This window comes from Scardinius erythrophthalmus (genome assembly GCF_964197995.2).
Source record: "Scardinius erythrophthalmus genome assembly, chromosome: 15".
Classification (NCBI taxonomy): domain Eukaryota; kingdom Metazoa; phylum Chordata; class Actinopteri; order Cypriniformes; family Leuciscidae; genus Scardinius; species Scardinius erythrophthalmus.
The window spans coordinates 35,376,321-35,448,409 of record NC_138235.1 but is presented as its reverse complement, the minus strand read 5'-3'; the positions used below and the strand labels follow the sequence as shown (position 1 = coordinate 35,448,409).

The 72,089-nt window shown below is 38.9% G+C and overlaps 1 protein-coding gene and 1 pseudogene across 4 annotated transcripts; both read left to right on the top strand.

Moving 5' to 3' along the window:
- Positions 1-32,344: 32,344 nt before the first annotated feature.
- On the top strand, positions 32,345-53,638 carry LOC308703225 (cytochrome P450 2C23-like; annotated as a pseudogene). Its single transcript has 10 exons — positions 32,345-32,783; positions 39,602-39,790; positions 46,168-46,370; positions 46,452-46,615; positions 46,696-46,834; positions 47,141-47,301; positions 47,490-47,664; positions 50,000-50,056; positions 50,162-50,344; positions 53,384-53,638. The product of its transcript is annotated as a cytochrome P450 2C23-like (transcript).
- A 1,975-nt stretch (positions 53,639-55,613) lies between these two features.
- On the top strand, positions 55,614-66,588 carry LOC308703337 (cytochrome P450 2J4-like). 3 transcript variants are annotated; one of them, XM_081386739.1, is made up of 11 exons: positions 55,614-55,746; positions 57,114-57,199; positions 58,717-58,915; positions 58,997-59,159; positions 59,256-59,405; positions 59,849-60,009; positions 60,173-60,349; positions 63,285-63,423; positions 63,516-63,703; positions 64,394-64,535; positions 64,618-66,588. In XM_081386739.1, the coding sequence occupies exons 3-11, from the start codon at positions 58,718-58,720 to the stop codon at positions 64,803-64,805; spliced, it is 1,506 nt and encodes a 501-aa protein (XP_081242865.1). In that variant the 5' UTR covers positions 55,614-55,746; positions 57,114-57,199; position 58,717; the 3' UTR covers positions 64,806-66,588. The 3 variants fall into 3 exon arrangements, with proteins under 3 accessions (XP_081242865.1, XP_081242866.1, XP_081242867.1); XM_081386740.1 differs by lacking the exon at positions 57,114-57,199; XM_081386741.1 differs by lacking the exons at positions 55,614-55,746; positions 57,114-57,199 and having other exon boundaries at positions 58,491-58,915.
- Positions 66,589-72,089: the final 5,501 nt, after the last annotated feature.

Below are 72,089 nucleotides of genomic sequence, written 5' to 3'. Positions count from 1 at the left end.
GCCAAAACAAAACTGTGAATGTCGCGTGCCATAAGTGGCCACCAGAATCGTTGCTTGACCATAAAACTGGTGCGATTTACCCCTGGATGGCAAGCTACGTTGGAACAATGCCCCCACTGAATAACGTCTGACCGTAATCCCTCCGGCACAAATAAACGATTCGGTGGGCAACCGGGCGGAGGCGTTACCCCTTCTAAGGCCGTCTTGACCTTCGACTCGATCTCCCATGTGAGTGTGGAGACAAATAGGGTCTCGGGTAAAATGCACTCGGGAGTAGACGGGCGTTCGGAACGGTCAAAAATACGCGACAAAGAATCGGGTTTGATGTTTTTGGAACCCGGGCGGTACGAGAGAGAAAAGTCAAAACGTCCGAAAAAAAGTGCCCACCGAGCCTGCCTGGAGTTCAATCTTTTAGCGGTTCTGATATATTCCAGGTTCTTATGATCGGTCCAGACGATAAAAGGTACCCCAGACCCTTCTAACCAATGACGCCATTCTTCCAACGCTAACTTAACTGCCAACAATTCTCTGTTACCAATGTCATAGTTACGTTCGGCCGGAGATAAACGACGAGACAAAAACGCGCAGGGATGCATCTTGTCGTCCGAGAGAGAACGCTGGGAAAGCACTGCTCCTACCCCCACCTCTGATGCGTCGACCTCCACCACAAACTGACGTGAAGAATCAGGGGCTATCAAGATGGGAGCTGAAACAAAGCAGCCTTTCAGTTTGGCAAACACAGCCTCAGCTGTGTCTGACCACCTGAACGCAGTTCTGGGGGAGGTCAAGGCGGTCAGAGGTGCGGCTAGTTGGCTGAAGTTGCGAATAAAACGCCGATAGAAGTTGGCGAACCCCAGAAACCTCTGTAGGGCCTTACGGGAATCTGGACTTGGCCACTCTACCACAGCCTTAACCTTCTCAGGATCCATGCGTACTCCCTCAGACGAAATGATGTACCCTAGGAAAGGAACAGACTGTGCATGAAAAGCGCATTTCTCCGCCTTGACAAAAAGCCCATTCTCTAGCAACCTCTGAAGCACTCGTCTGACGTGTTGAACGTGCTCCTGGAGAGACGAAGAAAAAATCAATATGTCATCCAGGTAAACATATATGAACTGGTCTACCATGTCTCTCAACACATCATTGACGAGTGCCTGGAAGACCGCTGGGGAGTTGGAAAGCCCGAACGGCATAACCAAATATTCAAAGTGCCCCCTGGGGGTATTGAACGCGGTCTTCCATTCATCCCCCTTCCTGATGCGAACCAAATGATATGCATTACGTAAATCCAATTTTGTGAAGATTGATGCTCCCTGCAACCTCTCGAAAGCTGAAGACATCAACGGCAAAGGATAAGTATTCTTTACCGTGATGTTATTCAACCCCCGGTAATCAATACAAGGTCGTAGAGAACCATCCTTCTTCCCCACAAAAAAGAATCCCGCCCCCGCTGGAGAAGAGGAAGGGCGGATGAACCCAGTAGCCAGAGAATCAGAAATATATTTCTCCATAGCCTCCCTTTCTGGAGCAGAAAGCGAATATAACTTGCCCTTAGGCGGAGACGTACCTGGCAGTAAATCTATTGCACAGTCATAGGGACGATGAGGAGGGAGAGAAGCAGCCCGAGACTTACTGAACACCTCCTTCAGGTCGCGGTACTCCGGTGGCACGTTAGACAGATTCACCGACTCCTCCTGCAACACAGAACGAGAAACAGACGGAACGGCAGACGAAAGACATGAGGCATAACAGTTATCACTCCAAGCTGAGACAGAATCTTGACCCCACTCTATCCTGGGTCCGTGCTTCACCAACCACGGGTGACCCAGGACAATAGGCGCGTGGGGTGACTGTGTGAGGTAGAGTGAAGTCCTTTCAGTGTGATTCCCCGAGGTGATCAGTGTGATAAGTCCAGTGGAGTGAGTGATGCCCGGAAGTTCTTGCCCATTGAGTGCGTTGATGGTGATAGTGTTCTCTAAAGCAGTGATGGGAAGGTGAAGTTTACGTGCCAAAGAGAAGTCCATAAGGTTTCCCTCCGCTCCCGAATCCACCAACGCTTGGCAGCAGAAGGAGTGTTCCGCCCACTGGAGTCTAACCGGAAGGAGAGTGGCGCTCGAGGGTCCGATCAAGGAGAGCCCGCCCGACAGTAGCCGCCCTCCTACCGCCGGGCTTGGCCTTTTAAAGGACAGGTGTTGATGAAATGTCCAGGCTCCCCGCAGTAGAGACATAGACCCCTCGAGCGGCGGTGTTCTCTCTCCTCCCGGGAAAGCCGAGCTCGACCTACCTGCATGGGTTCAGGATCGTTAGAGGGGCTGACCGCGTTCATACTCCGGCCACTGGAACTCATGGTGAAATCGGCCGCAGGCATCCGGTACGGTCGGCTCTCTCTCTGTTGAAGACGTGCATCGACCCGTAATGCTAGCTCGATCAGTCCATCCAGTGTCTTGGGCAGCTCCAAAGTATAAATCTCCCTCTGAACGCGGTCAGCCAACCCATGCAGGAACATGTCCCACTGCGCCTCCTCGTTCCATTTGCACTCGGCCGCCAATGTCCGGAACTCTATGGAATAGTCAGAGACAGACTGTTGGTCCTGGCGAAGGTCGGCGAGCTGGCGGGCCGCCTCGCGTCCAGCGACGGTGCGGTCGAATACCCGTGTCATCTCTAGCTCGAGTGCCTGGAACGAGGAGCAGCACGGATGTTTGTTCTGCCACACCGCCGTTCCCCACTGAGCCGCGCGACCAGAAAGTAGTGTCATCACCAGGGCTACTTTCGAATCCTCAGAAGCAAATGTCACAGGTTGAAGCGAGAAATAAATAGAGCACTTGGTTAGAAACGTTCTGCAAAGATTAGGTTCGCCCGAATACCTCTCTGGTGCTGGAATACGCGGTTCTGGTGCGAGGGTGCGCGGCTCTGGCTGATGGAAATTCCCTTGGGGAACAGGCGGGGGCGGTGCTGGCGCAGTGGGAACTCTCAGGCGTTGGAATTGAGAGGTGAGCTCGGACACCTGCGTTACCAAAGCCTGTATCGCCCGCCCCGAAGCTCCGATCTGCTCGTCCTGGCGATCCATCCGTGCGTGGTTTCCGGCGAACATCTGCTCAAAATCGGGAGCATTTGCTGAATCCATGAGAAGGCGGTCAGATGGTTCTGTCATGGCAGGCTGGAAAATAGTCAAGGATTCAGATGCGAGTGAATAAGTATTTATTAAAGTCAAAAAGAGAAGACAAGAGACTCAATTCGACAGGCAGCATCCACATGGATGACTCAGAGTGAAAATAGCAGATAATCTCAAGTGAACACGGAGAAGAATAAAGAAGGTCCTCAGGGAAACTCAGGGTCGGAGTGGTAGAATATCCTCTGGCAACTCGGGCAGGCTCGGCAACGCAGGGACTCAGTGGGCGGACTGCAGATCCAACGTAGAGACGAAGATCCTCAATGAAGCGTCATGGAAACAGAACAGGAACAGGAGAAACAATCGCTCAGACCCAGGAGAACCTCCACAACCATCTGACAAAGACAAGACGAGTGAGCAAACAATATATAGGACATCCTCATTCAGAACAGCTGGCGCTGATCGGCTCATCAGTGGATAACAAGCCATCTGATGAGCCGCGCCCATTCATTCAACACGCACACACATAGCGAGGGAGAGTCAATGAATCCGTGAACCGTGACAACATGTTCTACTTGGTGAAATCACGTTCACCCATGTGAATGTAAGTACATGTGCACTACATGGATGTCTTTGGCTGTTTCAGCACATCTTGCTGTTTTTTGTCGTCTCACGCTATGAGTGCCATGTTCGGAATTTGGAAAAATACAGAAAACTACTTGCATGCATTTATGCATTGCTGCTGAGGCGAGAGGGATTGTCTGTGCCATTATTTTGGCAGCTTACTAGACATGGGACCACAGCTGAAAATATTTAATATTTAATTCTTGATTAACAATACAACGCCTATATTTTATTTGCTCTTTTATTAACTCTTTCCCCGCCATTGAGAGAATTTTCCATAATTTATGAGACAACGCATCTCCGCCATTGATTGAATTTTCCAGCATTGCTTATGCGCAGAGTCTTTGTCAGCTTTTTGTTCAAAACGTTGCTTTTTTTTTTTTTTTAAAATAAGACTGTATGAAAGTAAAATAAATCTTTTTTGTTTGTTTGTATAAAAAAATATTCTGGGGGCCATGAAATCTTTGTGAAAATTATCCAAAAATTCTGGCGGTGACTGGCAACTTTAAAAAATAATAATAATACTGGCGGGGAAAGAGTGTGTGTTTCGTATTTAAGGTACTTTTATTTTTTGTTCTTTTGCTAACTCAATTTTAATTTATTAATGTAAGCTATATTTTGAGCATATACATGCTTGACTTATAATAACTTACCATTAATAACTAACCATGTTTGTTTCCCCAAAGAACCTTTCTGTGAACAGTTCTAAAAGAAGCGTGTGAGGAAAAATCTAAAGAACCTTTTTCCTCTATAGAGAACCTTTTGTGCAATGTAAAAATTCGATGGATGTTAAAGGTTTTTATGAAACCATCAATGCCAATAAAGAACTTTTATTTTTAAGAGTGTAGCAAATGTAACTTTAGCAAGATAAACATCTAGGGCCCTATTTTAACGATCTGAAACGCAAGTGTCAAAGCGCAAAGCGCAAGTAACTGTGTGGGCGGGTCTTGGCGCTGTTGCTATTTTCCCGGCGGGATAAATGACTCTTGCGCCAGGCGCAAATCTAAAATGGGTTGGTCTGAAGTAGCTTCATTATTCATAGGTGTGGTTTGGGCGTAACGTGAAATAAACCAATCAGAGCATCATCTCACATTCCCTTTAAGAGCAGACGCGTTTGTTCTAAAGCGGATTCCTGTTGTAACGGTGGATTTGCCAGGCGCGCACCAGGAGCGGTTCACAGCCAAGGAGACCGACGTTCTCGTCAGGGACGTTGGGGATGGAGAAACCCACCCAAATTAACTTCGGTTAAAAAGGCGTATGATAATTTGGGTAAATGTGTAAGCTAGATGTATGCTTTTATAATAAATTGTCTATCTATCTATCTATCTATCTATCTATCTATCTATCTATCTATCTATCTATCTATCTATCTATCTATCTATCTATCTATCTATCTATCTATCTATCTATCTTAATAATGTATGATTTGCAAAAATGAAAACTGCTGCTTCTGTGTAGATGAGAGAATCAAAGTGCATTCACGTTGTGCACACGCTACATTGATTATGGCCAAGCATGCGCCCTTAAAATAGCTTATGAATAACATGCGCAACGCGCCACTGACTTTAAACTATTTTTTCCTGGTTAGTGGCGCAATTGTTTTCTAAACCTGCAAAATAGCATGAAGGAACGTTTGCGCTGGAACACGCCTCCTCTTTGCGCTGAACCGCCCCGGGGAGCGCAAGTGTATTTCTTAATTAACCGACGTGCTTCTGTGGAGGGAAAAGCGCGCTTTGCGCGGGTGCAAAATAGGAATGATACATGCGTCGGTGTACAAAGTCAATTGCGCTGGGTGCAAGATAGGGCCCCTAGTAATTTAATAAATATTTTGGTTGCATTGTAAATATGCAAACTGTAGTTTCACATGTGTACAAGTTTGCCACACATGGCTGAAATAACTATCAAATGTATCTTTTTTTGAGGGCACTCTGTATTCCACAAACAAATATTATTTATCACCCCATTTCTTCCATCCTGCATCTTTCTCTGGAGAACACAGCGTTTGTCTGATTGATTGAACGTCTTGGTTAGATGCTTTTCACACGGGGCCGATACCAAGCTGAGCTCCGTCTCACATCAAAGGTAAATGTTTACTCTCTGACGTAATATCCAAGCCAACATTTCATCTCTCTTTCCTTTTATAAAAATATTCATAGCGTGCATAAATACATCAAATAATTCAGAGCGACTATTGACACGCAGGTGAAAATAACACTAGCTGTGCAGCTATTCGGTCTGCTGAGTCCTGTCAGAGCAAAATGTAAGTTTCATGTTGTCGGAGATGTGACCTGAAAATGCAGTTTAATGGTATGTGACCCTGGGCTACAAAACCAGTCACACGGGGCCAAATTAAGATTTAAACATCACACGAAAGCTGAATAAATATGCTTTCCATTGATGTATTTGGCTGAGATACACCTATTTGAAAATCTGGAATCTGAGGATGCAAAAAAATCAAAACATTGAGAAAATCGACTTTAAAGTTGTCCAGTTCTCCATTTATGTTCGCGATTGGGCTGCATTCACTCACAAAAATAAATGTTTTATATATTTATGGTAGGAAATTTACAAAATATCTTCATGGAACATGATCTTTACTTAATATCTTAATGATTTTTGGCATAAAAGAAAAATCGCTAATTTTGACCCAGACAGTGTATTGTTGGCTATTGCCACAAATATACCCGTGCGACTTGTGACTGGTTTTGTGATCCAGGGTCACATATGTATACCATTCAAAAGATTTTTCTTTTTAAAGAAATACTTTATTCTGCATGCAAGGATACATTAAATTGATAAAAAGTAACGGGTAAGACCATAGGCGCCGATTTATGTTTTCCTCCGTGGGTGCTCATGGGTGCAAGCCCTTTAAAAAAAAAAAAGTAGTCAAAAAATGTTTGCATTTCAGAACCTTAGGAAATGGACAGCGGCCGACACGAACACACACACACCTATTTAGCCTACTTGATAATACAGCCGTAAAGTAATCTTTCAAGGACAGCGCCACTTCTCACAAATACAGACAGGATTGGAGATGGAAAGTTTAACTGACACGTAACCGCGATCATCTTCGTGTGAAATTTACAAAATGTAACAGTGTTAAATTTGACAAATACTGTTCGATAGAACTGCTTGGTTTGTTACTACAGAAACAGTGCGTGCTTCCTCAGCGATGAAGTTCCACATTTGTGGCTATCCAACACAAAAATGCATGCAGCAAAGCCTTTCCCAACATTGTTTTCTTCAGTTTTGTCGACAACTTTACCATCTCTACTAGCTATTCTTTTCTTCAACTCCTCAGACAGCATCCATCTCGATGACTGCAAGCAGATTGCGCGCGCGGTTATGATGACTTTTTAAAACTGAAAGTAGGTATAGAGACTCCTGAGAGGGCGTGGGCACAAATAAACTGATGTGGATTTTAAATTATTTTATTTACTTGAAATACAGGCAGATGTGTTCCTAAAAATGTGCATATATGTTTACGTTTGTACGTGATTTAAACCCGTGTTTAGACCTGTGTCCGACCCGCACCCGTTTGAGCAAAATTTTTGTTGACTCACCATTGCGGTTAATTCTTCAGGAGGATATACTGACTATGGGAGCAACGCGTCTCTGCGTACAGAGCGGGGTCACTAAATAGACGTTTTCATCCGAGAAACACTTCACATAGCACCAACTGCAATGTTTAATGGCAGTCTGGCACACGTGGGTGCTCGGTATTTTCCGTGGGTGCTCAGTATTTTCCGTGGGTGCTCGAGCCCCGGAGCACCCACGGTATCGGCGCCTATGGGTAAGACATTTGTTAGACATTTGTTAAACAATGTTACAAAAGATTCTAATTTCAAATAAATTCTGTTCTGGATTCATCAAAGAATCCAGAAAAAAAAGTATCACGGTTTCCACAAAAATATGAAGCAGCACAACTGTTTTCATCATTGAGATAATACTAATAAATGTTTCTTGGGCAGCAAATCAGCATTTTTCAATGATTTCTGAAGGATCATGTGACACTGAAGACTGGAGTAATGATGATGAAAATTCAGTTTTGTTTACAGGAATAAATTACATTTAAAATATATTCAAATAGAAAACAGTTATTTTAATAATAACATTTCACAATATTTGTTTTTACTGCATATTTGATCAAATAAATGCAGCCTTTATGAGCATAAGAGACTTACCAACCAATATACAGTATATGATTATGTTTTACGTATGAGGGTTCATGCATGGTGGAGAAATTTTAAGAGAGATTTTTTAAGATGACCTTGATTTGGAGGGAACATTTTTTGATTCTAGGGCATTGTGTGTGTGTGTGTGTGTGTGTGTGTGTGTGTGTGTACAGGTTTATATTACATTGTGGGAACCAAACACAAGGATAGTGAAACCTGAGATCCACCTACATTGTGGTGACCAGCCAGCGGTTAATAAACATACTAAATTATATTGTTTTTGAAAATGTAAAAATTCAGAAAGTTGATGGGTAGGTTTAGGGGTAGGGTTAGTGTAAGGGGACTTATACAGTTTGTACGGTATAAAAATCATTATGCCTATGGAGAGTCCCCACAAATATAGCGAACCAGACGTGTGTGTATGTGTGTGTGTGTGTGTGCATGCGTGTGCTAATAATGACCAGTGGGAGTCTGAGACCTGTAGAACCAGGGAAAATTACCTCCAAGGCGTCGGACCGGACTCTCCTGCCATCAGGGCTGTGATGGTGTTTTTCTCTCTTTCTCTTCCCGAGGGAGCGAGTGACAGAAGGGATTAGAGAAGCCAACTAAAATGTGTGAAAGAAATGTGTGGCGGACTTGAGGCTGCATCCCTTCAGCAACAGATGGGCTCCTAATGAACAATCTCCCAGCCAACAATGTGAAATGAGCTGAACCATGTCAAGAGCCGCACTCAGAGACAGCAGGACCACCGAATGAGTCAAGGGGCCAACAGACTCTTGTTACAGTCCTGGGTTGTTTTTCCAAAGAGGAGAGAAGAGATGTCACTACAGGTGAATACAGGAGGTGACCTAAACCACCTGTCCACTCGTTTGTATACCAGTGGCCACCTGTTTCCATGGCAACACAGTGTTGATGGGTCACGTCACCTCAAAACTTACCATTAAAGACTGTCCACACCAATGATGATAACTATATGAAGTTTTCATTTTATGAGAATAGAAAAGTCCACACCACAGCTAACGATAACGACACAGAAGAACAACATTATTGGAATCACGTTTTAGAGTGTTTATTTTTTTCCCAGCTGATGAATGATAAAAACATCGACAGCCAATCAGAATCCATCTTGTTTTGAAGAGCTCGAGCATTTAAAGCGACAGGCGACAAACCTGCAGGGCGCACATTTAATAAACAGAACGTTATCATGCGTTGGTGGTGGATTCTGAACTACTACTGAACTACCTGCGTGTCAAAATTCTATCCCCCCCCCCCCCCCCCCATTGTATTTTTTCTAAATATAAGTTGTCTGTGGAAGTCATAGGACCATAAAATGTTCGTTCAATCATTGCGCTCGGTCCGAACAGTCCTATAGCATGGAGGATTACTTCACCTAAAAAAAAAAATAATTCTTTTATCATTTGGTGATTCCAAACCCGTAGGAGAAGATTGGAAAATATTAAAAATATGGATATAGTGAAAAAGTGTGCTATATTCAACGGCTTCTGTAGTCGTATGATAACTTAATGTGAGGAACATGAGTTTAGTTTTAGATGGACATTGCTGGTCTATTACTGGCGCAAGTTGGTTGTAGAGGAAAATGTTTGTTGATTGCTCGGATTTATTGTCTCTGCAATATAGAGTTCTACGTATTTAGGACAATATTTCAACAGAAATAGAGTCGTCTGAATTACATTGACTCAACTGCTGAATTCGTAGTATGGTATACTACTCGTACTGCACTTCTCATATCTTTCTATAGCAGAAATAGTAATAGTATGCTAGTATGTGGTTCTGAACTCAGCAAACCTGTTAAAAGTTTGAACTCTTTCCCCGCCACTGTCGGAATTTTCCGGCTTTCCATGTTTTCACTGTTATACGGTAGGGGGCGCTATTATGCAACCTCTGAAAGAGTACAGACTCTCACGATTAATACACAAGCAAAAAAGTAGAAACAAGAAATAAAAGCATAGCTTATGCACTTTTTAGTCTTTGAAAGTAATGTGATTTTCTCAGCGTTTTGTTCAAAATGTTACTTTTGATATATTGCATGTTCAGATATTCATACAACAAAATATTCTGCGGGCCATTACATTTTTGTGAAAAAGATCAAAAATGCTGGTGGTGGCTGGCAACTTTAAAAACAAATGCTGTCGGGGAAAGAGTTAATGTAAACACTACGACTTTGGCATTGGGATCGTCTGCTGACATCAGTTGTGTTTCTCTCTTCACAGTTTAATAGTGTTTTATAGTGCATCATATTTTAGGACTTTTGACCTCCTTTGAATCTAAGTGCAGATGCATGAATTAAACATCTCACACGACAGCCTACTGTCAGTAAATCTGGGCCAGAAGACAGACTTAGTGGACCCTTAGATTGTATTGCAGTTGAATTTTAGTTAAATTCCTACTTGACCTTTGAATTTTAGTTCTTGTGTGTTGAGGTATAGCGGTTAAAGCTGAAAACCGGTAATCATAAATCTGTGGATTTGATCCCCATGAATCATTATTGGGTATTTGAGCAAGTCTCTTAAAACCAACAAGTCATTTTACTTTTCTCTAAAAGTAAAACTTTTGGGAGGCATATTTCCAAGTAAAATAGGATATTCAAAAATTAAAAAAATGCAGGATTAGGTGATTTATCTCTAACTTTTGAAAAATTAGAGAAATTTGTGGCATATGCAAAAAAAAATTAATTGGTTTAAAGGTGGAAAAAAAATATGAAGAGAAACCTTTTTTTTTTTTGGAATAACATGCTCTGATGAATCAGGTGCAAAAATTTGTTTTCAGAAAGTTTTGGGTCAATTTTGATTTAACATTTTACTTATTTGGTAATTGAAGGATTTTATATTCCAGAAATAGTTAACTGTTCAAAATGGCTGTATATCTCATCATCATCTTCATTTTAAATCAGATAGAAACCATAGAAAGCACCGTCCATCAGAATAAGCCCCCATTAATCAGCAGTGGATGTTTCTTGCGGTGAGGTAATTTTAGCAGGATGAGTTTAAATGCCTTTTGGTTGCATTACACTGTGACGCAAGACCCCTCTTCCGTTTTCAAATTAATCTTCTTAAAACGAGGCTGTCTGATTTGATATGCTGTACTATGTAGAGATGAGGCTCTATCTGCTCATTAGTGAAAAGGATAATGATAACCACTCGTGCTCTCATACAGAGACAGTGACTCAAAGTGTGTGTGTTTAAATCTGTGTGTGTCTTCTATCTTTGACCTAAAGACACTGTGATGTCTTGCTCTAATCAGCTCTGCTTTCACAGATTTAATGAGTTAAACAAACTCTATCACAGGTGTGTTTCATTTCTACAGTGAGGATATTAAACTGAGCTTAAATCACAGAGTTCAGATGAAGTTTATAATTAACAGATGTAGAAATAACAATAATGACCACCCCACTAGTGCTGTTTGTTCATGTGTATATTAATGTATATTGAGTCTTTGGTGCATGAATTTCACTAAAAGAAAAGTCCAATACAAAATGTTATACTAAGAACATTTAGTCCTTTTTAGGTTATTTTCATGATGATTCTTATTACTATATTTTAATTATGAATATATATTTAAAAAAAACTGTGAAGTTTAAGGAATTTTAAAATAGAAAAGTTCTAAAGTTCCTAAATATATATATTTTTTTAGATAGGCTCAAATATTTCTTGATATATAATATGTGACCCTGGATCACAAAACCAGTCACAAGTCGCACGGGTATATTTGTGGCAATAGCCAACAATACATTGACAAAACGATCGATTTTTCTTTTAAGCCAAAAAACGTTAAATTAAGTAAAGATGTTCCATGAAGATATTTTGTAAATTTCCTACCGTAAATACATATAACATTTATTCATTCTCAATGTTTTGATTTTTTTGCACCCTCAGATTCCAGACGTTCAAATAGTTGTATCTCTGTAAAATTGTCCTGTCCAAACAAACCATAAATCAATGGAAAGCTTATTTATTCAGCTTTCAGATGATTTATAAAGCTCAATTTCCAAAAATTGACATATGTGACTGGTTTGTGGTCCAGGGTCACATTATGTATAATAAGATAAACCACAGGATGGAAAAACACAAATGGAAAAACCACAGCGAAGTCATGGAAATCCATTGGTCAAAAGTTATGTGAACAAAAATACTACAACTTAAATATACTTTACAAATATATAATTTAAAAAATATAGTGTGTTTATTTATTTATGCAGTAATGAGTGAGAGATTTTTCAGAGCATTTAAAATTGCCATGAAAATAATATCACAATGCAATTTTTAATGGTCTTGAAAATAGAATATAAATTTCTTTCTTTCTTTCTTTCTTTCTTTCTTTCTTTCTTTCTTTCTTTCTTTCTTTCTTTCTTTCTTTCTTTCTTTCTTTCTTTCTTTCTTTCTTTCTTTCTTTCTTTCTTTCTTTCTTTCTTTCTTTCTTTCTTTTAGGATGAAATATGAGATGTTCTTGACAGGTTGCATCACCCAACCAGTAGTGAGAAAATGTGTGAGGGTGAGTTTAACATTATTCCTGACAATTTTGTCTGCTTCCTTTAAGCTTATCACTGCCTTCAGTCCCATAATCATAATGCTATAAAAACAAACTGCTAATGAGTTAATCCTTATAGCGGCCCGCCCTTCCAAACTTCACTCCCTCAGTATCCAAGACTAATCCAGCACTGAAACTTTAGGATTTATAGCCGTGTCCCATAAGATACATATACTGAATATCAAACAGTTGCGGTTCACCTTCTGTCCCACTGTAAACTCAAGGGGTCTGTCAGGACCTCCTGCCAAACCCAGAGGAGGTGCTGATGCTCTCAATTTACAGCTTTCAATTTCCATACTTAGTGAGGCGGGTCACTGTTGACTGCTCATTTTTACACTATTACTTTCTTTGCCATATATCTTATTAATTGTGTGTTTCACCTTCAGTGATCTGAATTGAGCCTGGCTTTGTTTCTACTGTTGATTATGATTGGTATGGACAAGAGCGTCTAATATGATTAACTTTTTATGCAAGATACGTTACACAAGAACGACATGAGGGTGAGTAAATAAATAAAGGAAAGCAATCACATGCTCCACATGCAATAAATATTGCAACAATAACAGTGTTGGGGTAACGCATTACGAGTAACGTGAGTTATGAGTTATGTATTATGTATCAGGTTACTTGAAAAAAGTACTAGACAGTACTAGTCTAGACTAGTTCTAGAGTAAAGCCGCGTTTCCACTGCAGGAACTTTCCCCAGGAACTAGGGACTCGGGCTGCAACCAGGGTCAAAATGAAGTTTTGGGTAAAAATGTCCCCCTCAGAAAGTCCCTGCTTGCAACTTTTTTTTTTTTTTTTAAAGTTCAGGAACTTTCGGGGGTGGGACTTGAGCGCTGAACATGCTGATCAGTTGAGTTCATGCAAAAATTTTCCCCAGTCCCCGTGAACCGGAAGTTGCAAACAACTTTTCTCCAGTGTTATGATGTATTTCCAAGTGAAACAGAATATTGAACAGAGGGCAGGGTTTTACTCTAGCGCTCCTCCTCTCCATCTCTGCTCATAGCAGACTGACGGTTTGAGGGGAGTGGTTAAAGGATTAGTTCACTTTCAAAAAATTTTTTGCTGATAATTTGATTGTACACTGATTAATTTTGATGGTACACGACGGGCATTTGTGGTTAAAAAGTATATAATTTAATTTTTGGGGGGGGAAATGACCGATCGTTTCACTAGATAAGACCCTTATTTCTCGACTGGGATCGTGTCGAGACTTTGGAGCTGCATTGAGACGGACATATGAACCTTCTTTGAACATTGGAGTAGTTGGTTGCAATTGAAGTCCATTCTGTGTAGAAAAATCCTGGAATCTTTTCCTCAAAAACCTTAATTTCTTTTCAACTGAAGAAAGAAAGACATGGATATCTTGGATGACATCGGGGGAGGGTAAATTATCAGCAAAAAATTTTTTGAAAGTGAACTAACCCTTTAAGTGTTTTCAACCCAAGCCGTCAAACTGTTAACTGTCATGTTAACAAACTGACGTCATCAGAAAAGGAACGCCATTCCAGACCGGAAGTAACTTTTCAGATCTTGATTAAAGATCGCCACAGCAAACAATTTTTTTCTGTGTATTAACTAGCACGGATTAATTGTTCACCACAAGACTAGTAATATGCGCTAACAAAGTAAATAGGGTCAATTTTGATTTCATGTCGACTTTAAAGTATGTTGTGCGGTAAGAGTTGTTTGATATCCGAATCAACAACGGAGTTTAAAAAATACGAGGTTCAGGCTTTATTAAGCTTATATGCGGAGGACGAAGTCAAGCGGGAACTGTGAAGTCGCGCGCAGGCATATGTCACCGGACTAATTTGCCTAATATTTACGGTAGGGCTACTTGATTATGGAAAAAATCATAATCACGATTATTTTGGTCAGCACTGAAATCACGATTATGTAACGATTATGACTTTGGGAACGTGTTGCATTTATTAAAAAGACACCTTTCAGCAGTTCTTAAAAAAATCGAAATTTGAACATTTATTGTACTTTTTGAACTATTAAAATAAATAATATAACAGATATATTTAAATCAAAGTATAAAAGTACTCAAGTATTCAAGTAAAAGTGTCATTCAGAACAAAACAGAACATGGCAAAATAATAATTTTTACTCGATTATACTATTTTGGTGATCGTTGGGAGCCAAAATCGAAATTGAAATTAAATTAATTGCACAGCCCTAATTCACGGTAGAGCGCGATGGAAACGCAGACAGCAACAGGTCTGGGGGAAAAAAGTTCCTGGGACAAATTGTTCTGAAACAACTTTCTTTTTGTCACGAAACTGCTCTGAATCACAGGGGTTGAAGATCCAAACACAGCCGCATTTAAGGGTAATCCACGATCGAAATCCAAATGACAGGTAAGGGCCAAAACCACAGGGAAGATAGATAATCCAAACAATAAAGTCCAAGATACAGGCACACAGGGAAATCCAGGAAACTGGGCAGAAGGTCAGAACCATAACACTGGAGACAAGAGAGAGCACTCAGAAATGCAGTGTGACACTAACACGACTTGGCAAAGAAAGAGTGAAAACACAGGGCTTATATAGGGTGCTTCTCAAAAGGACGGCTGCATTAATACATCAAATACTATTAAAACTTAATTTCAGAAAAATACTTTGCATTACAAATATTTATATTAACTGGCTTTCTATTAATGCACTCTGAATGTGGCTTACATTACTGGCAGTTTAGTGTTAGTGATAAATATACAGCAAAACAAAAGATAACATCAACACTTTCACGTCTGAAAACAGTATTTTTGTCTTTCATTTCATAATTTACTCAGACAAGCTCAGTACTGACTCGTTTTCTGTCAGTTTATGTGTGCAAAGGATTGTGGGTGATTTAAGGCCACGAGGGATACATCCGTTGCATCCTGCAAAACAGGCCGAAAGAAGGACAAAAAAACAAGGCTGCCTTCACACACATTTATCCTGACCCAATATATTCCCGGTGGATACTGTCATGTCCCACCTTACATTTTTTCGCATTTCAATATCCAGTGCCACTTTGAAATGTGTCAGATTACAGTAAGATGGGTTGTGAACAGCTTTTCATGTGGACTTCAAATACAGCGAGTAATAAACCTCTCTCTTAGAGATCAGTTGCATTTTTTTACAAATTCAAAAAGACTCTCTTTTCTCGTGTTATGTATTCAGGAGCATTGGATGGCGACTCTGTGACTGTGGCAGAAGTCATTACTGCGCTCTGTGAAATAGAGAGCGGATCTTTGCTTAAGGTGAAAGATTGCTGCAGAATTCCCCTCATACAGATGAAGCGGGATTGAATGGAGTGAAGAGGAGGGCAGCAAAAGTTGATTGAAGACTGAGTGGTTGTGTTACTGCGTGAGGTCAATTTCATTTCACCCGAAAGGGAAAAAATCAACAAGGATGGGAGTCTTCTTTAGGCCACCAAATAACCAGCGGAAAAAACACCAAACACAATGCAGAGGATGGGGGTGGGGTGGGGGGGGGGGCTTTCCATATCAAGACTGAAACCATTTCTTATAACACAGTTAAACATTAAACTTGCAAACGCAATTTCTATATTCTGAGTGGTAGCATGGGTGTTGCTATGTGCTTATTAAGGTGTTGACTATGTACTAGCTATATGATATCCTAAGTGGCTGCCAGGGGGTTGCTATAAGGTTGCTAGGATATTTTAAGTGGTTACCAGGGTGTTGCTGTTTGGTTTTTAAGATGTTGACAATGTAGTTGCTTTGGTGTTCTGAGAGGATGCCAGGGAGAGTTGCTATGTGGTTGCTAGGGCAATTTTAAGGTGGTTGCTATGGTGTTGTGGGTGGTTTCCAGGGCATTGCTATGTACTTACCATATGATATCCTAAGTGGCTGCCAGGGGGTTGCTATAAGGTTGCTAGGATATTTTAAGTGGTTACCAGGGTGTTGCTGTTTGGTTGTTAAGATATTGACTGTGTAGTTGCTTGGGTGTTCTGAGTGGATGCCAGGGAGTTGCTATGTGGTTGCTAGGGCATTTAAAGGTGGTTGCTATGGTGTTGTGGGTGGTTGCCAGGGCGTTGCTATGTAGTTGCTATAGGATGTTTAAGTGGCTGCCAGGTGGTTGCTATAAGGTTGCTAGGATATTCTAAGTGGCTATTTGGATGTTAAGATGTTGACTGTGTAGTTGCTTGGGTGTTCAGAGTGGATGCCAGGGAGTTGCTATGTGGTTGCTATGGTGTTGTGGGTAGTTGCCAGGGTGTTGCTATGTAGTTGCTTGGATATTTTAAGTAGTGTTCAGGGGTTGCTAGGATTTTGACTTGTGTATATAGCATATTTAGTGGACTTAAACATTAATTTAGTGAGAGATTAACGATGCTTCTGTGTTCTACTGAGTGATTTAGAAGGTCTTTTATTCCTGCCGCAGTGAGATGTTTTTAATGAAGCTGTGTAATTGTTGTATGGATTGATTGTGCAGTAATGTTTATTGTTTGTGCTGTTTGTAATAGTGGCAGTTGTGTTTCTCTCAAGGGGATTAATAAAGGTTTCTAATTTAAAAATTTAATCTAATCTAATATAGGATATTCTGAGTGGTCACCAGGGTGTTGACTATGCAGCTGTAAGGGTGTTCTGAGTGCTTGCTAGCAGATTGATAGTTGTCTAGAAGTGAAGTTTCTAACTTACTGTTCCTTTAGACACTTGGAGATGATGAGTAATATGGGTTAAAAGTGAACAAATACAGTAACCAAACACAGAAATGTTACAGTACAGAGAAAATCCAAACGGTCAGCCCTAAAGGACAGGATGCTGGCCTTGTTTAGACAGGAAATCTTAAATAAAGTTTAGGAGATCCCTCATAATTTCTGACAGCTGCTGTGATGGATCTGAAATTTACATCACACATAACCTTGAGAGCAATAGCGGCCAGAGCAGCGACAGGCTGTACAATACAACAGCAATAAATGTAGCAATAAAAAAGAGAGCGGGATTGATGGTGTTGCAGGATTGATAAATGTGAACATAGCAGATCACTCGTGAGAGGAAGAGGAATGCGCTCGCTTTTGATATTAGTTTCCTCAAACTGAGCTCCGTCACTGAATAGAAAATGAATGGAACAGAACAGCATTAGTTCCTTAAAAGATTATAAAATAATTACTTAAAAAAACAAAGACTTTTTAGAAATTTTGTAATTTTGCATAGTTAGTTTTATTTATTTAAAAACCTGTGCCAGTTATGCAAACTTTTTGACATTTGTGACATTATTTTCATGACAATTAAGCATATTTTCTCACATATTCCTATCTTACAATCATGTATATTCTATGTTATTTTTATTATATTAATTATTTAAAAAAATATGCAAAATACACTTTTACATGATCTTTGAACATAAATGTGTGCATACCCGTAATGGTAAAAATCCTCCCACTCCTTTTTTTTAATCTCCATAAATCATAAGCAGTGTCTCAGAACAAGCCGTTTGTAGATTCTAGCTTTTGTGATGTCACACATGCTTAGGCCCCACCCACAACTGCTGATGGACTATACCCAATTAGCATAAACCCCGTCCTCAGTGAGCTGTACACAGTCCGCCATGTTTATCTCCTGGCCTGCAACATTCAAGTAAGAAATGTGATATGAGACATGGCTTTAAAATGCATGCAGATAATAAACTTTCATGATGACGAAGAACTGCAGCGTGAAGGTGACCATGATAGAGATGATAATCAAAACCCAACAGATGTTTTGTTCGTTTTTGGCAGAGTATCCGAGGCACGTGCTGTAAAGGCTCCGCCCTCTTCTGGAAAACGAGGTGGGGAGCAACAGCTCATTTGCATTTAAAGATACATGCACGAAACAGCAAGTTTTTCCTTCTACTCAAAAATGGACATTTACAACAAGGTTTATAATAAATTATCTGTGGGGTATTTTGAGCTGAAACTTCACAGACACATTCTGGGGACACCTGAGACTTATATTACATCTTGTAAAAAGGGGTATAATAGGACCCCTTTAAATTGCAAATTATTCATGCTAGTATTAATTTCACCAGCTTTAATTTATGCTGATCTATTTTACTATAGTTCAGTAAAGAAATACTGGGAGTCAAATAACAACCAGCATCAAGAATAATGAGAATTTAGGGGGAAATGTTCTTAATTGTTGGTTTAGTCAACCACATTAGTTAACATGAAATAACAATGAACAATATTTCTACAGCATTTGTTAATCTTATTTAATGTTAATTTCAACATGTACTAATACATTATTAAAGTCAAAAGTTGTATTTGTTAAAATTAGTTAATACACTGTGAACTGACATGAACAAATGAAAAACTGTGTTTTTATTAACATAAACAAAGATTAATAAATGCTGTAACAAATGCATTGCTCGTTGCTAGTTCATGTTAACAATAATGTTAACAAATGAGACCTTATTTTAAAGTGTTACCATGAAAATGTTACAAAAAAAAAAAAGAAAAAAAAAAATATTGATTTTTATATTACTTAAAGGTCCCATTCCATGGATTATTTTTATTATTTTATAATGTTTCCAGGGGTGCCCTTATAATGTTAGTATGTTTTTTAGATCAAAAATTGTTATAATATAGAAATAAAAGGCATATTTCCTAGCCTGATTTCATTCCCTGGTTTGAACGCTCTGTTTGAAGGGGCGTGTCTGCTGTGAGACTTCAATGTAAACGCCCTCTGCTGTGATTGGCTGACATGCTTGCATATGAAATATCTGGCATTACATGTGGAACTCTCTCGAAAACTTTTACTATTACAGCTATTATACGTTTTTACTATTACAGCTATCTGGATTAACGAATCGTGAGAAGGTTAAGTATTTAGATCTATTCCCATCACATAAAAGGTTGAAGTGATGATGAGCATTGAGCAGATGACAGCCTGTTGATCGCGTGAAAAAAAATCTTATCATTGCAACGCAGTTTCTGCACTCACTAATGATTTCACCAATGCAAACATGAGGTATATAAATACAGTAAGAGCTTCGTTGTGCAGTGTAACAGCGTCATTGATTTCATAACGAGTTTTGGCAAGTGTCCAGATAAACTCGCGCTGTGTGATTAACAGCTTGGGCGATTGGAAAGGGATTGTTCTTTGATCGCTTTCTGTATATTAATCACAGTTTAAGTAAGATTATTTTCATCCTACTACTAAGAGAAACGATGTGAAGTTGATCGCTACTTCCATAGTCACAGTGAATCACTTACCGCTTGCTGGAATATAGTTGAAATTGTCCCCTTCGTCAGTATGAAACGCTGAGAGAAGCCTGCTTGATATTATCCCAGGTTAGAAAAACAGTCCGTGGTGAGATGGACAGAGCAAACTAACTTCGAATTAAACTTTTGCGGTATCCGATTATAGATAAACATCAACCATGTCTGTTGACATTTCGCCATCAATACGCCTGTGTTCATGTGGGCGGTGGTTAGTCTAAACACGGTTCTGGTGATGTCACTAATAAAGGAAGTAGAGGGGTGTAGTCCAATCGAGCCGTTTTTTGTAGTCAACTTCTGTTAAATAAAATATCTCGCTTGGCATTGAACTTTGAGCTTTATAATTTTACAGATATTATTTATACTCTAACAACAACATTACACACTAACTAAAGTTTGAAACATGGGATCACGAAGAACGGGACCTTTAATGCAAAATATTGTTCCCTTTCAAGGGAACTCGAGCTGTGACGAAACGCTGTGGGAACGCCTCTGCGTGATTGCGTCATGAATCACATATGAAACCAGTCCAATGGTGTGACGGAACGTCATGTGACGTCATCGACCAGGAAACTATAAAGCACACCTAAACCAAACAGTGTCAGCTTCTGTGTCTTCAGCAAGCGCTCTATGTGAATCTATGTCCCTGGTGTTTCTTGTCTGTCTTAGAATTTGCTAGGCACCAATTTTCACCCATAGATATATATATATATATATATATATATATATATATATATATATATATATATATATATATATATATATATATATATATATATATATATATATATATATATAAATTATTACATTTATAATGGCGAGCGAACAACATTCCAATAGTGTGTTCATCCCTACCCAATCTACATCACGGGTGGGGATACACATGTATTGTGTGTTGTTCATTTGGGAGCGCAGCACGCTAAGTCAGACCTCGAGGGGGCTGAATATGAGCATTGTTGTGAGACAGTTGAGAACGCTGTGCTCCCGCCAATCGCTCTTTGAGGAGGACACCTCGGCTCGCGTTCCTCGCGGCTCGCGTCTCTCTTCTGCCGAGGCAGAGCAGCAGCTCGAGTCAAGGGGTTCGCAAATGGATCTGGCAGAGGGGTTAGAGACGGGCTTCGCCCTTTCTCTGCCTTCACCTGCCAGGTCCAGTGTCTCATCTCGGGGTCGGAAACATGCTTCGCGGTTACTTCCACCCGGAATGAGGCACCACAGCGTTTTTGACGCAGCGAGGGTTACACACGTAACCGAGACGTTTTTTCCCCCCTTTTTTATTCTGGGCTCTTTTCATTACTTTCATATGAATGCTGAAATGAACGCTGGGTCAGAAAAAGTGCATTTATTAAAGAGACGAACATGTTTTAATTCAATTGTGCCATTTTTATTTGGCTTTGATACTGAAATATAAATGTTTTAGTGCATATATAAATAATGTATATATCTTTATTTGATGTTTTGTGTTGAAGCCAGTAGTCTCTTGCAATCAAGGTTAATGTTTTACTAATTATACAACAGTAACACTCTTTTATTCTCTGTGAAATGAAGGTGCTTTGAAATGTAAACAATGTAAGTTGGCCTTGAAAGAGTATATGTGTGGTGCATGCATTGCCATTAGTTTGAATATCGTCACATTAGCATTTCAACAAATTGATTAAAGGAGACATATCATACTTTTAAATTGTTCCTTTTTACATATAAATCATACATTTGTAGTCTATATAAAGCGGAACTGCAATGCTTGGGTCTGAATTCCTCATTATTATAGCTCCACAGGCCCCTTTTCTACCCCTTTTCTGAGGTGCGTCTCAATCAACCCGTTTTGGTGCGGTCTCTTTAAATACAACTGAGACACGTCATACCCCGCCCCCTCTCCAGGATGCAGAGGTTCAACTCCACCCCGTTCAGCCATTTTTGTAGTTTGATAGCAGAGATACGATTATCTAGCGGCACAGAAACTTTTTATTCACACGTTATTAACAAAATGTCAACAACGGAAGACTTGTCCATCCAGCCTTACATGTTCGAGCCAGAGTCGGAGCCGGAGCGAGATGAAAATGAAGACGACCAATCTGCAGAACAACGTCTTCATATGGATGTACCGCAATGGTGTGTACTGTATTTACACATGAAACTTTGGTCTTCCGACCTTTTACCACCGTGTCGATTTATTTTGATTAATATGTGCGAGGGAGAGAGAGCAAGACAGCGTCTAGTTTGGAGACGGTGATGTCTTGTTTACACGTTCGTCTGGCTCTGAAGAGAGAGAGAGTGAGCGCGCGCGCGACCGGGTCTCTCTCTCTCTGCTCGTTCTTTCAGTTAAACATGCGTCCTGACACAAGCGCGGCAGTTCATCTACATTAGACGGTGTAATGAAGTGTGTGGGTTACTACATCCAACAACCGAACATTTTAACTTACCCTCTCGTAACTTCTGCATCCTTTAGCTTGGACTACAAAATTGCAGTGAGAAATAGAAATGGCGGATTGCTCGAAATGTTGGGCCGGGAGTCAATGTCCTTATTTGGCAGTTCCGCTGCAAATACTGTGACGTATTAGTTCACAAAACGTCATAGATAACAGAAAAATCGGAACAGGTTGAAAAATATGACCAAAACAGAATATAAAGATATCAACGAAGCACCTGAAGAGAATAATTTCATATTTTCTGTACTTCTAAACACTCCAAATATACAACAAAATGCATTTAAGGGCTAAAAAAGTGGATTTAGCATGATATGTCCCCTTTAACAGTGAATCATAATGGCTACAAATAACAGCTCTGATCGTGACATAATGACGTCAGACTTGGATGTTTAGAATGTAATTTTTCTTTACTTTAAATATCATAGATTTTGTTGTCTTTTTTTAATAGTCTTGCAACAAGATATTGAAGTAGTGCACTTGAACATAAAAGCAACCTTAATATGTTTTCAGCTCACGCGGACAGTTACGTTTGAGTCTGCCACACTAAACAGATGAGTTTGTTAAGACTTCAGGGCTAAATATCACCACTACAGCATGTTCCCAAAGACTTAATCCCCATCAGCCATTAATGTTATTTTTAGAGGCCTCTGGGTCATCTTGAAATGAACGATATAAAGGGTGTCTAATGGAGATATGGTGCGGCGGCGCTGAAATTGAGTCTGCTTTAGTGCTGAGCTCACCTGAGGACTCGCAGAATTAAACTGAAACATTACATGAGAGAGAAATCAAGCTCTCCGTTTGACTGTTTACACTGCACAGCAAATGACCTCACTTTTAGCCAGCACAGATGGAGACATGAAAACACAACCAGATTTGCATTTCATAAGGAAATAGCAGCGCTTGCAAGGCAGGAACACAATAGCTTTTTGAATATAGATAGATAGATAGATAGATAGATAGATAGATAGATAGATAGATAGATAGATAGATAGATAGATAGATAGATAGATAGATAGATAGATAGATAGATAGATAGATAGATAGATAGATAGATAGATAGATAGATAGATAGATAGATAGATAGATAGATAGATAGATAGATAGATAGATAGATAGCCATTATCTTAACCATTTAGTGCTTTGTAAGTAATTAGCAACATTTTAAAATGTATGCAATTTTTAAAAGGGAACACCTCACTCTGTTATCAATGAACCCGGGATTACGTTAAGTAACCCATTGTTTTCCCTTTCAATTATTTATAAACTTCTTATTTTAAAAGTCCTGTAGTCAATAATTGTATCCCTTAAAAACTCATCTTTGATCACCTAAATTACTTTTAAAATAAAATATCCTTGAAAAAAAATGTATTCTCTGAAAAAGTTAATTTCTTCATGTATTAAAATATCTTGAATGTAACTCTACACCCTTGTCTCATTTAGTATACGCGATTATATGAATATGCAAATGAGACCCGCCTCCACTCACTCACACCAGCTCAGAGATCCACTCGTTGACGATCACACGTTGACCTGATTGGTTACAAGGTAGTTTGTGACATCAAGATGTGACATCTTTGGTTCACTGCAGTTTTAAGGAGAAAATACTCAAGTTGGACTTTAAGCAAAACTCACTTAATTGTAATGATTTTTCAATAGACTTGATATCTTAAGTCATTTTGCTTCTCAAGTAAATCCATCTTGATTTAAGAATGTTTAGATATTTGTAATGGAAAACAAGACAAAGTAAATTTTTAGAACAAACCCTAACCAGAATACTTGAGGAACAAGACCTGAAAAGCCCTGTAAAGAATGAATGAAATTAATTTAGTTCACTGATGGATGTTACACACATAGCCTCTCAAATGACAGGAAGAGGAAACAAGGACATGGAGAAAAAGCATCCACAGAAAGAGAGAAACACACGTGTGCACACACAATGTGCAATGTGCTGCTCCGTCTGAGGTCATACCTGATTTAAAGCAGTGTATAGTGAGCTGAGAGTACCGAGCAATTTTCATCAGAGCATTTTCATCTGAGATAAGCAGCTCCACACAACTGTGACTGTTTATTACGCAGTGTCGCCGTGAAGATCACGAGGAAGAGAGGAAAGCTCCTCTTCCTCCATCCTCATGTGAATCTGTGCTGATTAGCTCTGATTGGAGAATCACAAGCACCTACCAAATGCTTCACTTATACCTAATGAATCACAAAATCCTTCTTACGCTGTAAGTCGAACCTACAACACTATCAAAACACTCACACCTCACTGCATCGTTGAGCTTGATATTACAGAATGCTGAATAAATATAAAAGAATAGATCAACCAAAAAAAAATAAAAAATTCTGTCATTATTTACTCATGCCTTATGTCATTTTAAATGTTTTGGACAAGGAGAAATGTTGAAGAATGTCCTGAACATTGGTTTGAACACACTGTTGATTTGCATTATCAGATCTTTTATGAGTGCTTTAGGTTATACACTAATGTGGTGTGATATTTACTTCTCTTTCAACCACTTGACCTCTTGTCTTGTCTTTTTTCTGGCTTCTAGAGACCCAGAGCTAAAAAACACCAAAGCTGTACGAATATCAGCGTGGGACTCTGCGATTAACGTCTCTCCTGAGGACTTGGATGATGAAATGTCTGGCCTAGATCTACAAAACACCCAGATGTGCCGTCCCTGGCTGGGACAAAAAGGTTATGAATGAAATATGAAAGACGAAACAGAACAACTGTCTGGAACAAACTCTTTTAAAGAACCAAACTTGGAAACTGTCAGATGACGGTACAATTTGAGAGGTTTTCAAAGCTACTTGAATTGCTGGAGTTTAAAAGTTTCCGTTTTCATGTTTCATTGACGTGAACATCAGTATTTGGGGGTTCAAGCGTGTAGCACTGAAACCCTCTTGTAATTGTTTGAATTTCCAAGGATCAGCATACTGCCCTAAAAATGATCGGGCAGACCAAACCATATGTCGTAGAGACTTGAAACTTTGGGGTTTTAACATCACCAAGGCTCACCCCAATCGGCCTGATGGTGGCACTACAGCAATCAAAAGTACGTAATGGTGAAGTTTTCTGGTATTTTGTATTTTTGGAAAAAAACTACTTTTGCGAAGTAGTCCTAGGTTTTTGCCCAATCAGAACCAAACCAGTGCATAAATATTCTCTGGAGTCTGATTGTCAATAATTATCCATAAATAATTTTATTTTACGTCTGCAAAGGGACACCAAAACTTTTGAAGTGGCCGTGGCTACTTTTACCAAAACGCCTATCCCTCTTGAACGGAATGAGATTTCTCGGAACTCGGTACACTTATGTACAGGCTCAGTCTGTGGTAGAGAGAAAAAGCATGCGGCGACTGGCCACTTGGTGGCCCTATAAAATGAAAAAAAAAAAAAAACATGAACGGCTATAGATACTCAACAGTTAGTCCAACTGACTTGAAAACTGGCATGCAGTATCTTTGTCCAATGTGCCGTGATTGTATGAGGGCATTTGCATATCTTGAAAAACATGGCCGCCATCGGCCAATGAATGGAGGCCAATCAGAAAGAAACTCGCTAGGTCTGTTTGACTCACGGCCTGTGAGAAATTACAAAGAAATCAGCCACCTAGGGGCACCTTCACATTTTTCATGTGCGTAAAGGAATGCATTTCACAAAAATTTTCGCACATGCCCTTGGCATTCATACTATATGGTAGAACTCCCTATTCTGAACAACTTTGCCTCTATAGGACCACCACTGTCGAATTGAATTGTTCATTAAATATTGGAGATTATTTCAAAAACCTACTTTCGCCAACTAGTCCTACACTGTTAAAAATTTGCTGTAGTTTTGCAGCTGTTTGCCAGTAACTTACTGTAGATTTAAATTTATGTTATTTACTGGCAACAGTTTGTTCAAAGTTAAATGAACATTAAACATTAACAAGTCTTTGTCTTTAAAGAATAAAATTATAAAATAACAATCTAATGCAAAGCATTCTGGGAACCAGAAATCTTCATCATCCTTTTTCTGTTTTTTTCCTTCAGATTTTGGTTCCCAGAATGCTTTGCATGAGGATGTTATTTTAGTTTTATTCTGTAAAGATAAAGACTTGTTAATGTTTAATGTTCATTTAATTTTGAACAAATTGTTGCCAGTAAATAACATAATTTTAAATCTACAGTAAGTTACTGGCAAGTAGCTGCCAGTAATACTGTAATTTCTACAGATTTTTCTAACAGTGTAGGTTTTTGGCTCAACCTTGATAACTGTTAAAAAGCTTTAAAACATATATTTGCAGAAATCAGCGGAATTTCCTATTCTGTCTGGGCCTGGCAACTGCTCATTACTTGATATCGGTCATCAATTTAAAGTTCATTACTGTTCCTCTGCCAAAATGCCCAGTCATCTCAATGCTGAGTGAACCAACTCAATTTAGTACGTGCACATTTGGAGACCAATGACATGGCAGCGCTTGAAATTAGCACACTTTTTGAGAGGATTAGGATGTTTTTAATAAGCCATTCCGCTCAGATTATCCACCCAGAATATCTCCATTTTCCCTGTGCATGCCTTTAAAATGATTGCCTTCAGAAAATGTGAAACCTTTAATCTACCCTGTGGTAGCTCACTGCTTTATTGCAAGGGAGAGAGAGAGAGTGTTTTATTCTTGCAATGCAGATGTTTCCATCTGAGAGATTACTGAACGGATATCGTCATTGCAGAGATTTCAGTGTTACGGACCACTGTATTTAAAACAATGCAACTTTAAAAGCTTTAAACTCTCATACATTATTGAAAGAACACATACATAATGCATTTTAAAATACTGTGTTATCTTAGCAACAAGATAAAGCTCTGTTGAACACTATTTGAATGACTTATGTAATTGTTGCCTACAGTATGTAGACTGTTCAAATGTGGTAACTAATGAGGTTACAATGCAAATTCCTATATAGACATCATACAGACAGTGCCCTTTTGTTTTAATCAAACAAAGGCAAGATTGAAGTGAAAAAAAATCGTCTTTTTTAACACCATATTCTCTGGGGTATGTTGGAAAAGAGTTTGTTGTAAACTTGTTGTGGCATGCAATCAACAGTGCTTGCTGAAATAATGGAAAGTAATAACAAAAGTAATTCATTTGAAAGACATATCTTGATGTTGATAAGCAAATCAATTGGTACAACTAAATATGCACATAAAATGTAATAAAATGTGTGTTTTTCTTCCCCGTAGGATGTTAAAGGGATATTTCACCGCTGGAAAGATGAATGTGTATTTAAATTGGGTCATTTATGTAGTAGAAATGTGAAATTATTTTAGAAGTTTGTGCCTTCTGAGAAAAGCCAGAAAATGTTTTTTTGGCTCATGTGGATGATAGACATCGACTCCCAGAATGCACTTGCTTCGCTGCCCTACGTGGCCACTACCAAGCCACGCCTACCGGTTACAAAGGGCAGTATCGGGAGAAATGATACAGCTACGCTACTAGTCGACTCGAAACTGAAAAGACGGCGTTTTATCGTGAGATCCCCCTATGGGCGGGTTGAACACATGCAGAACGAGCTCCTCCTTCTGGCTGCAGTCTCTCGCCTCTGGACAAACAAGCCTCAGATGATGCTAAATGAAGATTTTTGCGTCATCTGAGGTTTTTTTCCAGACACACAATACAGAAATCTCTCGTCTCAGGGGGACATGGGGGAGGGAAGCACGGTCATTCGAAAATACTACCGGGTTTTTACTGATACAATGCTTAATGCTAATCGGTGAAGTATCCCTTTAAAGCAACAACATGGAACTTTTCCTCTGCGGTCGCCCTACAGGTTGGAAGCGGAATTGTCCATTACCGCTGTCGTAAAATGATTTACGGTTACTGTATATGAAGCATGCAGGTTTTTTTCATATGGGCAATGACAATATTATTAATCTTCCCCCTTTCATAATTTATACATGTTTAGTAGACTAAACATTTTAACTCAAACATTTGCGATTTGCATGTCGATTGCAATGCTCAAATCTGAACGAGAATGATAGCGATAGCATCCTAACCATCTAAAACTACCATGCTAGTGTTTACTAGCTACCAGATTGATAATTCGCTCATCTACTAGCTGATTCATGAAGATAAATAAATGGAGGACCAGATAGTTTCCGTAACGTAGCCAGGCAGACAACAGATTAGAAAAACTAAAGATAGTATGCAAGCAATTTACAGTTACTTACTAGTTCAACAGCATGACGGCCAAGTCAGCATCGGTCTGGTAACTCTCCTCCTCCATAAGCTAACGCCAGCGAGCAAACGCTCGACCAATATTGATCCTCGTCCTGACTTTCAGTTTATTACTCTCCCTTTTCCTCTTCCGACTCTACTCCGACAAAACCTTGGACTTCTTACGTTTCGCTGCTGCTTCAGCCATGACGAAAACAGACGTAGGAAAACAAACGCGCTGGTTGGCCACATTTGAGGAAGTGGTGGGCAAAGTGACGTATGCCGTAAAGCAGTCGAATTTTGTAGTTCTTTTTGAGCTCTGGTTACTACCCGCACCCCGAAGTTACATAGTGCCAGTAAAAGCGATACAGACCCCGTCAGGCTCTGGCAGACGTCTCATTCAACCTATTGTAAGTCGATGTACTATCACAAGGGTCTTGGAAATATATTATGAAGGTTGAAAAGTTACATGTTGTTGCTTTAATCTCACCTGCAGACAAGAAGACGGTTCTTAGAAGGAGCATTGCTGCTTTCAGCCCAGCTTTAATAAGTGGTCTTTTGATATTTATATTAATCATCACGTCTTGCTCAGACTTCAGTTTCACACGCCTCCCTCCACCACGACAAAACCCTATACCTGATTCAGCCCTTTGCTGTTTGAGGTCACTGACTCCTGTCGCTTCCTCTCCTTCTTCTTGCTGAAAGCTCTGATATGCTCTTAATTGACTCCAGTCCATCAGAGAGCGGGAGACTGCGAGGCCAGTGGACACAAAGGTGTGCAAAATATCACAGGAGGTAATTGACAAGCGCAGACGAGATGACCTCCTGCAGAGAAAAGTGAAAGGGGTTAGTGCTTTATTTGAAGAGGGACTCGTGGGGGTCAGTGCCGGTGAACTCTTCAGCTAATGGTGGATGGTTTCCAACATCATTCACAAAGTTATATTAGTTCCATTCCTGACTGGTCAGTGCAGCATTTCTGCTGTGCTAAAACATATGATAGTTGAGGCACAAAAGTCTTTGTCAAAGTCTTTTCTTCCTCATTGTGACATATATCAAAATGAAACAGCTTCTCGAACAAGAATAAATGTAGGTAGTAAACGCCAATAAACACATCATCAGAGGAGAGATGTCGCTGCAAGAGGGAGGGGAAGTTATTTTGATTAAAGATTACAAGGGCACACGAATAAAAAATAAAAAAAATAAAGAATGATGTGCACGGATAAATCATTTATAATAAATGCTGCAATATTCCATTAAAAATGTTTTGATATCATGGTGACTTTAACCTTAATTTACATGTCAGGGACGTCTGACTTAAGAAAATATCATTTTAAAGTAAATTTGCAAAATAAAATTAGTAAAGCAATACGGTACAAGAAATTTAGATGTTGAGTCTACCTGTAAGAATTAATTTTGTAATCAAGTATTTATTTTGTGCTAAATTTGCAAAATTACTCAAACAAATGTAAGCTTTTCTTCAAACACATGTAGCTGAACATATGGCCTAAATAAATACCTAAATAAATTTCTCAGCCTAAATTCAAAACCACTACATGCATTATGGTCATAAATATGCTGGTTGACTTGAGGTAAAAGAATTGAAGGTTTGAGTCCTGCTGACATCAATCATCGGGAATCTGGATTTTGTACTAAAATATTAATATTCGGTAGCACTTTATGTTGATGTGCCCTTTTTACACATGTTACATGTACTGTAGCAATAACTATAAATTAGGCATAATCACGTACAACTAACCCTAAACCAACCCTAAACCTACCCTAACGCAATAATACGTACATGAAGCTAATTAATATTACTCAGTCCTTAAATGTATAATTACACTCTTAACAGGGGCACATTAAAATTCAAAATTCAAACGTGCAGCAAAGGAACAGCCCTACCTCTTCATTCATGCATTCTCATAAGAATAATACTCTTTCATGAAATGGATTGTTTCTAAAAATAAGCCTTAAATCTCTATCCATGACAAATTTCTCTTGGGAAGTATGGGCATTCAGTATTCATATGAGGTCATATTTGTTTTGTGTAGGGAAAAATCACTGTACAGATGGCACTGAAGGCACTAAACCAATTTATATGATTGAATTTATTTATTTATGGTGGCACCAATAATGTGGCTTAATTATCTCGCTTATCTTGCTTGCTTGTTCAGCTGTTTCAGCAGGCCTAGTTTTGCCTGACATCTTCCAGCCTGAACCACTGAGCGACAGATGCCCAAAACCCCTCTAAAACCATCAAACTAGACCTGCAAAATATATTAGGCTTGTTTACAGTATGTTTGTTTTGTAAGTAAGGTAATGGGGAGAGTTTCAGGTAGGGTAAACATATACATACTTATGTTCATGTTGTCCAGTCAACGAAGTTGGTCACATTAAGATATGTATCTCTGTCTCTCGGCTCTTGGAGTCGTGAGGCACGGGTCACACGAAGGATGTTTTCTCTTCATCTCTTCATCTCTTATCAGGAGCTAGAGAGGATATCTCGAGACGTGATCAGAAAAAAGGAACACGTGATTTCTTTGGCGCGCACGGTTAGTTATGAGTTAGGTGACACATTAGCCACAGTAAGGGGTTTGAGGCCCAGGACCACCATTTTTACCCTGCTAGTCATGGTGATTGTATAAATGTGATTATTTAAGGCCATTTCTGACCACATTTAAAGTGATGTCTCCGTTCACTTTGCCTAGTCTCGTTTAACCTTGAAATGGTCAAAAGACTCCAACAAAATAGTCTGCAATGAAATTCTCTTTTCCTCTTGAAAGTTCCAATGCATGTCATACAAAAGCTTATGTTTGAAGTGTTTTTGTAAAAGTTATTGCTACCTTCGAGTAGCCTTGACGGTTTTTTCTCCGCGCGCGCTCCCTTCAGCACTGATCTGCGCGCGCTCCCTGTGCAGGCGGCGGCGTCCTTATAGGCAACTACCTTGAGAAAAGGATGGGAAAACCGTACAAAACCAGTTTCCAGGTCAACGCGGGGTTAGACCCGCTGCAGGCGACCCTCGTTACGCTCTTGAACGCGCTCGCTTTGAATCCCGCCACCACCTGCATACAAAACTGACGCGCGTGTTTGGAGCTCGTGAGGAAAATGCTGACGCGCGTTTGATCGTTTCGTCAGCGGTTTGACGTGTAGACTGCTGAGGGATATTTATTACTCTTAAGGACTTTTTTATGGACGCAAATATTTCGTTTACGCGGAAACACTTTCTTGGGAGAAGGACGTGAATTTGGAATTTCTGTGTATATTTTCTATATAATGAGAAACGTCGTGTATAGGTTACGACATTAGCCTGCTGAGGGATATTTATTACTCTTAACGACTTTTTATGGACGCGATATCATCGCAAGGATGTTGTTATTTGGATAACAGAATGTTTGGAAATGTTCCGAATAGTTAATATAATCGCAGACATGTTTTATTATTCATCCTCAAATCTCGTATACTGCACCATTTTCCATTTACTAAATAATATTTGCTTGCATTTTGTCTCATTAAACGAGGAAACCAGAATTCTTTCCACAGCAAACAAACTCGAATGATCATCGCAAACATCCTGTGTGAAACTATTTCTCTGAGAACGTCCTTGCATTTGGAAACGTTTTGAATATTATGAGATTTATTAATTTGAACGACGTGTTTGACGTATTACAGGATATTTATTGATCCTTGCGACTTTATGTGGACGCGAACGATCGTCGTGGAAATTCTTTAAATTTGGGAATGCTCTGAATAGAACACGGCGCACTAATTATTTATAGTCAAAGCTCTTACTGCAGCATTTTCATTTACAGAACATGTATCTCATTTAACAAGCGAATGCCGTGTTTATGTGGAAATAACACAGCTGAATTTTGGAATGTTCTTGAAATTCTTATTTATTTACCAATCATTTTTTGCGTTCGGTCCAAATTTCTCTCTTATTAAACCAGGAAAATCCATGTTGCACTGATGCATGAGGAAACTGATACCCTCATTTGGATAAACTGAACGTTACGCGACTTCAGCAAGAGTTTGGCGCAACTACATCCACCGGTGATGCCGGAGGTCACTTCCACCAGAAGTGATAGGCTAACATCCAAAGGCATTATGTTTTTATGCAACACCACAGCCATCAAGGACTGGAGTTATTTTCTCTCTCAGATCTTGCCTCTTGTGAATAAATCAGCGGGATTTGTTCAGGATCGGGTGGAGGCTGTTACGAGCACCATGGTGACGGCTCTGGAGCCCGATCTGACCGGGATGAGCGCTAGTCACCCGCCGCTCAACTCCAATCACACGTCCGGGACGGAGCACGTCTTTCAGTACTCGTACTCCGAGAGTGACCTGCAGTACACGGACTACAGGACGCCGCCGAGGGACTCGATACCGCTGCCCAAGGCGGTGCTGTACCTGGTCATGGCCGCGCTGGTGGTGGTGGCCGTGGCGTACGCGATCGTGGGGCACCTGGTGAAGGATCTCGTGCATGAGTGTTTGGGTAAGTGCATTCTGGAAATGCATACTGTGTGATCAACTTAAAACACTCTGACGAAACACTGTGCAAGTGTTTGTGTGTTTTGGGTATGCATTAATATCAGAAAGATTCAACACTGAAATACAAAAATGCAATAGTCTGCACCTGTTTGGTTCATTGCACTGCTGCTGATAAAAAATAAATAAAACAAGCCTAAGGTCTCAAGCTGCTTTCCCAGCCTAAACCAGCAAAAGTAGGGCTGGCAAAAAAAAAAAAAAAAAAAAAAATATCGGGTTTTTTTTTTCAAATGTAGTAGATTCAAAATCGATTCTCAAAGGCCACGAATCGATTTTTTCCCACATTTATTTATTTATCACCCAAAAGCCAGTATTAGTTTTCCTACACTGTTCATAGGCTTGCAGCCTCCATATTACAGCTAATGCTGTGAGATTTTATGTTTATTTTATATTAAACATAAAATAACCTGACCTGTTTGTCTGACTTGTCCAATTTTCAGCATCAATTTTTCATCTTGCATCAAAATCCTGTTTATTCATATGCATTTGAAATAATAGAGTTGGGTTCTGTTTTAATGTACCCAAGTGTACCTAAAATAAAAAAGAGTTTTATATTCAGGTTTGTGGCTCTTAATTTCTTTTTATTAATTAACCACTTGTAAACTTGTGTTCACTGTTCTTTTTTATAAATATAGGATTTGTATTAAATCGAGAGTCGAATCGATAATCAAATCGGGAATCAAAAACCGAATTTAGAATCGAAATCGAATCGAATTGAGAGCTTGTGAATCAAAATCGAATCGAATTGGAACATTTGAATCGATACCCAGCCGTAAGCAAAAGTGCCTATACCAAGCTAACAAATAATGAAAGAACGTTTTGCTGATGTTTCCATCAGGTTATGGAAATGTTATTTCTTAATGTTTGCTGAACGTTCTTGGTTATGCGAACATTCCAAAATTCTAAAACAAGTATTCGTTAGAAGAACTAAAACGTTTCAGAAAAAAAGTTCAATGAATGATGTATAAATTTGGGTTTGTGCCAAAGACCAGTTGAACAAACATTCTATCAATGTTACTGGAAGAACGTTTGTTCATAACATTGAGAGAACATTGTCAGAACATTAGCCAAAGTTCAGAGAGTGTTCCTGTAAAACCTCTCTAAAACCAGCCAACAGATCATCCTGACCACGCTGGACCAGTTAAAACATTTACCATATACAGTACATGGACCTTATACATTTATAGCTCATTTATTCATTTATTACAGCCATTTACCAGTACTGTAGTCATTTTATATAGTCATTTTCCTAATATTATATGAAATAGTTTACTGAAAGTGTGTATTTGTGTGCTTTGGGGGTTTTGTGAGCCTTTGGTGTGTTTAGGCATTCACATTCATAAGGGGTTATGATGAGTTTTGCTGAAGTGTGTTTTTTGGGGGATGCTTCATTATGTTTGATAGTTACGCATATGTACGTGAGTGCTAATAGACTCATGACATTTTGTTTGCATCAAGTTCCTTGATGGTGCATTCTGTCTGCATCAGCTCTTACATTACGGAGTCTCTGTGCCGAAATGCACCTCTGTTGTACATTCACACATTTACATTCACCTCCACAAACATCTCGGCTGATTCCTGAAAGCTCAGAGTTGAGTATCCGGAAGGGAGTGAAAAGGAATTACAGTCCCTCACTTCTGTTTTTCAAAGACCTTGACGTTTACCTGAAGCGATGAAGCAGGCAAGTTTCACACACACGCACACACACACACACACGCACGCACAGACATACACGCACAAAAGAAGCAGAGAGGGGACATGAGCACTCAACAATACCTAAGAGATTTCCCCAAAAGCCCTGGTTACAGCGAGCTGTCATCCTTCATGAGCTGTAGATGTGCTCAGTGCATTTGTGTCGAACCAGGAGGTGTAAATGTGAAGATTGTGTGTTTGGTGAGATTCTCACTGTAGTATTTCTCTCTCTAGGGTCAAACAGGAAGTAGGGAGCTCTCTTTTTCTATCCTTTAGTTTAGAAGGCATATTTAGTTTGCATTTCGTCTGCTTGTTTATTGTGAAATGGATAGCCTCATTATTATTGCTGATTCTTAGGGTTGGGGTTTTCTTAAAAAAAAAAAAAAGTGCTATTACTTTTCCAAGTGACAGGAGTTGCATTTTTTTTTTCTTGGTGGACAATAAAACGTCTGTGGTAAAAAAAGCTGGGGATCCACCATGAACACCCTAGAAATCACCCAGATCTCCCTAGAATAGTGGCATTGACTTTTGCATAGGCATGGCAAGCACCACTAATATTTTCTTCAGTAAATGAAACATCTAGTGTTTATCATAAACAATTTTAAAATACAATATAAGTAAAAAAAAAAAAGAACATTGGAGAATTATTTACACAACCTGTCATATAAAAAGTCGATGCAACACCACTATATATATATATAGATAAATAAATAAAAATAAAAAATGAAACAGGCATGCAGAATGTATAGAAGAGCCCGTTCTCTTACAGCATGTGTTCTTTCTCCGCAATTCTAAAAATCCCTTTTAATGTCCTGATTATTTTGCCATGCTTATTTTCCCTCTCCCTCTTTCACTGAAGCGGTTCAGCCTAATTGGCATAAATGTGTATGTGGGAAGTTTTCATGCCATCACATGTCTCTGCTTATCAGCCACTTTTGTTTACTCGCACCCTTCAGTCTGACTCTGCTGTATTATCTGCTCATCTTAATTCCAGGATGCTTTCTGAGTCAAAGGCGAATGCGTTTAGCGCTGCCAGGCTGGTGGCTTCTGTCATGGATCTGAACTAAGTGTGCAGTTTGATGGAGCATTCAGACCGGACGAGTTATTTGAATCATTAATCAAGCATTGATAGTACTTTAATTATCAATAGGTGAACTGCAAGGTATTTAATTAATGCAGTCAGACATCAGCCTGGGGCTCATATATAATATGTAGTGTGTATTGCATTACAGAAAGAAGCTGTTGTTGCTTCCTAACTGGAATGTAAATTTTGTTTTCATGAATTGTGCAATATGATCCGGACATGTTCTTGTTTTTTTTTGTGAGGTTCTCGGTTTCTTTTTCATAAAGAAGGCTGCACATCTTTTTCGTTTTCCATCATGCTTTTCATTAAATCATTGAAATTTAGACATGTTAATCAAGTCATGGGCTATTTTTAACTTAGTTTATGTCCTTGAATAATAACGTGTGTAATGTCTGTGAAAGTGTGCATGCCTCTTTTGTGTTAGACAAAATGTACATTAATGTCATGGCATTAATGGCTTGTGAATATTAATGTTTATCTCCACCTCTGCCCATGGTTTAACATCTCACTTCTGCTGCCAGAGGCTGTTTACTGCTTCTCTGTGTCTTGTGTCTTGTGCTTTCGGTCACAGTTTTCTGACTGAATCTGTCTCCAGACCATTTTCCACAACAAATTGTTTCACATTGTTTTGTCAGAATGGACTCAATAGATGAATTCAGACTTCAAAGAATTCAACGTTTTCTGTGTATTGTGAGTTGTTTAGAATCAGAACTCTGAATCATGAAAGTTCCATTTAAAGTATAAATTCGTTCTGACAAAAATACTGTTTTTTCCCTATTCTGCAGAGAAGTCATTCTATTTGTAGTCATTAAACTACAAATCAGTGTGGACAGTGACAGAGTAAAGGCCTATTCACAGCAAGCTTTTGGCATGAAAAACACACAACTTCATAATGGCCATTTCAAAACAAAGTACTCTTTGGCAGCTTTATTCTCTTTATCCACCATGTACGAGCCTTTTATGTATAAATACAAAAGACATCATTGTAGAAATAATCAATGACATTGAGTGTGTGTGTGTGTGTGTGTGTGTGTGTGTGGGTATGCAAGGTCACTTTTTAAAATTGTTCAGAAGGTGACCAATTTAAATAAAAATTCCAAAAACAATTTTTCTTTATAAAATATTTGGATGCCTGAAGAAATATTTGCCATCCTAACATTTAAAAAGAAAAACTTAATAATAACATTCAATTAAAATGTTTGCCACAAAGAACATACAGATTTTAATATGTGTATGTGTCAAACATTTGACTGAATAAGCCTTGAATAAAAAGTTATAAAAAATAAAGCATTTATTGTCACTGTCCTGACAACCCTCACTCTTTCATATTTGTATTTGCATTAGCGATTTTTAACCTTAGTCTTTAGTCCCCAAGGTCCTTTCTGAACAGGCTGTTATTACAAGTAACACAAGTTACGTAATCAGATTACTTGTCAAGTAACTTGTAAAGCATTACTTTTAAATTTAGAGTTGCTTTTTCAAAATAAGTTACACAAGTTGAGAGAAATTGTAAGTTTAGAGGCGTTGTGTGTGAATATAATGTTTTTTGTAGTTCTAGACTAATGTGAACAACATGCATTTACTCATCTCCCTTGCACAAAAACAGTATTCCTCATAAAAATAAGTGAAATGCGAACTCAGAATATTACTAAAACCAAAACTAATTAAATATGTGAAATAGCACAAATATACTTTATGTATGAAATCTCACTTTATTAATGTCTTGCTTGCTGCTGACCTTCGACAATCCAACTCAACTATACTAATAAGCAAAAATAAATTCAGATAAACGTCACATTTGTGTTTCTTTTTATTTATTGCTGAAGTAAGAGTGTTGGGCTGTGTCCGAATTTGACGGCCATTTGTAGTGTTGTCCGAAACCATAGTGGACGTTATCAAGTGCACACATTTAATCCCACAATGCACCACAATAAAGACTATACAACCGATGTACACTCAAAGGCTAGAGAATACCCATAATGCACTGTGAGGCACTGTGAATTTGCGCGTTTCGCCAGAAGATGGCGCCCGCATATGAATCATCCATACATTCATTTTCCAAAAAGCTGGTCCAATGTGGGTACAGTGTAATATCATAAGGTATAAATTCCTATTTAATTGATTATTACATTTTTTAATTAAGGTTTTTTACATGCTAGTTTCCATGCTAGTTTCCTAAGTTTAAAATAATTATTAAACAGCACAAACTATGCAAAAGCCGAAATTCTTTTCGAAAAGGAGCGTGATGAAGCAGAAGCTTCTGTCCTGTACAGGACTGAATTTGCATTTGCTTGAGCCTAAGGCTTATTCATTGCAATTTTGGTGTGAAAGGGCCTTTACATTGCAAGGACCCATCCAGTTGAGAATCACTATATTCTACAAATGTGAGCATATTTTTGGCATAAAATTAGGTTTTCTTAATTTATACTAACAAATTGCATCATATAAAATATTATTAAATGTCGTTGCACTGTGATCAGTGTTGGGTAAGTTACTCTAAAAAAGCAATGAATTACTATTTACTAATAACCTCTTCAACAGTGTAATTACTGTACTGATTACTCTCTCTAAAATGTATTTAATTACTTATTACTAATTACTTTATAATCCCATATCAACCTCAACCAGCTGAATAATACAAGGATAGACATGGAACTGTTTTAATTCTTTCAAATAAATAATATAATTGCATGAATTATCCTTAAACTGACCTAACAATTTAAAGGGAGAAGGTTACATACTTTTAAACATAAGACAATACATTTTGATGTTAAACCCACTATTGTTTTAGATAGAATTGTTTTTCTTTTCTTTTCACATTTTGTTTGTCTCCCTAATTTAACACACCTGATTCAGATCATCAGCACACAGGAGAGACTCCATGAACTGATCTGAGTGTGTCAGATAAGAGAGACATACAACATGTGCAGAGCGGCGGCTCCCAAGGACTGGAGTTGAGAACCACCTAATGACATTTCATACTTATATTACAAGGTGGTTAATTCGTACGAATTCAAGGGAAAAGTATAATTAAATTAATTTACCCCAAACACTTACGGACGGAAAACGGGTGTTTTACATCAGTGATGATACTGTATGTCTTTTAGCCTGACTGGAATGATTTATTGGCCAATCAGAATCCAGCACAGTAACCATTTGTTTTTTAATGAACTCAAAAAATGTTTAGGCCTAAATTTAAGATCTGTGTATTTGAATTGCAAATAAAATGTCAATTAATTTGGATGGAAACACAAGCAAACTATAATAAGCTTAATGTGATGCATATCTGTCAGACATGCATAAACGAAACATGTCAGATTAAAACAAAAAACAAAATCATTGTATAGTTTATTATTAATTATTTGAACACATTTGAATTTATTTAAATGATTTCTAAATTAATTTATTTAAATAGCTTAGAATCAGCATAAATCTTTTCATTGTAAAAACAATTACTTTTATTTAGTTAAAAAGCAAACTTGGATTAAGTATGGCTTGCCGTGAAACAAGCAATACACAGTTCAAATGTATGAAAATGAAAATGATTGATGAAAAATATATAAACCTGGTTATTGTGTATTTGAAACACATTCAGTTTATTAGTGCTATTGCAGTACCAGTTTTGTTTTATATCTCACTGACAAATATGCGTCACATTAACTTTATTAGTTTACATGTGTAATCCAAGTGGGGGGAAATTTTATGTGCATTATTATGTATCCAGATACATAAATCTTAAATTTACGAGTAAATATTTTTTGAGTGTCTATCAAACTCTTAAAAATAAAGTTTCCAAAACTGTCATTTTTTTGGTTCCGCAAAGAACATTTCAGTGAACAAGAACATTTTAATAACCTGAAGAACCTTTTTGTGGCGTGGAAAGGAACCATCGATGGCAATAAAGCACCTTTATTTTTAAGGGTGATAATGTCCCCTTGTGCAGTGGATCCTTTGACTGATAATCATCTGTAATCTGTGTGTCTCATCAGAGTGGGTGTTTGGGCCTCGTTCAGACGACCGCAGGAGCAAGAGGGAGGTGAACTGCATCAGCAGCAGCGTCAATGAAATGAGCGAACTCTCTCGTCCATTGGACATCGTGTACAATCACTCCCACTTCCCGAACGCCATCAGACCAGAAGAACTGGTGGTCACCATCGACGAGACCTCGCAGCTCCCTCGTGAAGCTCACAGTGGAACCTAACTGAGAAAAACAACCACGGTTTGATTCAGCCCTTTATTACGAGGAGAAAAGCATGTTCGCTTCAGTTTGATCGGCATCTGTGATCCGGCGCAGTGAAGTCAAACGACCTTTGGAGGTCATGATGAGGAAAACTGAGGAAGTTGGGAGACTTTAGAAGGAATGGAATCACAATACATTACATGTTCTTTATCGGAGTGCTGTGAGACACTAAATATTCTCAAACTGAATTTGAACTCGAGAAAGAGGAGACCCTCTTCTTTATCATTCATATCAGTCTTATTTTTCTTGTTTTGTGGAGACATGCACTGTGAATCTAGAATAGTTTTCTGCTGTTATCCATTTCCTACTCTACCCACAACCCACTTTGGTTTGATTTTCCCACTTTTTTTGCAGATATTTATGGCTGAGTACTTTGGGCTGCGTTATTGTATTTGCGAATACTTACATTTTACTCACTTTCAGGTTTTCTATAATTGATTATGCTGCTTAGAAACAGAAATACTTAGAGATCTGCTCACTACGGGTTGATGGTTCAGCCCTTGATGAAAAAACAAAAGATCACAAATGGCGAAACAAAACTGCAGATGTGTTTTATTTTCATCTAGCAGTGTTACCAAAAATGTGTTTTATAATGGAGGGAGACACTATACACAAACACTTCTCACTGAAAATATGTATATAAATGAAAGAAAACAGCAGTTATATACACTTATAAATGGTTTTATACATTGACAGATGATCTAAAAAGATTCATATCTCTGTTTACTTAACAACTAAGGGCTATAATTTCAGATCATCTTAACGAAGCTTCAGATCTGAGCATCACATTTTAAACAGATTTTCAAAGACAAATGAGGATAATTATTTCAAACTGGCAAAAGAAATATAATTATCATTCAGAAATAAGATTGAGACATTAGACTGAAGGCTTCGTCCACTTCTGCTGTTCCTTCTTTCATGCGTTTTCAGTAAAGGTGAACAAAATAACTCTAGGCAATTTTCCTGGTTACCGCATCAACTTGTTTTCACCTTTGCTGCCAAATTGTAATTGTTTTCTCACGTAGTCAAAAAAAAAAAAAGGGAAAAAAAATTGTTCTGTGTTCCATGTGTCCAGTCATGCCATGTAACAATAATCGGAATACTTTATGAAAGTTGTAGAAAAACACAAAATATGTTTTTCCTGTTTCTCATGTCATGTCATTTTACACAAATAAATGTGTGACACTATGTCAAATTTATCTAAAACAACTTGACATTCATACTCTGCTCCAAAACAAAGCCTGACACATTTTTTAAAAAATATATGAAAAAGTTATTAATGGATCCTTTTTCAGTGATCCAGTGCTAGCAGGAAAACAAATAAGTCTTTAGCACAGAATGATTTAAGGAACATGCAAAGGTTAATTATTCTATTTTAAATATATATGTATATTATAATTGTCAAAAAAATATAATTTTAGTATAATGTTATAAATGTTAAATACTTTTTTATTAAAGTATTAAATATTATAAATAATATTATGATTTACATTTTTTTTATTAAATGCTTAAAAAAAATAAAAAAACATTAACAACAATTATCGTCATTATCATAACATACATAATACAACAATAATCCAGAATCCTTCAGCCTTTCAGTCCAGATTAAGTGCCAAGTCCTTAAACGCAGCCACTGTTCTTAAAAGTTTTAGAGAACTCAATAGATTCAAAATACATTTTCAAGTTTAAATCTTAAAAATATAGGATTGCATTTAGAAAATGTACATTTGTGAATGTGATATTTAGATAAGAGAAAAATAATGTTTATAAAATAAATATCATTTTTCTTTTCACATTCATGAAAACCATAAATTACATTTCTATATAAATTGTTTTTAGATTTTATTCTGAACTTGTGTGCTGTGATGTCATCACAACAACAACATTCTGCAGTCTTTAGTATTGAAATAAAATTATTAATAGGCCAAAATAATATAATTATTATTAGTTAATAATATATATAATAGCCTATATAATAACTTTGAATGATAAATAGTATAATAACTTGGACACAGAGTTTTATAAGAATCTGAATGTGGTTGTGATGGAAATGCCAAATTAAATTTAAAAGTGCTAAATTCTATATATATTTTTTATATAGATATATTTAATATTTTATAACTTATCTAAAATAAAGTATAAAATCATTTTAATGTGGTCTTTCATACTAAAATGAATTAAACGCATTAGTCTGGTCAGGTTTAGTTATTTGGTGAATTCATGTAAAATTACTTAAATTAACCTGTTTTCTATTAATGAATTGAAGTCATTTTTATTTATTTTAAGTATTATTAAAAGCTAGCTGGTGTAGGCCTCTTCTCTTCTCTTTATGTCATGGCGATGGTAACCCACGCTCCGACAGCCCCAACACGGAGTCCCTCCATCTATTTCGGTCAGAGGCTGCGAGCCTGCAAGCCGCAGCCTCTGACCGAAATAGATGGAGGGACTCCGTGTTGGGGCTGTCGGAGCGTGGTGTAGGCCTAATGTCTAGAAATTGTAAAATAGCAACGAAAAATTTCTTGTTGCTACTTGCAAAAACAATGTTTTTTGTTTGTTTGTTTTTACCTTGAAAAAAAATGTTTTAAAACTTTTACAAAAATAACTTATTCAATAACTTATATAATAACATTTTAGCCTAGTAACTTATAACTAAAATTATAACTTACGGAAATAATGATCAAGTTGAAGTATAAGTAAAAAGTAAAAGTATACTTTTTACTTGATGGTTGTCATGAACACTCAGTTTGATCTGCCAATGAGAACAGCCAATTATCTCCCCTCACTTATTAAAATTAATGAAGTGGGTTTTAACACAGTGATGAAATGTTACCACAGTTCCATAAGCCTTAAATGGGATCAAGCGCGAAGGGCAAGTGGAAAAGCGATTGTAATTATCTCATATTAACATTTAAGATGTTTGTGTTTCTGACCCAACAGCCATCCTGCTTGTACTTGTTAATTCAGGTTTATTCAGTTAGGAAGCAGTTGTCAAATGTCTTTCTTACATCGCGCTTAAAGACTCTTGTGGGACTTTTTCTGTAAAGCAATTCGCCTGCTAACAATAAAACAATAATGACAGTGGGAAACATCAGTGGGAAACTAGGCCACTTCATACATATCAGGTGCAACAGACGCTGTCATAAACATTCATAACTGACAACAGTTTGTGTTTACAAGGTCAAGAGTGTAATATAACGTCTTGTGTGAATTGATTTATCAGATCCGAGCTCCTCGATGCGACCTGTATGATAATTAGAAGGATTTTCTCTATGACATGTTTCATACTCTCTGTCCTAGTTCTGTATGCAGCGTTTGAAAGTTCAGGACTATTAGTCAGACATTCACTGATTCTTCAGATGTGAGATAAAACATGCCCCACAAATTGACCTGTTGGCAACATTTCCACTTTGAAATTAATTCAAGATTGATTCTTTACACTATAGCTTACCATTTACATTTGATTTATGTCTTATTTTATGAACATTTTGGTGTTACTTTAACATTCACTGCCCTCAAAACTGGCTTCAATCCATTACTCAGTACTTCTTATAGATTAATTAGGTAAATAAATATATACTTTATGTATAATACAAGTATATACACTACTGTACAAATGTTCGCTGCAGGTTTCCAGTGCCAGAGGATGCAAAGCAGCCGCAGAGCATCACCGAGCCACACCATGCTGAACTGTTGACAGTGTTATTTTCAGCATATGCTTCATTCTTCATCCTCCAGACTGAATCCTAAAACTTCTGTGGCTTATTTATATGATTTTAAACAAACTGGAGCTGACTTTCTTGTGCTTTTGGGTCAGTAGTGGTGTACTTCTTGGAGTTCAGGCATGCGTTTAGTGCGCTCCTTACTGTGCAGCTGAAACATCAGTGCCTGTTGTCACCAAGTCTTGCTGCAGGTCTTTTGCTGTCACTCGTGCGTTTTTCTTGTTGATAGCTTTATTTTTCTGTCCTGTCCAGGTAGTGTAACCACTGTTCCTTTAACTTTGAACTTGCAAACTATGTGTCACGGTTCGCAGGTTTGCCTGTTCATGTTTGTGTCTACTGTCCTGGTTTGATTACCCATGCCTTGTTAACACTGTCAGTGAAATGTGACCCAATTCCGTTTTTTTTTTTGCATATATCACAGAGCATCAATCATATTTTGCGTTCGTCCATCTGTGCAAGATAATTTAACCCTTTAAGCATGCGCAATGTTTCAGATAGTATGGCAAGTGTAAACACATGAATCGGATATGGGTCACAATTGAAAGAACGTGTAAACAGACGGTCAAAAAAATTTGACATAAGCAAAAAATTAGAATTGGGCATCAAGACCTGCAGTGTAAACGAGGCCTTAAGCCCCTTTCACACTACAAGCGACTTTATCGCTGCATGTCGCCAGTGGCTGGCGATGAGGTCGTTAGTGGGCGTTCTCACTTCTGGTTGCCTAGGTAATGTTTGTGAGTGACATTCACGGATGTTACGTGTTGTAGACAACAAATCTGTTTTCCTGCCGCTACAACTTAACATTTTGGAAGGAAAAGTCTAAATATAAATGGGATCAGTACATAAAATGCATAATATTAAAGATGAATGAGAAACAGCGAGTGCCCTGTGCTATCGCGGCTATTTAACTGCAGAAAAAGGGCAAATACTGGTCTTTCTGAGTTCACGAAACCATTCGGCCTCAGAGTCAGCACGACGAGCACTACTGTATGTACACAGAGACATATCATAAATTATTGGACAGTTTCTGACTGCTAAAATAAACTTCTCATTCATCTTGCCTCGGTCAGACGCTGCACTGAAGAGTGACGGATCACGTGTGCTCCACTGACTTCACTGCTATTGGTTGTCGCTCGCGAAAGTCGCTCTTCATTTGCATAAAGTTAAACATTTCTCAACTTTGTCGTGTCGCCAGACACGCCCCATCCAGTCGCCAACGGTCGCGACCGCGCGTGTCACCGGAAATCGCCCGCTCCCCATTGAAAATGAATGGTATCGCGTCGCTTGGTCACGTGTAGTGTGAACGCAGCTTAAGTTAGCAGCTGCGCTGATGAGCAATCAGATCAGCCGCAGGTGCGGCTCATTTATGTGTCCTACATGTAGTCTTGTGTTTGTCATGTCAGATTGTTCTACTGCTCATGCCTTGTCTCCTTGCCTTATCAGTGCTTTTCTGTCTCCAGTTGCTGAGTTACCGGCTTTCTCTAGCCTTAGACTATTCTGTTCGATTTACGATGTACTTCTATGAGGGTCATCAGACTTCAGCCCATTGCAGTCTCCTCACTGCCAAGACCTGAACACCGACCTGCATCTCTACATCAGTCCATCCAGTCTTGATCTTGTCTCTGTTTACTTTGATAAATTATCTTTCATTCACAACTGGATATTGTGTTTTGTTCATGTGACACTATGCCTTCAACGGTGTAGGAACATGAACATTTAGTGCCTATCTTTTTGTATCCTGTTCCTTGTTTGTGAAGGGCGATATATCCTCTCTTAACTTTTTGGTCCATTCTTTTGACTATATTTCTAACATGCAGTCAACAAACCTAGCCAGTTCAGATATTTCACGTGTTCTAGCTCAAGCACACCTGATGCAACTAATGATGCCCTTGATTAGTTGCATCAGGTGTGCTTGAGACAACACCTGTTTTGCAGATTTGCGCTGTTGTGAGGGATTCTATTCAGGGTTTTTTTTTTTGTTTTGTTTTTTGACTGCAGAAGTCATTAAAATTTGTATTTTCAGTTGAATTTGGGGAAACCACTTGAAACAGTTGTTGTGTTGAGCTATTTCAATTACTTTAGTTTGATTGGTTCATTGCAAACAGCTGAAAGTCTGTACATTTTGCCAATAAACCTGATTTGCAATGGGGGGTGAATAATTTCGATTGCAACTGTAGTTAGTAATCTGTTGAAACCGGTGGTTATGGTAAGGGGCAGGACACTTCCCAAACACACTCAAAGCACTTGATCAATCACAACACACTAGTCCAGCCGTCCAATCAGAGCTCATTGTGCTTTTCAGAAGGAGGGGCTTCATAGAGAAAGGAACTAAACAAAGCATTACTGACAGACTGGGAAGGAGCTGCAACAATGACAAATATGGGAAAGATAATGATGTTTTTTTGAACATCAAGTATGAAAACCTGTTCTAGTAGAGCCCAAAAACAAAATCGAGACTTTGAAAATGGCCATAATATGTATTTTTATGGATTTTTTTGTCAGTGTTTCTTTGAAATTACATTTTTAGTTTCTTAAACTTAAAACTTAAAGTTTCTTTAAGTTAAATGTCTCTGTGTAATGGTCTCTCTGGTCTCAGTAAGCATTGCGTCAGTGTTGTCACAGCTGATGGGTCAGTGGGTGGATGTTCAGGGACTCCTGATATTTCTGTGTGTGCTGCTGTTGGTGAAACACCTGCGAGATGTTCAGTCAAAGAACATGCCGCCAGGACCCTTCCCTCTGCCTATCATTGGAAACCTTATAAATATAGGCTTTAGAGATCCACTGGGCTCCTTTCAGAGGGTAAGTCTCACATGATGCATACAAATATGTAAAATTATTGTATGTGAATGTACTGTATAACACGAAGATCATGTTGATCAGATTGCTGAGAGGTATGGAGAAGCGAGCACACTTTATATGGGAAACCAGCCCTGCATAATGCTCACTGGATATGAGACTTTCAAAGAGGCATTTTGTGGAACGGGCGGACATCTTCACAGACCGGCCTCACTTCCCTATAGTTGACAAGCTCAGTAAAGGGAAAGGTATAGAAAAAGTTATATTGCATATGATTCAAATACTGGCAAAATCTTAAACAATACCTAAAATCATTCTTTCTTTGTAGGTCTAGTTATGTCAAATGACCACATGTGGCGGTTTTGCTCTGGCAACACTAAAATACTTTGGTGTGGGGAAGAAAATTCTAGAAAACTTCATCCTGCAGGAGTGTCGCTGTCTCTGTGACTCTGTACAGGCTGAACAAGGTCAGTGAACAGAAAATATTTACTGTCATTATTTTATTATAACAAAAAATATGAAAACAGAATGAATGCACTTTAAAAAAAATCTATATTATAATTAGGGAATAAAATATTAGTTCAGTGTCATAATCATGTCTTGAAGGGCTGTGTGTACATACTATCCTCTAGAGGCCACTATCTGCAAGTGCAAGTGTCTTTTTTGAAGGTCAAAGAAAGGAAAATGTGTTTTTTAGGAGATGTTTGTTTGTTTTTCAGGTTTTCTGTTGTTAAATCTAATAGCATTGCTCTTTAATTCGGTTTTGTTTCTAGGTTTGCCCTTTGACCCTCAGCGTCTTGTGACCAGTGCCGTGGCTAATATAATCAGCGGGTTGTTTTTTTGATCACAGGTTTGAGTATGATGATCATCAGTTTCATCTGATGCAGAAGTATGTGGATGACATGTTACAGCTTCCCATCTCAAACTGGGGTCGGTACGAATTCACCCTGCTATCACAATGTCATACAAAAGGCTAACAATCTAAAAATAAAAAAGTTCATACATATCATTGAAACGGAAATGAAAAACTGATGGACATCAGTTTCATTTAAGGAATAGTAGTCCTTGTTTAATTGTTGCATTGTTTGAAATTGTTTTTGTCCTCTATTTGTCTCTTTACAGTTATATAATCAGTTTCCCACCCTCATGTCGTTGCTGCCAGAAAAAAAAAAAAACACCAGACGGCATTCACCAGCATGTCTAAACTTCAGCCCTTCCTGCAGGAGGAATTCAGAAAACACAAGGAGGAGAGAGACCCAGAGACTACATTGACTGTTATCTGGATGAAACTGAGAAGGTATTGTCGTCCTAAGATGCCCTGGTATATTTATGTTTCTTTAAGAGGGCTTTATTAGGAGTTGGAACATGTGTTAGCACCTCCTTTATGAATATTCATGTCTGCCCTTCAGAGATCATGTAATTCCTATTCAGTCAGTCAAGTTTGACGTTATGTCGGACTGACGTCATGGGGTCTCACATGGGAGCCCAATCACCTGCAAGTGGTAACTAAATGAGCAACCCAGTGCGACCTTTCGGCTCTCCGGATGAGGATCAGATGTTGATAGCTGCATCAGTGAGAGGGCTTTCGTCCTCTGGAGAGGAAGATGATGCTGAGCTTCCCGCTTCTGCTGTGTTTGTTCATGCTGAATTGGATTCAGAGATGACAGCCATGCTTGCCCATGCTGCCGCGTACTCGGACTCATTCTGAGCAGTCATGGCTGGATGATTGCCTCGCCCTGTCTCCGTGCCTTTCTTCCTGGAAGTAAGAGATGAAAAGATTTCGCAGTATGGAGAAAAATTAGTGCCAAAATCTGTTAAAAGTTCTTCCTCTCTCACTGCCTTCGACTGTGGGGCGGTTAGGGGGTTCATGGGGATTCCCCAGGTGGAGTGTGCAATTGCGGTACATTTATGCCCACAAAGTGTCGCCATCTGGAGGAATCGTCTGTGGCTCCCTTCCAGGTCCTGTGAGACAATAGCAGCTCTGGCTGTTAAGCCTCACAGTGCCGCCTTCGCAGGAAGGTGATGTGGCCTTTACTTTGGCTCTGTTTAGCCACTCTCCCATTACCAGATGTACCCTAATTCTCAAGATAGAGCGGTTTCCTAACTCTCTGGTCATACAGGGTGTGTGTGGGCAGTGAACAACGCTTTGCGTCCTCCTTCCCTGCCCCCGTTCTTTCACAACAGGTAGGGAATGTGCGTTCAAGGCATAGACTGTAAAAAATATGGACAAAGCGTCTGTGACGTCACCCATAGACTTTCTGAAGAACGGGTTTGAAGCCGTTTATGGGGGGTATGGGCGGCACCATCTTGGAAAATCTTGGGAAATCCTAACCCCGCCCACCTTCTGACGCAGCGCGCGTCACTCAGCTCGCTCTGCTACTTCGGTTATCTCTGTGTATATTTTAGGCAACGAAATATGTTATAAAACACCATACTAACTCTTTTCGTTTTCATTTAAAGAAATCTTAAACATTATAGCCACACAAATGTGGTTCAGGCAACGCATATTTATTATATTCACTGCACATAACATTTGCCTATTTAAAAAAAAAACTATAAAACATAAACCTGCCTCTTTTCGTTTTAAATACAATATAAAAATATTAAACATTTTAATATGGTCCAGGCAATATGTGCATTTGTACTAAACAACAGATGTTGCAGTAAACAACATTACAGATCATCTTCGTTGTATTAAAATTTAAAATGACAAAACTCAACCCACTCTCTTTTTGTTAAATTTCAGTTTTATCAATATTTATAAAAGTATAAGTAAAAGGTAAAGTTACAAGAAGCTATACAAATAAAGCAAACAATTCAGTCAAACATACAAAGTCAGCGCTCGATCTAGTCTAACCATACAACGGTAAAGTTAAATAGCTTATAAAGTTATGAAACTTCCCCTCAGCCAAAACGATTGGCCAGGGAACAAATGATAGATTCACGAGACCAAAAATCACCCGTTAGATACAGTATACACAAGACGAATTATATCTCATGTTAAACCACTACAGAGACGCCAGAGTCCGCAGCAAATCTCAGAACGACTAGCCGAGGAAAGGCTGTTCCAGGCGGGGTACATGAGCGCCGAGCGCCCGGTCATCGCTGGATCTCACAACTGGATACAATTTTCATAAATCTTTATAAATAAACCACAGATTTGAGCTTTAAACAACTACATTCTCGCCTGAAAAACTCTTAGAACTACATTTCATGATACAGAAACAGTAGTATTATATGTCAACTGTATTAAAAAATGGCGCTTCTTATGTTGTCATTCTCCGTGGCGCTGCCTTGTCAGCTGTCAATCAAGCTGTCAATCAAAGTTAACCACGCCCTTATTGTCATACATTTTATATCTAAATACGATCTAAGCTAACGAGTTAGAAAAAAATTCACAGCCCTCATGGATGTCAGGCACTCGGAACCTATCGAAAAATACAATAAAAGTCCATGGGACCAACCTGTAAAAACATGAATTTATGCTGTGAAAACGGACATTTTTACATGGGGGCTATGGACATTTGCTCCCTTTTGGGACCTCGCCCTAGCGGATTTTCGATGTATTGCAGTTTTTCGCACTTCCGGGTAGGCTTCATTTTTCAGATCAGAATGTTGCCGCTTGGTTCAAGGACACGCTGCTTCCTCATGCTTCCCTAGCCAGTCCCTACCACGACCAGCGGAGCCAGGTAAGTGCATCACACTCACTGCCTCTACTTCGGACGCTGTCCTTCCTGTGGTAGCTCTCCTCGCTGCCCCCCTGGGGACGTCTGTTTTTCCTTTGGTTCCACTAGCATGGAGCTGACTCATTCGGACAGTCAGATTTGGCAATGCGATTCAGTTCACCTGGGATTCCCCCAGGTTCAGCGGCATCCTGTTTACCTCGTTGCAAACAAGGAAGCCCCTGTCCTGCGAGCAGAGATTTGTGGTATGCTGGTGAAGGATGCAATAGAGCCTGTCCCTCCAGCCAAGTTGAAGTACGATTTTACAGCCCATGCTTCATTGTACTCAAGATTGTGATGGGTTATGGTCAATCTTGGATCTAAGTGTCTTGAATCAGGCCCTTTACAAGCTCCCATTCAAAATGCTTACGCAGAAACACGACCTGAAAAACGCTTATTTTCATGTATTGATCTTACTCGACACAGACCGTTCCGGCGCTTTGCTTCAAGAGCCGAGCGTATCAGTACAAGGTTGGGTGGTGCTTAGGCACCCTCAGCATTCTGGGGATTCGGCTGTAGAATTGAAAATTTTCAGGATATTTGAAAATTAACAAAGACATTTGCTTTACTGTTTCAACCCCCTCTCTTAACACAAGGGCCATTTGGAATTCCTAAAGACAGAGGTGTTGATTGTGCTCAAGGCCTGTAGGCCAAAATGTTTTTATTTTTGGGGGGTCTACGAATTGTCACACCTTTAGTATGGTGTGTGAAGTTGTAATTATCTGATTGGTCAGATTCAATGTCTTACATTTGGGTTTCAGTCACATGATCAAGGAAGGGATAAAAGAAGATTGTAACAGTTGCTCTGGCTCTTCTTTTCCTCTCGGTCCCTTTCTTGGAGCACTCTTTCTTTGCCTCTTACTAAACTCTCTCTCTCTCTCTCTCTCTCTCTCTCTCTCTCTCTCTCTCTCTCTCTCTCTCTCTCTCTCTCACCCAAAAGGGGGTGGTAATAGAAAAGAAATGTACAGTTTTCTACCAGTTTGCTGATAATGTTTCTTTAGTCATTCGGCAATCCTGCAGCCTAAATCCCTATAGGCAAACTACCCTTAGGGTCAACTCAGAGCATCTCTTTTGGAGTTGGACTCGGTAAATATGTCAGGGGTGTCTGACCAGCGAGCCTTATCCCCCCTGGGACCTCTCTGACGTGGTTTCTGCTCTACGGAGAGCTCCCTTCGAGCCTCTGGAGTCAGTTGAGCTAAAAATCCTGGCCTGCTCTTGACTTAACTCGATTTCTTTAAGAGGGTGAGGGATTTTCGGTCCTATTGTATTAAACTCCCTGAAATGCCTCCATTGTAGTCTAGAGTTTTTTTTCTATGAACGAACACATTACAGTATTCCTCATTTAAATAATTCCTGCCAAAGGCACACTCAGAATAAAGGGGCGGGGCTTTGTTGAGTTAGTTAGTGTGTTGAAACTAGCGGTTATGAAAAGGGGCGGGACATTTCCCAAACACACACAAAGCGCTTGTCCAATCACAACACACTGGTCCAGCTGACCAATCAGAGCACACTGTACTTTTCAGAAGGAGGGGCTTCATAGAGACAGGAACTAAACAGAGCATAACTGACAGACTGGGAAGAGAGGAGCTGCAACAATGGAGAATATGAGAAAAAAAATTCTTTTTGAACTTTAAAGTCCGGCATCCGACCAGCGCGGAAGGTCTTAACGTGTTACTGTCCTTAACAGTAACACATTAATCATGTATTCTCTCATAATTTCATCTGACTCCATAAATGAAAGGTTTTAATAATATCTGTGCCTCACTAATAGTGAGCGAATGTTTGACTATTCCTTTTAACCTTTAAATAGCCTAAACATGTAAAAATCAGTTAGAATAATCACATGCAACAATTTAATATTTCAGATATCAGAGATCAATTCCACAATCAATTCAAATATCTAGTACATAGTTATACATTGATTACACCAAATAATCTTACGCAGCTTGTACCTGAGAAAGAGAGAGAGAGAGAGAGAGAGAGAGAGAGAGAGAGAGAGAGAGATGGCGCTTTTCCACTGCATGGTACGGCTCGGTTCGGCTCGGTCGGTACAGTTCGACTCGGCGCGGAACGGTTCGGCTCGCTTCGCTTTTCCACTGCGTGGTACGACTCGACTCGTTACGGCAAGGTTCGGCTCGCTTTAGCTCGTTTGCTTTTCCACTACAGTTAGTACCGCTTCAAAGTGGGTGGGACTGATCGTTATATAGTTGCTGTCTCTACCATGACATCATATTAAATGCAAATTTTTCATTCCGTGTTTCCCCATCCATTCCTCGGCAACTGAAAAGAGGAACGTCTGCACCTCGTCCACTGACCACGATTCAGCCATTTCTTTTTTTGAAGTTTATAGGCTACTCTTTTTTTGAAGCAAATACTTTTAATACAGGTTGGCTTTTGTCTACTGGCTATTTAAATCTAGCAGGTTTAGTGTCTCCTGTTGTAAATACAATGACGCTGGTAGAGATGATTCTGTCTGACCAATCAGTGATCTGCAGTTTTCACGTCACATTTTAGTATCGGTACGGTATGCTTGGGACCTCAACAGAGGTGGTACCATTTAAAGCGAGCCGAAGCGAGCCGTACCGTACTGTACCATGCAGTGAAAATGCGCCATAAGTGAGCCGTACTGAACCGAGCCGTACCGTACCATGCAGTGGAAATGCACCAAAGCGTGCCGTACCGAACCGAGCCATACCGTACCATGCAGTGGAAAAGCGCCAAAAGAGAGAGAGAAAGAGACCACCTATTCAATTCCCGTCCAGCCAAAAGAAGAGCCCTGAGAGCGGGAGCACACCTTCCTTTATTCTCTTGACCAGGTGACATGGGGGATGGGGGAAACCACCCTCAAAATGGCGTCTTATTCAACAAAAGGGTCTTATTCAACATTATCTGGAGCAGTTTTCTCTAAACTTCTATAAACCTTATTTCCTTTTATTTTATCTAACTGGATATGAGATATCTGTACCTCTCACTTTGAGATATTTCAAATGACACCAAAAACATAACAGTCAATGATAAACATTCACGTTAAACCATGTTCTTGTGTGAGGTTCTTGTGTGAGTTCTCAGTTGTTTCTGAGAGAAAGTGAGGTTGTGTGGGGGAGGTCGAATGTTAATGAGCCAGCAGGGCCCTTTTGGCTCAGACCCAGTCAGACCCGTATTTTCAGTCTTACAAAAGCATGCAAACCTATTCTAGTAGAGCCCAAAAACAAACTCAAGACTGCATAATTAGCATAATATGGTCTCTGTAATGAATCTGTAACCCACTTGACTCTAAATCTGTGGATATTACAGGGTGTGATGTTGCTGCCATTGCTAAAGACATTCCTACAGTACAAGAATGAGTACAGCACTCCATATGAATTCAATCCTGCACACTTTCTGGATGAAAATGGCATGTTTTTGAAAAACATCTTCTTCCTCTTCTTCACGTCTCTGATGCAGCGTTTTACCTTCCTACCTCTGGAGGGACAAACGCTGAATCTGAAAGGATCTATAAGCGTCTCGTCTGGTCCTGAACCCTTCCAGATATGTGCAATGCCTCGATAGTGTCGATTTTAATCATTTAAAAATCAGCTTCCTTATAGCAGTTCTATTCCTGAATCATGTTCAAGCCCCAGTGTTCATTACATGGATTCTGGGTATCAAAATGCAGAGACAACAAACTTGATACGATAGTTACTCAGACCTGCCCGAAAGGTTTGGGGTTAGTATGATTTTTTAAAATGTTTTTGAAAAAAGTCTCTTCTACTCACCAAGGCTATAATATAATAAAAAATAAAAATTATGAAAAAAATGTATACAGGATACACATGCAAATATTTCTTAAATATACATTTATATGTGTGTATTTATACATACAAAATAATTATACACAGTACACACACATATATTATGTAAACACAAACTTATTTTGCATGCAATGAATCGTTGTCCAGCACTAAAAGAAACAAAAATAATGCTAATAATATTATTATACATATTATTATTAATATTATAAATGTTAAATATATATATACACATATACACGTGTGTGTGTGTGTGTGTGTGTGTGTGTGTGTGTGTGTGTGTGTGTGTGTGTGTGTGTGTGTGTGTGACCCTGGCTGTATCACAAAACCATGTTACAAGTGGCAATGGTATGTTTGTCGCAATAGCCAACAAAACATTGTATGTATACATTTTTTTATGGCAAAAAAATAATCATTATATTAAGTAGCTTAAAGATCATGTTCCATGAAGATATTTGTAAATTTCCTACCATAAATATATAAAACATTTATTTTTGTAAGGGAATGCAGCACAATCGCAAACATAAATGGAGAACTTTAAAGGCGTTTTTTGCACCCTCAGATTCCAGATTTTCAAATAGTTGTATCTTGGCCAAATATTATCCTATCCTAACAAACCACACATCAATGGAAAGCATATTTATTCAGCTTTTGGATGATGCATACATGTCAATTAAAAATGGTCCAGGGTCACAAATATATATATATATACACCACCATTCAAAAGTTTGGGGTCAGTAAGATTTTTTTTAATGTTTTTAAAAGAAGTATCTTCTGCTCACCAAGGCTGTATTTATTTGCTAAAAAAAAAAAAAAAAAAAAAAAAAAAAAAACCAGTAATATTGTGAAATATTATGACAATTTAAAATGACTGTTTTCTATTTTAATATATTTTAAAATGTAATTTATTCCTCAGATGAAAGCTGAATTTTCAGCATCATTACATTAATATGATGATTTGATGCTCAAGAAACATTCATTATTATTATCAATGTTGAAAACAGTTGTGTACAATTTTTTTTCAAAAGTCTTTGATGAATAGAAATATTCTATATTTAAAATAGAATATTTTCTAACATTATAAATGTCTTTACTGTAACTTTTGATCAGTTTAACTCATCCTTGATGAATAAAAGTATTGATTTATTTTATTTCTTTCCCCCAAAAATAAAATTAAAATTCTTACTGACCCCAAACTTTTGAACAGTAGTGTTTAATGTTACAAAAGCTTTAGATTTCAGATAAAAGTTGTTCTTTTGAACTTTCTATTCATCATAGCATCATGAAATAAAACTGTTTAGAATATTATGATTTCTGAAGGACCATGTGACACTGAAGACTGGAGTAATGATGCTGAAAATTCTGCTTTGATGACAGGAATAGTAAATTACACTTTACTGTATATTCACATAGAAAGCAGCTGTTTTAAATTGGAATCATATTCACAATATTACTGTTTATGTTTGTATTTTTAATCAAATAAATGCAGCCTTGGTGAGCAGAAGATACTTCTTTTAAAAACATTAACAATCTTACTGACCCCAAACTTTTGAGCGGTAGTAAATATATATATATATATATATATATATATATATATATATATATATATATATATATATATATATATATATATATATATATATATATATACTACCGCTCAAAAGCGATATATATATATATATATACTACCGTTCAAAATATACACACACACACGCGCGCGCGCGCGTTTCGTAAGCGGACGCGCCGTGACGTCATCACAGCAACATTCCACAGTTTCTTTCTTGCAGACCGACTCCTAAAGTTTTGGTTGAAGCCTACGTTTATACATTTCCACGGCCGTCCATTGTTTGATTAATAAACATCATTCTCGTAAGTACAGATATCCTGACCAACATCTATGCAGTGTAACGATTATTTGACATTAACGATGCTGCTTCAGTTGTAGTTGTGTTTGAGCTGTAAACTCGGGTTAAATGGTTAAAGTCCAACTTTTCGTTGTTTTTCTACCGTGAATGGACTGTTAGCGGTTTTAGTGTTTGTCTTTTTCTGTTTTCTTTGCGTTGGAGGCAGAATCACCCACTTGAAATAATATTGAAATAAAGTTTTAAAGTAATATATAGTAATTAATATATAGTAATATATATATAAGACAATAAGACAACTCTGACACAGAGTTTTATATTGATCTGCATGGGATTGTGATAGAAATGCCAAATTAAATTGAAATGAGTGCTAACTTCTATTATTATTATTTTTTTAATCTTTTATAACTTATTAAATATAGCTCAAATATAAAATTACATAATGCATTTTAATTCGGTCTTTCATACTAAAATGAATTAAATGCATTAACGTTAGTCAGGTCAGGTTTAGTTATTTGATTAATTAATTAAAATTACCTAAATGTTTTCTATTTCTGAATTGAAGTCATTTTTATTTTTCAAAATGTATTTATTATTCAAATCCAGCTGGTGTAATGTCTAGAGATGTTTGTGTTTCTGACCCAACAGCCGTCGTCTTATTACATTGAGCAGAAGTGACTTTTTTCTGTAAAACAATTGGCCTGCTAACAATAACAGTAAACAACAGAAACCAGGCCACCTCATATCAACTGCAACACACTTGTCATAAACATTCATAACTGACAACAGTTGTGTGTTTACAGGGTCAAGAGTGTAATGTTATTATTTTTGTGTTAATTGATTTATCAGGTAACCTGTATGCTATTTAGGAGTCTGAATGCAGTGTTTGAAAGTTCAGGACAATTAGTCAGACATTCACTGATTCATCAGGAGTGAGAGAAAACATGCCCCACAAATTGACCTGTTGTTCGTTTGGAAAATGGCAGCATTTCCACTTTGAAATTAATTAAAGATTGATTTTTACATTAAAGCTTACCATTTACATTTGATTTTCATCTTATTTTATGAAACTGTTGGTGTTACATTATCACCTGCTACCCTCAAAACTGGCTTCAATCCATAACTCCCATTACTTCTTATACACTAATTTTTTTTATTAGCGTGAGCACCTGTGTGGCCGATGCTCATACCACACAGACCCACAAACACCAAACTGGATCAGTTCCCACCCACACATTACTGCTCAGACTCGTTCTTCAGCAGAATACCCCAGCCCTTAAAGCCCACACAAACAACTTATAAAACAGGAAGGAAAATCCCCCCCCCCCAGCTGCCTTTCTTGTGTAACTGAAGCAGGACTATTCAAATGCAAAGGTTGCAGCTCAAGAACAGGTGTGGCTGCACGTGGGACTGCCAGAGGACAGGAAGTGCTCGACTGGGATCCTGGCCCGCCCTATTGGGTAAGCATAACTATATAGAAGACTGGGGCTGTGGCGGCACTTACTCTATAAGTTGCCAACCAGTAAACAACTTCTCAGACCCTCTCTGGAACACTGCATGGCCCAACCCACTGGGAGTCAAGTTTAGGGCACGTGCCCTTGTTTCTCTGAGGGCTGTACACCCACACCAGCTCTCCTGCTCTGAAATGCCAATGTTTTGCTTTCAGGTCATAATTTCGCTTCTGCCAGGTCCCCGCTTTTAACAACTGCTTCCTTGCAAAATTACGAGTGGCTTCCAGTGAGTCCAGAAGCTTTCTAGCATGCTTAGGGTCTGGTGGCACAGCAGGCAAATCCAGTGGCCTCCCGAAAGCCATTTCACCAAGTGTTCTGATCTTCCGCCCCAACATCAAAAGAGCGGGTGTGGCATCAAAAGACTCTTCATTATCAGAAGAGTCCTGACGGGCAAAAGGGAGCCTTTGGGGCCGCAGCCTTATGGGCATGGCATGGTCACAATTTCGTGCTGCGCCAGGAGTGTTTGCCCCACATCCACTTCCTCAAATGCGAAACATTGTTGGAAATTAACCAACAAATCCCAAAATTGCCCCCATTGACTCTCATCCAAGCCCTCATAAGGGGCTGCTCACATATCGCGTCTTTTGCGCGCGCAAGTTCGTTATTTCAAATGTAGCCGCGCGGTATGCGCGCTCATAATGGAAGCGACGCGGTCGCGGTGCGACGTGCTCGTTTTTTCCAAGCGCGTCCGCGCCGCATCGAGATAAAAACATCTCAACTTTTCAGAATGCCGCAAGCGCACCGCAGGTCACGTGACAAGAACCAAGCTTAGCAACGACAGACGCCTCCGAAGCGCAACCACCCGAGCGCTTTGGAAAAAAGGAGAACGCGGCGCGCCTAGCGTTTTCGACGCGTTTTTAGGCGCGATATGTGAGCGGCCCCTAATTCTTCAGGTACAACTCCTTCAAAGCAACCAACCCCTCCCCCCTCCTCGAGAGGCAGAAATAGAACAGCGTTCTCCTGCCCAAACCTCCTGGAGAGGCTCGAGACTGGCTCTGAAGGGAATTGTGTGGCCACCCCGGGGAAGATATCAGCTGAAGTGTGGGGTAAGGGAGTGGGGAAAACATGTACATGTGGCAGACTGGCATCAATGCTTGGATGGGTGCCTATGAAGCTCCACAGGGGTGAGGGCCTGGATGAATTGGTCTATCGCATCCCATGAAGTGACAGTGGCATGTGGGCATATGCTTGCCGTGTCAAATTTTCAATATCATTTGCCAGGACTCTCATATGCCCTCCTAGCTGCCTCAGAGCATCCTCTGTAAGACACATATCCAATTCAAGAGCTGACCTCTGACCAGTTTCAGACAGTTCAAATTGTGCATGAAAAGCTTTCCAATCAGCTTAACCTAGGGTGATCAGCTGAACCAATCAGCGTTTATTTGAAATAGAAATCTCTTGTTACATTATAAATGTCTTTGTATATTAAATGTCTGTGTGTTATGGTCTCTCTGGTCTTCTTTAAGCATGGCGTCAGTGTTGTCACAGCTGATGGGTCAGTGGGTGGATGTTCAGGGACTCCTGATATTTCTGTGTGTTCTGCTGTTGGTGAAACACCTGCGAGATGTTCAGTCAAAGAACATGCCGCCAGGACCCTTCCCTCTGCCTATCATTGGAAACCTTATAAATATAGGCTTTAGAGATCCACTGGGCTCCTTTCAGAGGGTAGGTCTCACATGATGCATACAAATATGTAAAATTATTGTATGTGAATGTACTGTATAACATGAAGATCATGTTGATCAGATTGCTGAGAGGTATGGAGATGTGAGCACACTTTATCTGGGAAACGAGCCCTGCATAATGCTCACTGGATACGAGACTTTCAAAGAGGCATTTGTGGAACAGGCGGACATCTTCACAGACCGGCCGCACTTCCCTGTGAATGACATGCTCAGTAAAGGGAAAGGTACAGATGTAGAAAAAGTTATATTGCACGGCACCTATCTGATTTAAATACTGGCAAAATCTTAAACACTGCCTAAAATCATTCTTTTTTTTGTAGGTCTATTTATGTCAAATGGCCACATGTGGCGTCAACAGAGGCGTTTTGCTCTGGCAACACTAAAATACTTTGGTGTGGGGAAGAAAACTCTAGAAAACTTCATCCTGCAGGAGTGTCGCTGTCTCTGTGACTCTGTACAGACTGAACAAGGTCAGTGAGCATCATTTTATTGCCAGACACCATTTTATTCTCTTCACTCGCAAGATTTGCTGTCATTCATTTAAAGCTCAAGAATATGTAAACAGAATAAATGCACTTTTTTTAAAATCTGAAAATGTATTATAACCAGGGAATTAAATCTTGTTCAATTTCATAATCATGTAGTTAAGGGCTGTGTGTACATACTATCCTCTTGAGGCCACTATCTGCAAGTACAAGTGTCTTTTTGAAGGTCAAACATCTGGGAAACCACATCTTTCCTTAATTTTCTCTCTGTATTTAAATGTGAGATTCCTAGTGTTCTCAGAAGTTTGGATGCCACTATACATTTGAGAAAGGAAAATATAGTTTTTAGGAGATGTTTGTTGGTTTTTCAGGTTTTCTGTTCTTAAATCTAATAACATTGCTCTTTAATTTGGTTGTTCTGTTTCTAGGTTTGCCCTTTGACCCTCAGCATCTTGTGACCAGTGCCGTGGCTAATATAATCAGCGGGTTGGTGTTTGGTCACAGGTTTGAGTATGATGATCATCAGTTTCATCTGATGCAGAAGTATGTGGATGACATGTTACAGCTTCCCATCTCAAACTGGGGTCGGGTACGAGTTCACCCTGCTATCACAGTGTCATACACAAGGCTAACAATCTAAAAATAAAATATTGAGAAGTGTTAACAACATAAGTTTCATTCAAGGAATAGTAGTGCTTGTTAAATTGTTGCATTTTTTGAAAAATGTTTGTCCTCTATTTGTCTCTTTACAGTTATATAATCAGTTTCCCACCCTCATGTCGTTGCTGCCAGGAAAACACCAGACGGCATTCGCAAGCATGTCTAAACTTCAGCCCTTCCTGCAGGAGGAATTCCAAAAACACAAGGAGGAGAGAGACCCGACCAACCCCAGAGACTACATTGACTGTTATCTGGATGAAATTGAGAAGGTAGTGTTGTCCTAAGATGTCCTGGTGTATTTATATTCCTTTAAGAGGGCTTTATTAGAATTTGTAACATGTGTTATCACCTCCTTTATGAATATTCATGTCTGCCCTACAGAGATCGTGTAGTTACAGTATCTTACAGCTTATTGGATCATGCTAACTAGTCAAACCTTAACTACTTGTTGCCAGTTCTAAATTTCCTTAGTGAAATAAGTGCTGGAGCTTAAATGCCACCAATTTATTTTGAATATGAACCTTTCGAATTGAATTGTGCACACGTAGAGCCAAAGTCCTTTTAAGACAAGTCATTTCACTCGGCGGCCGTATTTGAAACGCCTCTTGGGCATGCAAGTGCTGCTCCTATCTCTTTGAATGCGGAGACATAAAATTCTCCAAAACGGCATTTTGTGATGGGGGCTCTTTCGCACTGATAAGGAAAAAGCAAGGTGGTCGCACTAGCGCAACCGCTGACCCGTTCTCGTTAATGCATCAGTTGAGCTATTTCGTCTGTATTTGTTTGATTACCTTCTAAATATGTTATTAAACACTCGTAAACTGATCTTCCTCTTTATCATCTGTTTGCTGCGACCGAGTGTGACAGAAGAACGGACCCAAGACCTAACATGGGAATTGCTTCCATTAACGTTGCTCTATGAGGGGCAACACAATTCTGAAAGGAGTGACTGTTTGTTACAGTATGGCAGAGACCTGGAAGTACATGTGGAGGAGATCCTCAGCATCTGCCATCATGCCACCTGCAACGACGTCTGTTTAATGGAGGGATTTTGGTGTGGACAGGACGAAGATCTCTGCTTCGTTATGCCCCGCGGCAATCCCTGCTGGACCATGAAGGCTTACATCAACTTCGCACTGTGGGTGAATGGATCCACATTCACAGTGGGGGAAGCGGAGGATGACAGCAGCCTCATCCAGCCACACCTCACAGATGTTGCGCAGCCAGACCCAGAGCACAGCCCACCATCACCCCTCACTACGGCGACGACTACGGCAGAGCCCCCGGCAGACAGAGAGCTTCCGCCCGCTGCGTATACTGAGCCTGTGAAGTCAGCACCAACTAACACCCCGGAGCCGAAGCCCCGACGTGAGTCTGACCAGGGGTGTGAGCCGGCAACAGTCGTCCCAAAGGGAATGTTTGCAGCCTATCCCAACCTTATTTATCTGTACTATCTTCATCATTGATTCAGCCCAGTATAATTCCTCAGTCTTTATCCTGTATGAACATTGAATTGTTATCAGTAATCCTGCCCAGTCTCCCTCTCCCACCTCCACTACTAAGTTCAGCCTGTCCTTCAGCCCCGCCTCAGCTAGGTTCCTTCCTCTTCCCCTGTGATATCTTGCAGTGTTGTGAAGCCTCAGGTTATGCTTTCACCAGCCTCCTCTGAGCGAAAGGATCCCTCCGCTTCGCCTCCGGCCTCTGATCCCTTCGATCCACCTCGGCCTGGCGACCTGTCGGCTTTGTCTCTGCTCCTCCCACCCTCGGCTCCACTGGGTTCCCTTGTCCTTCTGGCTCCACCCTGGTCAGTCGTCACCCTACCTGTGTCACGGACTTGTTTGATTACCTTCTAAATATGTTATTAAACACTCGTAAACTGATCTTCCTCTTTATCATCTGTTTGCTGCGACCTTCTCTCCACCCCTACTGCTTCAGCGTAGCAGTACCCCCCTCGGGCACATAGGTTTCACCTTGGACACTAGGCGCTGAGGCTCCGACTAGGTCTCCAGTGCCAGCAGTGTTGCTATGTTCTATCAGCTCTCCGTCTGCGCCCTGGGATCCCCTGACATCGGCTCTATCTCCGTCGGTCATGCGGTCCACGCATGTTGTCAGCTAAGTTACCATCTTGGCTCCTCCTTCCATCGGCTCCTCCTTCCGTCGACTCCGCCCTGGGCTGTTGTCCTTTCTGCGCTCTGGGTCTTCAACATCTGGCCATTTCTCCAGTCATCTTCCTCATGGATGCTCCCACCATCTACTCCTCCATGGTTTCTCTGCCTGTCTGTCTGCCTTTTCTCACCAGCCCTTCACCTGCTCCTTTTCACCAGCCCTTTGCCAACTTCACGCCCTCCTCCAAAGATATTGTATATACACTGAACAAAATTATAAACGCAAAACTTTTGTTTTTGCCCCCATTTATCATTAGCTGAACTCAAAAGATCTAAGACTTTTTCTATGTACACAAAATGCCTATTTCTCTCAAATATTGTTCACAAATCTGTGTTAGAGAGAAAACCAGTTGATCAGGTTGTTGATTGTGGCCTGTGGAATGTTGGTCGACTGGATAACTGGATATTGGCAGGGCCTGGAACACGCTGTTGTATACGCCAACAGTATATATATATATATATATATATATATATATATATATATATATATATATATATATATATATATATATGTGTGTGTGTGTGTGTGTGTATATATATACATATATATATATATATATATATATATATATATATATATATATATATATATATATATATATATATATATATATATGTGTTGATTTACACACACACACACACACACACACACACACATATATATATATATATATATATATACTGTATATATATTATTAAAATATATCAATTTGAAAAATATGTATTATAGATATGTTTGGACGTCTTATTCAAACTGCAATGAAGATCATGGGCAGAATAGCCATTGGTAAGGAGATTAAGAATGCCAAGGTGTAGATTTAACCGGTTTAAAAATTCGTTCATTCCTTCTGCTACTAAGTTATTAAATAACACCAAGTAGGTTTCTCTCTCTCTCTCTCTCTCTCTCTCTCTCTCTCTCTCTCTCTCTCTCTCTCTCTCTCTCTCTCTCACACCTTACCTACCTACCTATGTATTATAGTTTCTGAAAATATATACTTTATGCCATATGGGAAGGTTTTTTGTGTTCCATCATTCCCAGTGTCAGGACAGTGAGGCAGAGTTCACAGAGAAGAACCTGATGTACTGTGTAGTGGATCTGTTTGGAGCCGGAACAGAGACCACCTCTACTACCCTCAGATGGGCTTTACTCTTCATGGTCAAGTATCCAGATGTGCAAGGTGGGATGTCAGTCAATCAACAAAAGTGACTTCCTGTTGCTTGTCCTCAAAAGGTACTTTCAGCATGTTCTTAGTTGACTGTTTTCTTTCAGAGAAAGTCCAGTCTGAGATCGATCAAGTGATTGGACAGACACGTCAACTACAAATGGATGACCGAACAAATCTGCCGTACACCTACGCTGTGATCCATGAAATTCAGAGGTTCGCGAACATTATCACCTTTACGCCTCCCAGAGTGGCCAACAAGGACACAACAGTGGGAGGACGACTCATCCCGAAGGTCATTGCATTTTTATGTTATGTACTGTACCACACAGCATTTGTGTGATTAAACAAGGTCAGTTATGTGCAACTTAAGAAAATTCCTATTATGCATGTTCAACTTTCTTTAGTGTGTAATGTTACTGTTTGAAAAAGGACTGCAAAGTTCAAAAGCACGAAGTCCCTCCAAGGGGAGTTATTTTCAATATCAGTAACACTGTTTCTGAACTCCCTGAAATGCCTCCATTGTAGTCTTGAGTTTTCTTCCGGGAACAAACACGCCACAATATTCCTCATTTAAATAATTCCCACCCAAGGTATACGCAAAATAAAGGGGCAGGGCCTGGTGGAGTTAGTTAGTAGTATATTGAAACTCGTGTTTAGGGTAAGGGGCTGGACATTTCCCAAACACTCTTGAAGTGCTTGACCAATCACAACACACTGGTCCAGCTGACCAATCAGAGCGCATTGAGCTTTTGAGAAGGAGGGGCTTCATAGAGACAGGAACTAAACAGAGCATTACTGATAGACTGGGAAGAGAGGAGCTGCAAAAACATAAAATATGAGGAAAAATACCTGTTTAACAATGCAAGCATGAAAACCTATTTAGTTAAGCCCAAAAACAAAATCAAGACTTTGTAAAAAGGCATAATAGGTCCTCTGTAATGAATCTATCACTCACTCAAGTCTATATGTTTTGTTATTACAGGGTGTGATGGTGCTGCCGTTGCTAAAGACAATCCTACAGGACAAGAATGAGTACAGCACTCCGAATAAATTCAACCCTTCGCACTTTCTGGATGAAAATGGCATGTTTTTGAAAAAAGACACTTTCATTCCTTTTTCAATAGGTAGGTTATGTCCATACAGCTCTATCATTATGAGTTTACTCAGATTATCAGCATATTTACTGATTCAGACCATGATTTCCAGGTAAGAGGATGTGTCCAGGTGAGCAGCTCGCTCGTATGGAGCTCTTTCTCTTCTTCACGTCTCTGATGCAGCGTTTTACCTTCCTGCCTCTGGAGGGACAAACGCTGAGTCTGAAAGGATCTATAAGCGTCTCTTCTGGTCCTGAACCCTTCCAGATATGTGCAGTGCCTCGACAGTGTAGATTTTAACCATTTAAAAATCAACTTCCTTAAAGCAGTTCTGTTCCTGAATCATGTTCAAGCACCAGTGTTCATTACATGGATTCTGGGTATCAAAATGCAGAGACAACAAACTTGATATGATAGTTCAGTACTCAGACCTGCCCGATTTTACCGTTCAAAAGTTTGGGGTTAGTATGATTTTTTTTAAATGTTTTTGAAAGGAGTATCTTCTACTCACCAAGGCTATAAGTATACACATGCAAATATTTCTTAAATATACATTTAAATGTGTGTATATATTCAGATTTTTAAAATGTTTTTGAAGAAGTCTCTTCCGTTCACCAAGGCTAAATTTATTTGATCAAATACAGTAAAAACAGTAATATTGTGAAAATAACTGTTTTGTATTTAAATATATTTTAAAATGTACTTTATTGATGCAAAGCTGAATTTTCAGTATCATTACACCATCATTACTTGGTGATAATTTTTTTTGTTTTCAGGATTCTTTGATTAATAGAATGTTAACAGAATTTATTTTAAATAGAAATCTACAGTATAAATGTCTTATTTGATCAGTTGTCATGCTTGATCAATAATTTGCTGAATAAAAGTATTATTTCTTTAAAAAAAAAAAAAAAAAAAAAATCTTGCTGATCCCAAACTTTTCAATGGTACTTTAATTGGCGCTTTAATAACTAATTTAGGCCCAGAATCATGATCATTGATTTAGTTCAGTTGACAAGTAATAGTGATTTTCACCCTGTAACTTCTGACAATAAGCAGAAGTTTCAGGTGATGAACAAACACCATAAAAATTCATAACTGGCTTGATCAGGATGAGGTAGAGAGTTTAATATAATTTCTTTGAGCTAATGGCTTTCTCAGATACAGACCCCACAGAGAGACCTGATTTACAGTTAGGTGTAGTTAGGTGACATGGTATGTGAAAATCTCTGAAAATGGGAACTAGACTATGAGTTTAAATATGGCTTACATATGTTGAAGTTAATGTAATATTAATTAGACATCATAGATGCAATTCTTAATCATATCAATTTTAGACATTAAGGGCCACAATTACTAAACAGGGCAAATTAGCATGCAGCCGATGGGAATGGAAAGTTCTTCGGGTGATGTAGAATGCACTAATTCAATGTGAGGTCAGGCGAAAAAAGTAGTTAAGACGGGGCTAGGCAACTCTGGCCCTCGAGACCCACTTTCCTGCAGAGTTTTGCTCCAACCATGATCAAACTTTGAATCAATTGAAACAATTGCTTCACAAAATGATTCACTGTTTTGAAACGCCACACGATGGAGACCCTGCTGGTCAGAACGCTCAAATATGCATTAAAACACCTTTTACAATACAACTCACTACTCACTGCTACTAATGTGTGTGCACTAACTTGGACGGGTTAAAACAGTCATCTAATGCCATTAAATATGAAGTGTCTTTATAATATGGGTTATTTGATTAAATTGTAGGGTTTGGTTAATCATACCAATAAAAGACTTACAGTAAAACTCTTCCTTTTTATTATACAAATGTTTATTTTTATTTTATTATTATACAAATGAGCTGGACGATGACATCATTGTTTTCTCCAGAGCAGCTGTAAAGATAAATTAACTAAATTAATGCTTTTTATACAACAAAAATGAACCATCACTGAACTACGACACTGTTTTCTTCTAGATCTGCTGTACAGCCAAAACCGACTTTGTTGCATTATTTTCCTGTTATCGCTGTAAAGCTGCTTTGAAACTATCTGTATTGTAAAAAGCGCTATATAAATAAAGGTGACTTGACTTGACTTTAATGTCTTTAAATGTACAGTATGTAATTCATCCAAGATCATCAGGTAGAAATCATTTAGACACTGGTTCATGGGTTGCAAGGCAAGGGAGATAACCGCTCTCTCGACTTGTCTTTTTGTTCTCTCTCTTTTAAGCTTTCTCTCTCTATCTTTTTAAACTTGTGTGACGACGTAGAATGCTCATACTGTGTGTGTAACTGGACCTTCTCGATTTTTTTTTTTTTTAATATGCAGAATTCAAGTTTTTGTTTTTATGTAATGCATTAAAGGCTTCAAATATATACAAATAGAAAACCAGGTCAGATCATTGGTGATATAACATTTTAGGTTTAATATGATCTAAGTCTTGCGTAAAACAGTTGTACTGCCCTCTACAGGCCAAAATATACAAGAGCAAGTCTCTTTCTGAAGGTCAAGCATGCATCATCTCTCTTATTTAAATGAATATATTTTCCGAAATCTATTAACAGTGCATCTTCCTTTTTTCTTTCATTGTTGTTTTTCTAGGTTTGCCTCTAGAAAAGGGGGGGAGAATAAGGCCTGTAAAAAATACTGTTCGTTTATTTTAATATTTTCAAAAATGTCACCAGTTTCAGTTCCTTTACTATAGCTCCCATACCATGTTATACCTTCAAACTAAAGTATTACCCACTTATTTTCTGGCCTTGCTAAAATAAATGCACAGTTAAACATTTCATTATGCAGAGATGAAAGGAATCACAAATAATGATAATAATAAAAACACTGCAACTTTTTAATGCATTCAAGCATCCAAGTATTTCAGAACGGGCTGCTTTAGCAGCTAAGTTTCAAATCATACCAGTGGCCAAAAAAGCATTATCTTACATGGAGCAATGTCAAGATCACATGACCAGCTAGAATCTACTCACGTTTTTGGGTATGTTTTCACTGTTGCCTCATTCCCATAATTCCTTTAGTAAACCGACTGCTTAAAATAAGCAGACATTGCATGCAATCTTTTTAAGTGTTAACCCTGCAGCAAAAATGTTCTTCATCTCATTCCGGGTATTAAAAGATATAAAACTTGTATGTTATCAGCGCTGATGTCACAGATAATATAAACTTCAATGTTTGTAGGTTATCCGTATGGTAGCCAACCTGAAGAAGAAACTTCAGCTCTGAGATCAAACCCTTCACACTTCAGAGAGCTGGATCTGAACTACAATCTCCTCAATCTCAGCATCCAGATCCTGTCAACTGGAGAAGCTCAAGTATGTTGGACATTAAAGTCACCATGAAATTGACTATTCTTGTTTTTATGGAAGATTGCAGTATTTATTATAAATGATTTATCCGTGCACATCATTTTTTTTATTTAAATGAATGTGCCTTCGTAATCTTTAATCAAAATAACTTCCCCTCCCTCTTGTAGAGACATCTCTTCTCTTCTCTGATGTTGAAGGCGGGGCAACCTGTCACTCACATGAGATCCACCAATAGCAAACGACAAACATCCAATCAATTCCCCATGAACAAATCAAGTCCTGCCCTACTTTTTTCTTGTTCGAGAAGCCGTTTCACACAGATGTATCATAATTCCGTTTCATGTATCGCAAATTACGTTTCATGCCAAATGAAACTCCTAATAAAGATAAAATAAATAAAAATAAAAGTAAAACTATGCAATTGGTCAGGGCCGGCCAGATAGAAGTGGCTCTTAAAAATCATTCATGCAGTGTAAAGGCCCGTTCACACCAAGAACGATAACTGTAAAAATAACTAAAGATAACTATATTAGCGTCCACACTAGTGGACGATATCGTTCTGCACACAGAGTTTTGTCGTTTGCCACTTTAAATGCTCGGGCCCTTTAAAGCAGGATGGATTCTGATTGGCTGTCATTGGTTTTATTATTCATCAACTGGAGAAAAATCGTTCGGAAAGTGATTCCAATGATATCGTTCCTCTGTGCTGCTATAGTTGTGGTGTGGACTATGCTATTCTTTTATGTTTAGAGTGATTTTTAGAACTATATATTTATCGTATTTATCGCTATAATTATCACACTGAACGGGCCTTAAAGGGGTCATATAATGGTACATGCACTTTTACAAGTTGATTGTACTGAAATGTGTGTTGGCAGTGTCTGTACACAACCATCATAAAATGATAAAAATCCATCCAGTGTTTTTTTTTAATCTTCTTATATGTTTTCCCCCATCTCAAATCAAGCCGTTCGATTTTGTGACGTCACAAAATCGTCGCCCCTCCCACAATTGTTGATTGACAGCAGCGTTTCAACACAGACCCGCCCTCGCTCGTGAGCGAGCTGTCAATCATAGTCCGCGCATCATTGTTGATACGCAGGAGCACTGTCTATGAGAAGAATGGCGTCTAAGCAATTGTGGTGTTCTGTTCTTGGGTGTAATAACGAACACAGCAGTTATTTTGATGTTCCTAAATCCGAACCGCTGAAGACGCAGTGGCTGAGTTTGTTTTCGAAGGGAATATTCCCCACGATCAACGTCAATGCTTTCATGTTTGTGCGAATCATTTCACCAGACTGCTTTATAAACGAGAACATTGAAAAAGGTATTAGCTCCTGTCTGAGTATGTGTTGTTTATGTGCCTAATGACTGTCATAGTCTCAAAGACTGGTTAATTTTTAAACAGATCAGTAAAATTTTTGTGCTTCAGCCCTGACAGTTGTACCTAACACTGCATAGATAACTTTACGCATCACGGACAAGCCTATATTTACCGAAAGAAAGTTTTTCATGACCATTAGCTGTAACATCAATCTGTCAATGAACTAACGTATACATCACTAAACACATAGCGTTAGTATCTCACTACTCTACCTTGCCAGTACGCGAATACAAAGATAGATCAAAGTGACATTATGTTAACCAACCATTCAGAAACGTCCTGTTTTCCAACTCCGGTTCAAATTGATACGGTTGCACAGTGTCTTCAGAGACTCCCGCTGCCATTCTTCAAAATATAACGTAACCCTCAACTGTTGTCAAGGCAACACTCCATGTGTGTTGTTGTGCAAAACGCCCACAGAACAGAGGGGCGTGGTGAGCAAAGCTCATTATCATTTAAAGACACATGCACTTAAACGGCGTGCTGAAAACAGAGCTGTTTTTGACCAGGTAAAATGAGTGTTTTCTTACAATACTAATGAGAATTTTTTATTAAAGTATATTACAAACTTTTAATTTAGACCCTAAAGAATCATATTAGCTTGTACAAAAATGTCATCATATGACCCCTTTAAAGACTTAAACGGACCTTAAACCTGTTCATTTTTCGTTTATCTTCGGAACACAAATGAATATCTTTTTGATGAAATCTGAGAGCTTTTTGATCCTCCGTTGACAGTCTACGCAACTACCACATTGATGCTTCAAAAACGTACAAAAAATTAGAGATCGTAAAACTAATACATATAAATGTAGTGGTTTAGTCAAAATTTTCTGAAGAGACTCAATCGCTTTTATATGATAAACAGATGGAATTTAGGCTTTTATTCACATATAAACATTTATCAACTCACACATCAGCTGTGGTAAACAGAAGCTCAAACATGTTCACTTGAAGAACCAATGGGGTTCATTCTCGTGAGTCGTGTTGCGTAGCACGTTTCAGCTTCTGCAAGAACCAATGGGGTTCATTCTCGTGTTGCGTAGCACGTTTCAGCTTCGGCAAGAACCAATGGGGTTCATTCTCATGTTGCGTAGCACGTTTCAGCTTCGGCAAGAACCAATGGGGTTCATTCTCGTGTTGCGTAGCACGTTTCAGCTTCGGCAAGAACCAATGGGGTTCATTCTCGTGTTGCGTAGCACGTTTCAGCTTCGGCAAGAACCAATGGGGTTCATTCTCGTGTTGCGTAGCACGTTTCAGCTTTGGCAAGAACCAATGAGGTTCATTCTCGTGTTGCGTAGCACGTTTGAGCTTCAGCAAGAACCAATGAGGTTCATTCTCGTGTTACGTAGCACGTTTGAGCTTCAGCAAGAACCAATGAGGTTCATTCTCGTGTTGCGTAGCACGTTTGAGCTTCAGCAAGAACCAATGAGGTTCATTCTCATGTTGCGTAGCACGTTTGAGCTTCAGCAAGAACCAATGAGGTTCATTCTCGTGTTACGCAGCACGTTTGAGCTTCCGTGAGAACCAATGAGGTTTGTTTTCGCCCATCAAGCAGGTTCGGTTGAGCTTCTGTTAATGTTCGCTAATCAATGTTTATATATTAAAAAAAGCCTCAATTAAATCTGTTCATCATTTAAAGCGATTGAGTCTCTTCAGAAAATGTGGTTACTATTAGTTACTAAACCGCTCATTGCATATGGATTACTTTTACAATCTCTTTATGAACTTTTTTAAGCTTCAAAGTGGTAGTTGCGTAGCTGTCAATGGAGGGACAGAAATAGCTCAGATTTCATCAAAAAGACCTTCATTTGTGTTCTGAAGATGAACGAAAAAGTCTTACCGGTTTTGAACGACATGAGAGTAATTAATGACAAAATGTTCATTTTTGAGTGAACTAACCCTTTAAGTCATTGTTTTCAGGCTGTAGCTCATTTGTGGATCATGTACATTCAAAACCACTGGCCACTTTATCTGGTACACTTTTCTAACAGGATATGACCCTCCGAAACACTTGAATCCTTTGTGATCCGGATTCAGCGAAGTACTAGAAACTTTCCAGGGAGATTTTGCTCCATGATGACTCCATTCATGCCACAAATCTGCCGTTCCACCTAAAACCAAAGGTGCTCAATTGAGCTTAGATCTTATGACTGTGGAGGTCATTGGAATACAAGGAGCTCATTGTGGAAATAGTTTGGGATGACGTATGCTTTGTGACATTTATCTGGCCATCAAAACATAATGCTAAATTGGATTTATGGATCCATGCACTTTAATATCTACTCGGCTATCTGTCAGTCATGGTTCAGATTAGGTGATGCTTTTTCCCATCTGCACTACCATTCAAAAGTTTAGGCTCGGTAAGATATATATTTTTTTTTAAAGGATTTTTTAAACTTTTATTCTGTAAGGATGCATTAAATTAATCAATAGCGACAGTAAAGACATTTATAATGTTACAAAATATTTCTACATGTATTTGAAATAAATGCTGTTCTATTAAGTTTCTATTCATCATAAAATTCTGAAAAAAAAGTATCATGGTTTACACAAAATATTACGTTTTCAACATTGACAATATTAAGAAATTGTTCTTGAGCATCAAATCATCAATAATGATTTCTGAAGGATCATGTGACACTGAAGACTGGAGTAATGATGCTGAAAATTCAGCTTTGATCACAGGAATAAATTACATTTTAAAATATATTCAAATAAAAACAGTTCTTTTACATTTTAACCATATTTTACAATATTACAGTTTTTACTGTATTTTTGATCAAATAAATGCAGCCTTGGTGAGCTCACTATAAAAATGAATACGCTATATCTACTCAATAAAATTGTGGCAACAGATTACAAGCAATATTATTAATTA

Coding starts and splice junctions, on each gene's coding strand:
- LOC308703337 (XM_081386740.1), top strand. CDS start 58,718: ATGGCGTCAGTGTTGTCACAGCTGATGGGTCAGTGGGTGGATGTTCAG. Junction 60,010..60,172: donor CCATCTCAAACTGGGGTCGG/GTACGAGTTCAC, acceptor GTCTCTTTACAG/TTATATAATCAGTTTCCCAC. Junction 63,424..63,515: donor CAAGTATCCAGATGTGCAAG/GTGGGATGTCAG, acceptor GTTTTCTTTCAG/AGAAAGTCCAGTCTGAGATC.